At 42.2% G+C, this 70,872-nt stretch overlaps 3 protein-coding genes across 3 annotated transcripts; all 3 read left to right on the forward strand.

Annotated features, from left to right (window-relative positions):
• Positions 1-360: 360 nt before the first annotated feature.
• Positions 361-9,323, forward strand: ICE1 (interactor of little elongation complex ELL subunit 1). Its single transcript, XM_054384908.1, has 7 exons — positions 361-1,897; positions 2,999-3,167; positions 4,557-4,717; positions 5,125-5,315; positions 6,684-6,790; positions 7,525-7,623; positions 8,490-9,323. The coding sequence occupies exons 1-7, from the start codon at positions 455-457 to the stop codon at positions 8,669-8,671; spliced, it is 2,352 nt and encodes a 783-aa protein (XP_054240883.1). The 5' UTR covers positions 361-454; the 3' UTR covers positions 8,672-9,323.
• A 1,507-nt stretch (positions 9,324-10,830) lies between these two features.
• On the forward strand, positions 10,831-14,148 carry LSM5 (LSM5 homolog, U6 small nuclear RNA and mRNA degradation associated). The gene is made up of 5 exons (XM_054384955.1): positions 10,831-10,876; positions 11,701-11,796; positions 12,005-12,032; positions 13,187-13,259; positions 13,888-14,148. The coding sequence occupies exons 1-5, from the start codon at positions 10,831-10,833 to the stop codon at positions 13,918-13,920; spliced, it is 276 nt and encodes a 91-aa protein (XP_054240930.1). The 3' UTR covers positions 13,921-14,148.
• A 2,177-nt stretch (positions 14,149-16,325) lies between these two features.
• Positions 16,326-22,555, forward strand: HUS1 (HUS1 checkpoint clamp component). The gene is made up of 8 exons (XM_054385036.1): positions 16,326-16,377; positions 16,713-16,840; positions 17,385-17,561; positions 18,145-18,252; positions 19,174-19,248; positions 21,167-21,266; positions 21,608-21,739; positions 22,473-22,555. The coding sequence occupies exons 1-8, from the start codon at positions 16,326-16,328 to the stop codon at positions 22,553-22,555; spliced, it is 855 nt and encodes a 284-aa protein (XP_054241011.1).
• Positions 22,556-70,872: the final 48,317 nt, after the last annotated feature.

Consider the following 70,872-nt stretch of genomic DNA (forward strand, 5'->3'; position numbering starts at 1 on the left):
AAACAACTCCATAGACAGTGCAAATGAATTGTCAAATGAGGCTGGAGAGAATTGTCCTGCAGACCTAGCCTCTTGGAAAAGAGAGGGCATATTAGTAACCTCTGAAAATAGTGAGGATACTCTTGAATGCATGGTAGATTCTGACAGAGCTAACAGTGATAGTGAGGGAGGTCTGTTAGAAACTAAGCCATCAAAAGAAAGCCTTGAGCTGCCAAATGCTTCCAAAAATAGATTACCAGTATGCCAGATGTTAACTAGAGTCTCAGAAACCAGCAGACTGGCTGAAAAAACCAGTAAATTAAGCACCAAAAGGCTAGCAATTGGAAATTTCTTAGAAGAAAATGATTCTGAAAAGCTTCAGTCAAACGTGGAGCAAAACCTACTACACAGTATTGATACGGGGATCCCAGTGTCTGAAGAATATAATCATAATCAAACTGGCACCACTTGCAACATGGGAGAAGACAACATTAATGTTATCCTAGATGGTAGCAATAGAAAAAAACAAATCAAGTATCTTCCAAATCAAGCCCTATCTGATGCAGAGTGCAGTTGTCGGGGAGTTAGGCAGCCTTCTGAGCCACAAAAAGCAGTATCTGAGAAGTTACATATGTTGGAGTCAGAGTCTTATGTGAATGATGCTCTGAAAAAGAGCAACAGATTGTGCAAAAAGCAAGAACCATCTGAAATCCTGACTGTTTCAACCAAGACAGCTGCCCAAGTCGTGCATGCCAAGCTATCAAAGAGGCTTCTTCAAGGTAAAAGAAAAACTCTCAAAGCTAAACTAACTCAGCCAGTTGTTGCAAATGCTAATACTCCTGTGCCAATGACATGCTCATCTGAGAATATAAATAAAATTAGGCAAGAGATGGGTCCTCCTCTACCCCCCTTGCTACTGCCTTTGATTGCTACTCCTCCAAAAGCTGCATGTACCACGCCCTCAGCAATGTCTTCTACTTATCCATCCTCTTTGCTTTCCCCTCTTGATGACTTGATATCCCCGCTACGTGAAACTCCTGTTCCTCCTCTCATGTCTCCATTAACAGATACTCCAACAGTAAAATCTGCTCTTTTATTTTCCCCTCCCTCGCCCTCAGAAGCAGCAGTAGGTAGAAGGATTCGCTCCTCCCCTTTGAAATTTTGTACTTCCATTCCAAAGCACGCGCTTCCTGTCCCGGGAAGATTGCCTCTGTTGGCAGCTGACAGTACCGCTCCAGGCGCTCCTCAGGAGAACTCTGTGAAAATATTGGACACTATGTACCCAGAGCTGTCTGCAAGGGCAAGGACACTAAACATTCTGAAAGGCAATATTCAGCTTAACCGATGTGCTTTTTCAGACAGCCAAAGTTTGACAGGACCTGTGGCTCAGATAGGTGGGTTCAAAGCAATTGCATCTAAATCCACGGCTTTTGTTAAGACTGGTAGCAATTTGAAAGCTGATAATCATAAAGAGCAAGGCGGAGAGGTGCAAAATCAGCAGTTGTTTCTAAGCTCATCAAATCATCTTGAAAAAGGGACCCTATGGCCAACACCTATGCCAAGAAGTGCAAAGAGGCTGAGGCTGGACAGTGAACCATCAAAGCTGGAGCCCAGTGATACTGCTGCTGTCAGAAGCACTAAAAATACAATCTCGGAAACACAGGAGGCTTCCCATGACAAAAGCTGTGAAATCAGTAAGTCAGCACATGGTTCCAGTTTGGAAGCATCACTACCAGTAAACAAAACTACTGATCTTGACAGCCAGAAAGTTTCTTTGGCATTGAAGAAAATTGCTGAATCCTGTTTTGACTTGTTACCAGTTATAAAAGGTCACGTGTATGTCGGCAATACCTCAAAGATTCCAGTAATGAGAGATGAAGAGAAAGAAGTTGTCTATGAATTTGGTGTAAAAAACAAAGTAAGTAGGATAGTTTTTTTTAATTTTCTGTTTTAATAATGGTTTAAGGAGTTGCTGTATCTGGTAACTTCATAGGAGTAAGGCTGTGGCAGCGTTGTGTTTCCAGGTCCAGCCAGTAGCACAGCACACTCCTAATAGGCATGCAAGCAGACAATGCACACCTCATCTTGTTCCTCCTCTGTCTGATCAGGGTGAAGACTGGTAGTGGAAAATACAGACAGATATATACAGCCAGTATGGATCCCTCTAGTAGCTAGCATTAGACAGTATATCCAGTAAGTGAGTCCTATCCTCCCCACTTGTCTCATGCACTGACAGATTTAGACATCAAAGAACAAGCACATCCCTCCAATAGCTGGTGCAGACCTATGGCCTTACATGCATCTGACCCTCAGACCTCCAGTCTTTCAGGCTTGATCATTCTGGTTCCTCACAGAACTGACACTCAGACTCCCTCATGTCTGTAAGCACCCATTCTAAACTTGTGGCTGCTCCAGTGGCTGCCTCCTAAGCCTCTCATCTGCTGCTTACTTGTAGCCCTCTCTCTGAACAACCTATAGTAAGTCTTGCACAACCCAAATACTCTCCTTCCTTGCATCTCATATGGAGTCCTATGTTGTCACAGACAGCAACACCCTCTCCCCATCTCCTGCAGTGTGTAAAGTGATCTGGGGAGAGACTGCTGTTGGCTCATCTCATGAGTCTTACACCTGGACAATGAGCTGTGTATGCTCCCATGGCAGCTTTGAGCATAGCCATGTCAGGGTGCTCCATTTGCCCTGATTAGGGTATTGAGGGTATAGAGGGTTCCTCTAACTGACATGACTCCTCTCCTCGTTTTTTTGTTTAAGGACAAAAAATTTTAATCACTTAACTGAAAATTTTATGTTTAAAGAATAGTAGTCCTATTCTGCACCTATTTCAGGCATGTTTTTGAGACATTGTTTTCTTTTGCTGGTTGCCTCTGGTTTACTTTTCTACATCTTTAATTCTGCATAAACAGTACTCTTGCAAATAAGTCAGTAGTTCTTTTTACTTGTCAATACTGCTACAAAATGTTCTCTGGTATAGGAGTCTAACAATATTTTTTGTGCCTTACAGCATTTAGCAGAGTCCTTGCTGTGTAGTATTCTCAATAAACTCAAGGCTCAGAAGAATGCCACAAATTACAATCTGAATCAGGCTCTGTGTCGAGTCTATACAGGAATTTGTCGCCAGCTGGGAGATTTGGAACGAGCTCGCCTTTTCTGCTATAGCCTCCTTAAAGAAGGTATAGTGTGGCTTAGGGGATGCATAGCTTAAATACCTTGCTTGTCTTTGCTCTACTGTTTCAGGGTGATTATGTTTGTAGAAACAAGCAAACAAAAATCCTGAGAATGGGACATTTTCTTTAGAACCTTTTTCTGTAGTGCAGTGTAGACTATTCTAGAAAGAAAACTTCCTTTCTTGCAGTTCCTCCATACCTGTGTCAGTTTGGTGATGACCTAAGCTCTTAGTAGTTCACTACTATTAGTGGTCTTAGTGATCTACTGTTTCATTTAGGATCCTCTGCTTTCGTTTTAGAATCCTCTGCTATCACCTTCAGAGAGGTGACTCTGCCACTTTGCTCTGGTGAGACCTCACCTGGAGTACTGTGTGCAGGTCTGCAGCCATCAATATAGGAAGGACATGGACCTGATGGAGAGGGTTCAGAGGAGGGCCATGAGAATGATCAAGGGGTTGGAGGACACCTCTGGTACAAGGACAGGCTGAGGGAGCTGGGGTTGTTCAGCCTGGAGAGGAGGAGGCTCTGGGGAGACCTAATCACAGCCTTCCAGTACCTGAAGGGGGCTTACAGGAAGGATGGAAAGAGACTGTTTATAAAGGCCTGTAGTGACAGGACAAGGGGCAATGGCTTTAAGCTGGAGAAGAGCAGATTTAGATTGGATGTTAGGAACAAATTCTTCACTATGAGGGTAGTGGAACACTGGATCAGGTTGCCCAGGGAGGTGGTTGAGGCCCCTTCCCTGGAAATACTCAAGGTGAGGCTCAACGAAGCCCTGGGCAGCCTGATCTAGTTGGGGGTGTCCCTGCTGACTGTGGGGAGGTCAGACTGGATGACCTGTGGAGGTCCCTTCTGGCCCAGACCCTTCTATGATTCTATGATTTTTGCCTAGTATACTCCAGTAACAAATGAATAATCAGTGCTTATTTGTTATTGGAGTGCACTAGGTAGGCTTCTGAAGGTAGAATCTTCCAGTTTCATTTCATCCTAAAAGAATCCAGTTTCAATCTTCTGAGACCTGTCTCTTAGTGAAGTGTAGTAAGAAAGATGGAGGGTAACCTCAAAATGGAAAAGGAAAGGTCCTTTGGCACTGTTGTTACACAGTGAAGTCCAATGAAGCCTTTTTTAAATGTTTGTGTTTTCTTAAAGAGATACAATAAGGCAGGTGGTTTGAAGGAAGATGCCTTTTTTTTTTTTTTTTTTTTGTCCCTTTGGGTCCTTTTTCTTATCTCAGGACTGAGGTGTGCTAGTATGACTCCCCTTTCTGGGCTGCAGTTATGTGACTTCTGTGCTATCTTTCATAGTCATCTTGCTGAAAAGTGTATGAGCTTCTAATGCCTGAGGATGTCTTTTTTGTATTTAAAAACTGTTTTGTTATTTTCGTTTTTTCCTTAGGCTTTCCAGACTCGGAAAAATTGACATTATTTATCACAAACGTATGGTCTGACATATTTGTCTTCCAAGGTGCAATTAACAAAGCTATGCAATTAGTTGTCAGGCAGAATGCAAGCAGTGACACACTGTCCTGTTTGGGTGCTTACCTCAGCTGGGAACAGGTAATGTCTGCTTTCGTTGTCACTATCAGCTTTTGTCTGCCTTGGTTGCTTTGGCTGAATCAAACCGAGTGAGCAGTGTTAGTCTAATCTTCCTGCACTGGAAAAACTTTTTTGACCTTAAAGCTTGACTGGCAGAAACAAAAATCCCCAAATTGTAGAAAAGAGTGGTTGTAAGATTTCTGAGTATTATTGGTTAGGGGTTTTTTTCACTCTCCCTTTAGTAGAAGCATCAAGACAAATACCAAGTACTTGAAGCTTTTAGTTTATATCCTTCTTTTGTTTGCTTTAAGTCAAACCCAAAGCTGAATTTGTGGTGTAAGATGCTGTGGTCACCTAGAATCAAATACGTGTAAAGAGTTTGTTTCTGAGTTCTCGTGCATTAAGATAATCACCTTCTAAAATTTCAGAGTTCCTCTTTAGATGCTGGTACTATGGTCTCAAACCTGCTTTTAGAAATGCAGTCTTGTCCAAAAGTAGAATTTCAGCTGAGTGAGTGGTATGGAGAAGATCTGAGTGAAGATGCTTGGCAGTACATATTTGCTGTTGATCTACTCTGCTCTCACCTGAAGTGGGACTGGACACATGACAATGTTATAAGGTATTGTGGCAAGCAGTTCTTTCATATGCTTTTCTGTGTGGGTTTTTGTGGTTTCTTTTGGTGTTCTTTTTTTTTTCCCCCAAATTTGAGACATTATATTTTAGCTTTTAACATAATAAAACATTGCATAGATACAGAGAATCAGGGCACTTCAAGCAAATGAGACCTAAACTACTGTGTGCCTTAGTTTAAGATACAACGAGTCAGTGCATATTTTTATGCATAATTTTATGGTACAGGGCCAAGAAATGAACCCCATTAGAACTGCTTTTAAAACAGCTATTTGTGGACAATTGTGAAAGATGTCAAGACAAATTGCTTTCAGCTAAGCAAAATGACTGAACCTAATTTTTTAATTCCCCTTCCCACTATCACTAGAAAATGGGAGTAGAACTTTTGATATGTAAATAGCACTCCTTCAGTGCTGACAGTGAATTGTAACCATACTCATTAGTATACTATCCTGATTTCAGTATGTTTTTAATTCTGATATCATGGTAATACTTAGATTCAATGTCTTACATTTTCCTTTGAACCCTATAATCCAGTGTTTGGACTGCTGCCATACTTAGCTTGGTTTGAAAGACTTCGTTTTGATACCCACCCTGATCGTTGATACTCACCCTGATCTGACAGCCACTACTTTTTATCTAGAGGCTACATAACCTAGTATAATCTCCAAAAAGATGCTGTTCATTTAACTGTAACCTAACAATCATTGAGTATAAAGTAAATGCAAATAACTTAAAATTGTCTTTTTTTTAAATACAACTTCCATCTTTTAAATAGTAAATAAGTTATTTTTAGTGAAATACTTTTTAAAACGATGAAAGGTATGTTGTTTTAGCTAGAACCATGCAGACTTGATGGTGTAGAGCTGTGCTGGTAAGAAGTAACCAGGTCTCATCTCTTTAAGGATGAAAAAGTCTTATCTTGGGTCTTTTCATGTTTTAAAACAAGCATTAGATCCTACTTGTAACATTCAACCTATGAATTTTCAGTCATATAAAGTCTCAGCATGACATTTGAAGGCAGCATGATTTCATATACATCTGCTAAGTCAGTGGAGTAAGTTCTCAGCTGTAGGTAAAGAATGTGGCAGGGAAATGAATGGAAGCTGATCAGGAATACTGTTCTGGACAGGAATGATTCCTCCACAGAGTTAGCTTTGATTGTTTGGGTTTAAAACCTTCTTTGCATTATTTACATTTGTGGGTGTTTGAAATATGGTGAATTTCCCTAGAAGATGCAGGTAGAGCTATGGAAATAGCTGGTAAACAGAAAAACAATTTACATTTGTTATTGTATAATTGTTGTACCATCCCTTTGTGCAGCAATCAGATTTTCACATTCGTTTGCCTTTCACAGCAAAGTGCTTTGGCCTTCTATGGATAAATGGATAAAGAAGAGAAAGGGGCATGAAACTGCTCAGTCCATTCCTGATAGTGTTATAGCATTGATACTCAGGCTGATTGGTAAGTAGTCTAAACTCTTGGCTGAACTTCTCTTCTCAGTATTTCAATGGTAATGTCAACCAGCCTGCAAAGTGAAGTATTTCTTCCTTTTTGTTTTTCTTTTTATTTTTTCCCTTTCCTTAAAAATTTTCACCTTAAATACCAAACTTTCACAATGCTAAGCAGACATTTTCTGTTTGCCAGCCTGTAGAAAGTGTGTACATAAGTTTTGAGAGATGTGAGTCTGATTTCACAGTAACAAATGCCAACATGGTTTATGCATTTAAAAACAAATCATCTGTAACTACGTATGCCATGTGCTTTATTGCAAAGTGTATAAAGTAAGGTTTTATATGCTACATAAAGCCACTTCCTGCAACTTTAATTTAAAATCATTTGTCAGGGATCTAGATGGCATTCAAGGCAGAGTTAAAATCTGGATTTCAATAGAAAATTTTAGTATGTAGCCTATATAGTATTATTTATGAAAGAGAAATTGCATTCTCTGAGAGTTTTACACTCCCACCTGTGGGAGATTGATCAATCTAATGAAAAATGCATTAAGGTGTTCAGTCACAAAAGGAACAGCAAGTACACATGTTGCTCCCAAGACAACATGGCCCCAAGAATGACTAAGTTTTGTGAATGAAATTTGCATTTTCACTTGATATTTCAACAGACAATCAGTAAGTCTAAAAATGAGGAAGTCAGCTCTCCAAATGTCAGATGCATAGTAACCTTGGTTTTTCCTTCAGGTCGATTGAGCCATATAGGTGTGAAGGAAGGATGTCTCGCTGCAGTGAAGAATATTAGCTCTGTAATTGGACTGTTTGTACAGCACGCAAAAGAGGAAGGTAATGTCTGTTCAGAGGAACTTTAGTGCAAGGTTTGCAGTGTCAAGTTTTGCTGATGTACAGAGAACACACACAAACTAGGACACATGTGCCAGAGCAGCCTGCTTGTGCAGTTTTATGTTAGTGCATAGCAGTGCAAAGAGTTTGTGTTCTTTCTTTTCTGAAATTAATGAAGTGTATTACCTTCTACTTGAGACAGAGAACAATGTCAAGATAGCTTCAGGCACCTTGGAATTATGCTGCTTTGTGTAACAGCCTATCAGCTGTCTCAGAGGACTTAAAGGGTGACTTTCACTTGCGCAGTAATAGTTCATTTGTTCAGCTCATGCTGAAGCTTCCCCCTAGGAAGGTGGTTGTATTGGGAAAGGGCTGCAAGACAGTCCAAATTCCTGAGTAAAATAAAGCAAGGCAATTAGAGCAGCAAAGCCTCCATTGCTGAGTTATTCTGGCTATTAAAGCACATTTTGCAGTGAAGCACTGATTGAAGTTACGGAAACATTTTGAATAGCTTCTCTTCCCTGCCCTTCCCAGTTCTTCCAAGTATGTCTGTGTCTGTTTCAGGCCATTTTCATAGAAGTCTGACCACCCTTAACTGGAGTGAAATCCCTAGGGATTCATTTTTTTAAATTCCCTTTGAATACTAAAAACCTGCTGAATTCGGAAAACTGGAAAGTGCTAGCATAAAATGAAACGTGGAGTTTGTGTGCAGGTTGTCATCTTGCTCTGGTCTGGTTTCAGGCATCTCAATTGTTGATGTGTTTTAATTCCAATTTTTTTGAACGAGTAGTTTCTTTAGATGCAGGTTTCCCAAAAACATGATTGCATGGTAGAGTTTCTGTAAGCTGATTTGTGTTAATATCTTGCAGGTGTTCCCTGGGGTGTGCAGCTGGCAGCTGTGTATTCACTGTGTGACTTGGGTTCCAGCAATCCAGAAGGTATTGTTGAGACCATCCATGCTTGGAAAGCAACAGTTGTTAACAACGTCCCTCTGGCTGTCACAAATGGTATAGCTGAAATCACTTCTTTGTGTAAAATGGAGCTGAATTGAAATCTAGGGAAGTGGACTGATCTAAAGGAAGAAGTGCCTTATTTTACTGAGCAGTAATTAGCTGCAGTTATAAAGGGGACACACCACATTGTGGGGTTTTATATTTTTAACAGAATCTCTGATCACTCACAGCAAGCTCAAATATGTTGACTTTTCTGTTTGAGGGAAGAGTTTTTAAAAAAACCAAACACACAGACAACAACAAACAAAAAACAAGCCTGACTGTCATAATTCATCACTGATATGCAAAAACAAGGACATCTTTGACTCCTGAGATGGTTTCTGGTTTGATGTCAGTAAAGTTTAGTAATAGTTTCATTATTTGACTTCCATTGGTTTGGAGCATGGACTGTTTGACACAACAGAAACTTGAGCCTGGCTGAAAAAACCTGGCTCTGTTATTTTGTACTGTATTTATATAAAGTAACTGTCTAGACAGCAGAACCAAATTCTGCTTTATTTTGCTTGAGTAGTCTCATAACCTTAATTTAAAATACTTGTGTATGACAGGTAGCAGCTGACTTTTTGTGTAACAATCTTGTATAGAGTAACAGAGATAGTAAATCTCTGAACTTGTATATATGGTATATTTTGATAATGTGTCTCACATTTGATATTGTTCCACTTGGGGAATTTTGTGTATGTAAATAGAAAGTTGGTTCAAAAAAAAGTTCACCTTTCTAATGATGGCTTCACTACGCTCTGTGTTTTTTATATCTTTCATAATAAAAGAAGCAAACATTGTTGGGTCTTGTTGTTCTTTAACACAGAATTAACTGTCGTTTCTGTCTTACATAAATAGTACTTTGGGAGCAGGAGGAAATCCCCTGTGAGATCATTTCACGTTTCACTGAATAACATAACACTGTTTATAGCAATGTCTATAACACTGCAGTTCTGGCCACTGGAAAGAGGACATACTGCATCTCTCCAGAGTTTTCTGGTGTGCTTTGGGGGCTGGAGACACAGTTCTAAAAATTGATTAAAATTTTCTATTCCACACACAGCCCCCTTTAATTATAACTGTATGAAGAGATGCTAGTACAAACTCACATTATAGTGGGACCTAGACTCTGCCAGGGCACTGATGTGGTGTCAGTCCTTTTTTTTTTTTTTTTCCCATTCTCTTTTGATTGTACAAAAGGCCAAATAGCTTTTAGTCTGATGAAGCCAACTGTGAACTTGGATAATGAAGTCTAAACCCAGAGTGAACTGGACAACATAGACTACATACCTGATTCTTTCTCCTGTCTGTTGTTGTGCTTACAGACACGTGCATGCTTTCAGGCTTGTCTTCAGTCAGTTCAGTATCTTTCAGTTTCAGGAAGCACTTTACAAGTTCTGGTTCTTGTAAACTTTTTTTGGTGCCTGAAGGCCAATTTGTGTTTCTTGGTCCTCTCAGCAGTTTATGAGTTGCTGCATGAGCTGCAGGCAGGCTTTAGTACTTTTTATCAAACCCACTGAAACTTAAGTAGGTAAGTACACATTTTACTGTAGAAATATCCACTACCATTTGAACTGGGGTCTAGCTTTGTGGCATACCCCCAGCACCCAACCACACCCAGCTCTGTAATCAGTCACTCATTTCAGTGGGTGAGATCAGCTCACTGAACGCCAGGGGAAATAATGTCAGTTTTGGACAACAGTGAGACAGGCTCTGCTGGAATTTGTTTATTCCTGGGGGAAGGTAGATAATCTGGGGTAAAGCAGCAGAGAAAGCGGCTCAGAAGCACATACCCAGGCTGAAATTGTATCTCCCCAGGGAGACTATCAAATGGAATCCTGATAAAACTGATGAATGAGAGAGTCTGGAGGAATACCAAAACTTTATTCTGTATGGAATTAAAAATTTATTTGAAAAAACAAATTGTGTGAGGGAGCTCAAAAATGGAAAGATTTTAATTCAGAGGAATCTATTTAAGTCTTCCCAGCTGATCCTCTGGCTACAGTTAATCTGGGGAATGAAACACCAACAATGCTGATCGCTTGTGGACCCCCTAATTCAGTGATAAAATTGCGAAGACCTAAAGAGAAAAAAATAAACACTGGCGAGGAGCGACGGCTCTGCCATCTTCTCGTCAGGTCTGCTGGACTGGGCCCCGCGGGCGGCCTTTCACATCCGCGGGAAGCGATAGCGATTGGTTCGGTCTGGGTCCGACATGGCGGCCAACGCGACCACCAACCCCTCGCAGCTCTTGCCGCTCGGTGAGTTCTGTCGCCGCTCTGCCGTGCCCTTGGCCTGCGGGCTGAGGCTAGTGCGGGGAGGGCCCCTCTCGTGGTCAGCGGGCGGGAGGGGAAGGAAAGGCCGTTTGCAGGCACCTCTGGGTGGCCCGAGCGTGGTGCTTGGCGGGAAGCTCGAAAGGAGCGAGCTGCGGCGGGCGCCTCCCAGCCAGGGAGCGATTCCCCCCCCGGCGCCGGCGTGTCGTATCTGGAGGTGGCGGCCGGATGGCGCAGGGCGGCTGGCGTAGAGGGGCGTGACTGCGGTTCTGGCCGTGGTTCCTGGCGTTATGGCAAAGGAAACGGTCTCAAGTGCTGGGGGCTGAGGGGCGGAGGACACGGCCGAAGCTGGGTGTGCTTCCAGGCTTCTCAGTTCCGCGTCTACCGGAACCCGTGTGGCCTCCTTGCTGAGGAGCGGCTCCCGGCGGTCCCTGCGCAATCTCTGCCGTGATAGGGAAGAGGCGCCGGGATGTGACGCTTTCCACAGCGGGCAGGCACCGGGCAGGTGGCTCTGGGCCGTGGTTTGGGTGCAGAGCAAAGGCGGCTGCGGACCACTCGGCGGTCGCAGGGGAATGAACTGCACAGCAGCGACAGTGAGGTGTTCTCAGAGAAGGGAAGGTGTTCCTCTGTTGCCTCAGAAACTTGGTTATGCACTAGCGGCACTAAAGTGTGCAAGGAGAGTTTGTTTACTCTTCCCTTCCCCCGCCCCGTTTAGTGGGTTTTACCAATGTCTGTGGTAATTACTGCTTCACCAGGGTTTATTCTGTGAAACAATCTCATGTACTTTTCATTGTTTTCGTTTTTCTTTACAGAGCTCGTGGACAAATGCATAGGGTCACGCATACATATTGTGATGAAGAGTGATAAAGAAATTGTTGGAACCCTTCTAGGATTTGATGATTTTGTCAGTATCTTTTGATGGAAATTTTTAAGGCCATCCCCTTCATCTCACTTCATTTTTTGAGAGATTTCAGTTCACTTTTTTATATGGATTTGTATTATTGATAATTACACTTTTATTTTACAGAGAAAAGCATGTGTATAAAATGAAAATAATGTGAAATATGTTGATTTTTAAATTCTGGGCCTTTATTTTCCTTGAGTCTGAATTGTCAGATATGGTGTTAGAAGATGTTACAGAATTGTAAGTATTATTTCTGCCTCTTGATGCTATTTAATGTTTGATTTCTTAAGGAAAAATACTGTGTTAGATCTGTAAGGAAAGTGCTTTTATACTTTTGGAATACCTGCCTGCTGAATGGTTTATACTTTGGACTCAAACTACAGAGGGTGATTCAGGACATGTTATGGAGTAGCTCTTGCATGATTCATACTTGTAATCAGGTTCCTCATTTGTAGCTTTAATGTTGCATGGGTTGTGTGTTGAACTCTCCTGTAGCTTGTTTGCTTTTATATTTATTTAAGGTGTAGGCAAAGATTTTAAAAGGTGACAGACTTAAGAAGTATTTATTAATTTGTCATGCCATGGTGCTATTTGGGTATAGGTGGATTTCAAAACATTGCCAAGATTCAGAAGCTGAATCTCTTCATGTACTGAGCAGAAATGTGCAATGGATTTTCTCAGTTGCTAATTAGTTTTCCTTACTCAGGTGATGAATTTGTCAAGATTATGCTGCAGTGTGGCTAATTTTTTTGTTAGTTCCAACAACTGTCATCTAAATGCAAATATTTATGTGAGTTCTGTAAACAAAACTGGAATTATACCAATGGACTTCTGGGGTGCATTAAGAAGAGTGTTCTCCTCCTCTTCTGCCCCAGCAAGTCCACATCTGGAATACCGGAGTCAATACTGGGCTCCCCAGTTCAAAAGAGACAGGGAACTACTGGGGAGAGACTGCAAAGATGGTGAGGGGCCTGGAGCATCTCTTTGAGGAGGAAAGGCTGAGAGACCTGGGGCTGTTTAGCATGAAGAGCAGCCTGAGAAGGGATCTTAATGCTCAGCAAGAACTAAAGGGTAGGGGGCAAGAGGCTGGGCACAAACTGGGCCACAGGAAATTCCAGCTAAACGTAGGAATGAACTTCTTTGCTGTGAGGGTGCTGGAGCCCTGGAGCAGGCTGCCCAGAAAGGTTGTGGAGCCGCCTCCTCTGGAGAGATTCCAAACCTACCTGGACATTGTGATCCTTGGCAACCTGCTATGGATTACCCTGCTTAACAGGGGGTTTGGATTAGATCTCCAGATCTAATCCTTCTACCCTTCCACCTTCTAGCGGTCTGTGATTCTGTGATCATTGTCCCTGTTTATATGTTCTTACTTATTTTTCCTAATGCTGCTTCAGTGAGATTACACCTGAGGGCAGAAGAATCACAAAGCTAGACCAGATCTTGCTAAATGGAAACAACATCACAATGGTAAGTTATCATGGTTAAAAGTAAAAGGAGTGGTTATCCTCTTCTTTCTTCCCTTATTCATGTTTTTAATTGTTTTTGTTTGTTTGTTTTCTATAGTTCAGTTTTTTACTTTCTTCACAGGAGAATGCTATGCCAACTGACTCCCTACTGCCTGTAGAGGGGTTCAGGCTATTAGTTTCTAGGCTCTGCTTAGCAATAGAAGTTGGAAAGAAGAAACCAGCTTCCAAGTATAGTAACAGTCTGGGGAAGAATCAGCAAGTGGAGAAATCCTTCATGAAAGGAAGCGTATTCTGTGTCATTTTAAGAATGAGTTGTAGTGTTTCTAGGCAGAATAATTTCCTTGAAGTGATTAAACAAAGTCAAAAATCAAAATACGCATTATGGAGGAACTCCTTTGTGTTTTGTTGCACATTCTTTATATGTTTGAGATTCTTTTGGGCTTGTGCTTCTCTGTCAATAACTGACTTCCTCTATTGGGAGAAGAATATTGGATTGAATCTAAAAAAATATTCTTGTGGTCTACTAAAAAGTCTCCATCTGCTAAAATATTGTAAGGCAAGAAGTGTCACATACGGATTTGTAAAACTCATCTATGGCACTAACACAAAATTACCTTATTCTTTTATAGCTGGTTCCTGGAGGAGAAGGACCTGAAGTATAGATTAATACAGTTGTCATCTATGAAGACACATGTAAAAAGTATGAAGAGAGCTTTTGGCGTGTGGATATGTTTTGGTTGTGGGTTGTTGGTTTTGTTTGCACACTCTTGCAGTTGACATTTGATAGAGGACAAGGAATTCCTCTTCAGGAAAGGTGCATTGTTAATGATACTGTTGACTTTGTTTGTTGAAGTCCTGACTGTCTTGTAAAGACTCTGATCTGTTCTAAATAAAAGACTTTCTTTTTTTTACTGTGTTCTGTTACCTAAGTGCTCAAGTTAGTTTTATAGCTGATTAATTGAATGGGGAAAAAATAGTTACATTTCAGTTGCTGTCATTCTGCAGTTTTTCTACATCTGTTGTATTTATTCATGTCTTGTGTCTATATAAAACACAAGTAATGAACTGAGAGATTGCTGTTCTTTGGAGTACAGGCAGATGCTGAGCTGGATCATTTACTTAAATACTGCTTCAGACTGTGTCACCAGAAACCATGTGGTAGTGCTGTAGAATTCTGAAAACTCTTCAAAGTGGAGCAGTCCTGATGCTCGTCAGCCTTTGGTTCTGCTGTCCTTGAGGTTCTTTTCTCTTGGACTTCTTTTGCTTGGTAGATGCATATTCTCATAGTAAAGGCACTGTAATGGTATTTAGCAAGTGAGAACAGAGAAGACCAGACCTACTTCATGTTCAAAGGCTTAAAAAACAACCAAACAAAAAAAATGCTGGTGTTAAAGCTTCTCATTCATGTCAGTGGTGACTCCATTTTCACCACTGAGTGTTGCTGTGTGTAGTTAATTAAATCTGGAGCTGCTCATGCCTGCTTGTGGAGTTTGGAGTACTCCTTTCAGAGTGAATGTTGTTCGACTGCATCTGTTCTCCTGTGGTATAACAACTTGACAGATATGGGAGGCAGTGGCTACATAGGAGAATTTCTGTAAAGAATCGCTGTTTTTGTTTTGTCACGATGGACAGAAAAATAACTGATTCTGTATCATGCCCACTGCAGCTTGTGCTTCCAATGGTGGTCTCTGATGGTCTCCCTCAGTCTGCAATGGTGTCCAAAGCACCCTGCTGATTATTGCCAAAGTTTGTTTGACATCCCTGGCCTCACCTCCAATCCTCAATAACACAAGCAGCAGTGCAGGAAGTCCAACAGGCTCCAGTGGGCTCCAGTGTTCTCTCGTGCTCTCCTCTCAGCTCTTTCAGTATCCAGTGGTCTCTGGCAGGCTCCATGGAACTTCAGGGCTCAGGGCAGAGGAGATACCACTCCTCTGGGGCTGGGGATTCAGACAGCATGCCATGTGTCAGTGTATGACCTTCCAGTTCCAATGCTAACCCTGGCAGGAATCAGGAAGTTACGGTGTGTGTACTCCATGCAGCCCCCAACCTCCCTGACTCAAAGATTACTGTGACACCTGATTGTGGCGCAGGCCGGAATTTCTGAGGTAATAACAGGCTTGGAAAAATGACAAATTATCTCTGGAATCCACTCCACATACAATTCAGCAGTCTGTCCAGTCTGAAAAACGGATGGGAGATGGCATCTAACAATTGATTATTGGTACTTGAATGCTGCTGTAGCCTCGCTAACAGCTTCTGTACTAAACACTGCAAACTGAACAGCTACTTTGCAAGCATCTCCCAGGGATGGTAGCACAAGATGTTGAAGTTCTGGTCTTTATGGGCCCCCTAGAGGAAAAGGATAAAGAGAAGAATCAGCTTTTACATGGGAGGGAATACAACACCCCTTTAACAGACTTCACAAATGTACAAACATGCACCCACAATTACTCATTGATGATGCAGAGATGTGGTGCTGAGGGGCATGGCTGACTCGGTAGATAATGGTTGGATTCCATGGTCTTAAAGGTCTCTTCTGACCAACCTCAATGATTCCACTCATGCTGTGGTTACTGAACTTCTACAAACAGTCTCACTCCCTCAAGATGTGAAACTGTACCGATATATTATAGGTGATATTCTGATCGGAGGAACTTACCCTGAGATAGTGGGGAAAGCAACAGCAGCAATTCTATATAAAGCAGAATCTGATATCCTGCCCCAGAAAAGTTGAGGACCAAGTAAAGATGGGCTGATGGTTTCTGCTGCAAAAGGGCCCCTTCGCTTTGAAGATGAAAATTCGTTGAGCTATGGAGGCAGGGACTCACAGCTGTCTTGGACTCATGTCTCCATCCCGGAGGCGCAGAGAGGTGTGCTCTCGGGGACGCTTTTCCTCCTCACTCCAGCGGTGCTGTGGGAGGAGGCCAGCCGGGCCCCGCCTCGGTCCGCCCGCCTCCTTACCGCGGCAGAGCGGGGTCCGTGGCACACCCCGGCCTGGGGGCAGGACACCGCTTCTTCAGCGACCCGCTTCTGTTGCCAGTCGGTGCGGCGGGTGGCAGGCGCCGCCATGCGCTTTCGGGCTAAGATCGTGGATCTCGCCTGCCTCAACCACTTCAGCCGTGAGTGTGCCAGGGCGGAGGAGGGCGGGCCGGGCCGCAGAACGGCTGGGCCTACAGCGAGCGGCCGGGGCCGCCTGTCCCGGGGAAGGGAAAGCGGAGGGGCTGTGCGCGCTGGCGGCACCGCGCCGTGGCGGGCATCGTGAGGCCCAGGCCGCGGGCCTAGAGGCTGTTTCCGGGGGGAGGCAGCGCCAGGCGCTTCCCTTCAGGCAGAGGTGTCTGGAAGCTCCTGCAGCAGCACCAGTTGCCTGTTTGGCAGACGGAACGTTTCTCCCCTGCCCCTCTGTTTCGAAGCGTGCGAAGTGGTTACCTCCGTAACCTCCCCCTCCCTCTGCCAGGTGTAATTAACACAATCGCCAAGTTAGCCAAGACCTGCACTCTGCGCCTCACTGTCAGCAAGCTGTATTTCATCCTCTCCGATAAAGTAGCAAATGGAGGTGTCAGTATGTGGTGTGAGCTGTGCCAGGTAAGCCCCGGGAGGGTCCATAACACATGCGTCGCTGGAAAGCAGAGCACGAAGTTGGGTCTGGTGTGCGAGGCATTGCTCGTACACCACACGGGGCAGGGCTCTCAAGGCCTGGCTGGGCACCGAAGGCACTCTTCCTTGGCAGGGTTGCCTTTTGGTTGCACAGGCCAGCTGTCTGGCTAGACATCCTCTTTTCCTTGGTTGTCACCTCAGCATAAAGCTTTCGTGTGGGCCTACCCGAATCTGGAGACAGGAAAGCATTAATTCATTCATCAGACCCCTTGTTTTGAGGACTGATAAATGCTAAGGGAAGATCTCAAATTAATAGGTTTAATCTGAAGCAATGGGTCTTCGTTCTTCCACAGCCTGGCTTGATTCCTGCAGATGATGCCAGGTAGAGGAAACCTCCCAATTGTAAACATTCAGTTCTAGGCTTGAGGTCAGATAGGTAAAACTTGTCCTTCTTTTTTGTTGGTTTATTTGTCAGTTGTTGTTGTTATTATTACTTGTTTTATTTTATTTCCCAACTTTCAAAAAATTGCAGGGGAATTTCTTCGACGAATATCAGATGGAAGGAGCAGCTACAGAGCACAATGAAATCTATTTAGAGTTGGTGCCTGAAAACCTTTCAAGAGCGTTAAAAACTGCCCAGAGTGCTAAGGCAGTGAAGATGAAGTTGACGAACAAACACTACCCCTGTCTCAGAGTTGCTGTGGAGCTAGTAAGTGCAGCCATGCTTTTATCTCCAGTATTAAGGAAAAGCTCTTACAAATTGAGTGCCTTTCCTAAGATCAAATAGAAATTGTTGTAGTCTTTGATGTAAGAGAAATCATGCCATTTCTCCATTTCATCAGCCTTTCCTGCCACTGTGGCACATAGAATGAGTTTTGTATTTTCCAAAAAAGCAAGGACAAGATGGTGGAAGAATGAAAGCTATTGAAATTATTGAAACAACCTTTTCTAATACCTTCTTGTTTTTTTCCTGGTTTACTTCTGATTGTCCTGCCATTCCATTTCAAAATGCTGTCTTCCAATTATTTTTTTTTGGTTGTTGTTAACAGCACTCATTCACCTCTTCAGCTCTAAGGGTAGCTGAGAGATACTAGTGACTAATAGCTCACAACTTCTTCCTTAATTCAACAGAGAGGTCCCCTTAGTAGTGGACTGATAGGAACCTATGGAAAACTAGGACTGAGTGTCTGGGGCACTCAAATTACAGTATTTCTCAGAGTAGGTCTGAAAAATTTGAACTTGGAATTCAAGATCTGTTTTTAACTGCACGAGCATCTTCTCTCTCCCTCAAGCCATCCTTATCGAGCAGCAGTAGGATTGTGACACATGACATTCCTGTGGGGGTTATTCCCAGAAGACTATGGAACGACTTCAGAGAGCCCAGTGTGCCAGACTTTGATGTAAGCCACTGTTTTATATTCCTTAAGGAAAGGGGAGGTTGCAAGTGGAATGCTATTGCTGCAGAGTATACTGCCAGAGAGGAGGAGAAAAGAAAGTGGGAAGGCTGGAGGCTAGAGGTTTGAAAAGAGTTAGGACATGGTTTCTATCTTGGCAACAGAGCAGAACCTCTAAAACATGGTGGGTGGTTACTCATTTTTGTGGTGCTACCTGGGGTGGAGGAAAGGAGGAGTAAAGGAGTTGCATGGCTTTAGGTAGGAGCACCTCCAAACCACATAGGTTTAGACAGTTTTAGCTGTTTAGGTACAAAGTGGTCCAACTAATCTGTTCTTTCTGAAATTTCATGGCCTGCCTGGCAGAGTTAGATAAATATTTTTATATATCCTCTCTATGTCTTTTTTGACTTTTAGAAGAGATGCAAGGAAAAGTCTTTGCTCCTTTTTGAGATTGTAGATGTGTGCTCCCTCTGTAGCTAAGAGTGTTTCAATTCTGAAGACATCCGACTCAGGAGAGGCGTGATGTATTTTGTTCTGTTAGTTCAGATTTACACTGAGGCAGTCCAGAAATGGTGACAGTACCATGGGAATCATGTTCTTTCATTTTTGGCCATAGTAACTATTAACTCCTCAGCAATACAGATGTTAGTTATTGTGAGAATCTGACCTCCAAAATCCCATCTCTATTTTGAACACAGATTTGGAATAGTGTGTCTGAAGTAATTGCTGGAGTGAGGGATTGTTGGTATAGTGGGAAAGAGTTCCTCTGTTCCTGAGTCATTTGCTGATTTCAGTTAAATATTTTGCCTTTTGCTCTCTGTGGGTGATAGAGAACAAAACAAGACAGAATCGAAGAGAGGAATAAACGCACCACATCCCAGCCACACTTGAAATGTTTGTGTGAATGCAGTTTTTATGTCTTTTTAGGTCAGTATTTACCTACCAGTGCTGAAAACAATGAAGAGTGTTGTGGAGAGAATGAAGAATCTCAGCAATTCCATTGTAAGTTAAGACACTTCAGGTGTGTGTCCTGTGGACGTTTTATCTCAGGTATAGCATGTTTCTCTGTTGTCCAAACTGGTGCCTCTGTGTTAAATCTAGTTTTGGTGTGTGTCAAACATTGACCAAAAGGCACCTGAAGACTGTATGAGGGTTGGAGAGAGTGATACCATTTGTTTTAGGATTTACTACTGAAGAGCTTGTCCTGGGATTCCCAGAAAGTGGTGTCCTTTGTACTGAACCCTTGGAAGAACGTAGCATTGTGTTGCTACAAGCCACTCTTTATAGCTGGTAAGAAACTGTAGCCCTTCAGGGAGCTAGCTGGAGACTTACCAGGTGATTTTTATTAAGGAAATGCTTTTTAAGTGAGTTGTGTGTCTTTGTGAACGAACCTCAGGTAAACTTGAGACAAGATTTAAAGGAAATACTGCTAATAGCTTCTAGGTGTCAGCCTGTGCTTTAGACTCCGACATGGTGGGTTTCCAGCCCACCCTGGATTTCTGGAATGCTGGTGGGCCTTCCCTTGAAAGAAGCCCTCTGCGGTTTGCCAGAAAAGTGGTTTGCTTGTTTGTTTGATTGGTTGTAGTTTTAGATTTTTGTTGCTCACAGTCATCAGAATTGCCTGACGTGAAAGTAAGTAAGCTTAAAGTTTAGGAACGGTTTAGTTTTGGGGCTGTTCATACTGATTTTGATAAATGGAAAGTTTTCTGTAAACTGTGAATCCTGAAACTGGGACAGTCTCAGTCTTCCAAGTCTTGGAATTCCGAGTTGAGAGATTACCCTGGCAATTTTGCAAGTGACAGTCATTGCGCAAGTACAGGAGTGAGCACTCTAAACTCTTCTCCTTTGCCAGTCTTTTGGAGGGGTTATTTTTTTCCTCTCTCTTTCCTTCCCCCATGCCCTCCATGTTTCTTTCCAGTGCTGGGGATCTCTTCTCACACAGGACAGCTGTATGCTGGAATTGAGCTTTGGTGTCCGGTAGCACTCAGAAGAGGTAGCATATCAGCACTGGGCATATCCACCTTCCTTGCCTCCTGCTCCAAAGCAGGAAAATAAATGCATCTCTGTGAAATAGCTTTGGTAGCTCTTAAGGAAGCTATATGCATCCTGTACATGCTATTATTAAAGAACAAAAACATCGAGTGTCACAAATGTGCTAGATGCATCCTGGTGAAGATCATTACTACAAGAAGGGCTTAAAAACTCTTTCTAACAGCACTTGGCCAATGCATGGGAACATTCATCTGTGGGTATCTCCCATTCCATAGAAGATTCTGGTTGTGATTTCAGCCTCTTTTAAAATGATTGAGAATTCTTCTAATCACAGAAATAAAGTACTTAGATGTGCTCCATTGTGCTTGGGATTTATGTAAGATCATAGATGAGCCTTCTTCTGGTTGGACACTTTGTCAAGATGGAATTTGAAAACTTTCAGCACTATTCTAGGAGTTAAAAATCCTGCTTGCACTGGTGCAGCTGTTTTTTTTTTTTTAAGTCTTGGAAAGCAGCACTGCAACTGCATGTCAATTCTTGGCACATCCCATTTACTGTGTATGTCGTATGGACTCTGTAGGTGCCATTGTTGAAGAGCTGTGTGGAAATGCAGGAAACCTTGTATTGTCCAGCTTCAGTCTCTTACTTCTCAGCATGAGTTTCCCAATGCCAGTACTCATTCTAAAAGTACTGAAGAACAAATTATCTTCTTTTTGTAATTTCAGGGAGGTTGGTTTAGGATAATTCACACAGGAATGATGAGAAATGTATTTTATGGCTGAACATTCAAATGCTCAAACCATGTTAAAAAAAGTACAGTTGAGCTCTGAAGGCAATGCAGTGCTTCTGGAACCTTGTATTTGAGCAAAGCTGCACTGTAATTCTGCAGTGCAAAAGTGGCCTGCCTGAAATTCTGATTGTATTGCAGGTGATTGAGGCAAACTTGAGTGGAGAAATGAATTTGAAAATAGAAACTGATTTAGTGTCTGTAACAACACATTTTAAAGACTTGGGAAATCCTCCCTGGGGTAAGTTTCCCCTTTTTTCTTGCCTCTGTCTGATCTCATTACTTAAGTGTGGTGCTGGTAACAGTATTCACCTTCTGTTAGTCCTTATGAAATAGTGTTATGTACTTTGAAGTCTTCACATGGAACCTTAAAAAGAAAAGTGGTTAATGCCTGTTCCTTGCTTGTGGAGGAAATCTTTTCCAATATCCTTGGCAGCTTTGTAGGAAAAGTGGGCTTTCTCTTCCTTGCACTGCTGTTCTGAAAAATGTTTTGACTTCAGTGATGATCAGGTGTGTCCTTATAGGTGTTGAAATTCCTTCTGATTGATGTTTTGATGAAGCCTTGTGTTCTTGTGCTTTTAGCATCAGAGGATGGGTGTCCAAGTTCTGCTCCAGACAGAGATTTGGAAAGTATGGCTGAGGCACGCATAGATATCAGGAAGCTGCAGCAGCTGCTTGCTGGACAGCAGGTCAACCCCACAAAAGCACTGTGCAGTAAGTTCAACAGTTCTGCTTGCAAATGCCTGCTCAGGAGGTGTTTGCCATACTTGTAGTCTCAGTAGAACTAGCGAATCTTGTCCTTTGCCTGTTTGAAATTTGACTGGTTTTACTGTACATGAAGACTTGTTAATAGTTCTATTTTTAAGCAGTAAACTTCAGGCTTTAGATGTTTGGGGGAGAAATCTTTGAAACCAAGTTAAGCTAGGCCATATCAAGCTGAATACTCAGGCTGGCTACTCAGGAGTGTCTTCCTGTTGTCTTTTGAAGACTGAGGTATTACTTTTTTCAAACTCTGAAAGCACAGCCCTAGTTTCTAGCAGAGAACCTGGGATTTACTGATCTTTTTGTTTTGTTGTTTTTTTCTCTTCTTACATTCACCCCTAAATCAATTCTAATACCAAAACGATTTTGATGCAGCTTGTATTTCCAGGCATAGAAATATGTTCTTTGCAACAGGAGTCTGTGCTGGGTTTTATATTGTGTTAACTGTCTATATATGTACTTTTTGGTATCAGCTTTCATTAGACTCTTCAGAGTGCTTCTTAAACCCTCAAGGACTTAAAGATTGCATTATTAGTATCAAAGATTACATTATTACTATGACTAGCCGTCTTTCTGACAGACGTGGTAGAATCATATGGTGGCATTCCATAGGAGATGTAATTTTAAAGTATTTTTTCATGGTTTAAACTGAATTAGTGGTGTGGGGTTTTTTTTCTCTTTACAGATATTGTAAGTAAAAGAATCGTCCACTTCATCTTGCTCCATGAGGATGTTTCACTTCAGTATTTTATTCCAGCACTTGCCTGAATGTTTTGGAGTCCGGGTCACTTTCTAACCAGAGGCCTTTTCCATGATGCCTGGAAACTCTTGAGTTGCTGGATGTGATATGCTGTTAGATGCAGCCATCAGATGGACAGCACATCTGTACTTACAAAATCATTCAGAAGATCTCATCTAGAAGTCCATTTCTGTGAAGAGTTACACACTGTGAAGTAGGCAGTGCTGGCAATCTGACATCTATAAGCGTGACAGGGGACAAAGCTGAGATTTTTATGTACTTTTGGGATGCTTTGAGCTACAGGGAAGCAATGTAATAATATATTTTTCGTTGACAAGAAAGGTAGAATTGATGCCTGGAGCTTTTGCTGGGTGTACTCAGCTCCAAGGTAGGGGATCTTTGAGCAACCTTTCATACCTCCACAGGAAGGAAAGCCTTCTGGAGGGCTAATAGATTGGTATTTTCCTGGACAGGTAATCAAAGACTTTCTGAAGTGGTACTAGATTGACTTCTGTTCCAGCAGTGTTATATGTGGTCTGGATGCTGCTGCATCAGCAGAAATGTGTCTGAGGCAGAGAAGCTTCCTGTGGCTGCCAGCATGGTACAGGGTTGAACAAATGTCAAGGAGCACCAACAGTTCAGTGGCATCTGTTTGTAGCTGTTTTGTTTGATCTCACTTGCTCCAACATACTTCAGTATCTGCTTGAGCTTGTGTGCTTAGCTCTTGGCCTGAGAGGAGGAGATAAAGAGTCTGAATTACCTCGTTCATGGGGAGAGTGAAGGTCTCAATGTACAGAATGAGTATCGTGTGAGGATGTGTGAACACAGCAGCTGGTGTGACATAAAGGGCAAGTTTTCTGTGGATCACATTTTTCTCTGGATGGATGGAAAGCATTGTACAACCTGGGTCATCATGGCATCACACATGGAGAGACTGCAGCTAGGCTTGACCAGCCAAGACCATGACTTAAGTCTCACTGACAGGAGTAGTGCCTCTGATTTTACTTCTGGTTATGTTCTGAGGTGTTTTCCTCCTTATTCCACCTGCGATTGTACTTTTATTCAGCAGTGTTTTCATAGCCTTTGGTGTTTCACAGGGTTTTGAATATCTTGTGAAACTTATTTTAGAAATACTAAATCTTTGCTGCCAAATGGGTCCAGGAGTTTCTGCTTGATTATTGTCTAACTCTTGTTGTTGCAAGAAGTGTTGGGTTTGGGGGTTTCATTTTTGTTTCTGGTTTTGTTTTTCAAGGGACACTGAGCTTAATGGAGCAATTAATCTTTCTGCTCTTGCAGGTGCAAGTGGTCAAGAGAAGGCTCAAGCAGTGGCCTGAAAATGTGCTTCTGTGCCTTCTTCCACCCTTTCTATCAGACTAAACAGCAAGCATCCCGTTAGTTTTGACAGGCAACTGCATTTACCCACGAAGGCTGTGTGAGGTGGAAAAAGCTGTACAGCAGGTTACAGCAATTGCAGGGTAAGAGGTGTGTGGTAAATATTCCTGGGGTTTCTCCTGAGGAGAAGGGAATAACTGCAGAGTGTGGTACAGAGCATACACTATGAATGCAGGCTTTGAAATCTTTGGATTTTGTTTTAAAAATGCATTCTGCATAACCCGATAGAAATGGCTTCTGATGGGGTAGCAGAAGAGCTAGGAATAATGGCCTCTTGGCTATGGGGGCTCTATGACTGCTGTTTTAAAAAGAAGTTACAATTGCAAGAGAATGTGCTGGTGGTCTTTTTATTTATTTATTTTGTAAATATTAAATAAAAGCGGGTGCAATGGTGGCATGGGTCAGGAGTGTGCAGTGAGATCTGAGTTTCATATTCTGGAAGGGAGGAGGTGGGGTGGAGTAAGAGTGGTGAAGTCTTTCTAGTTTCAGTGCTTTCTTGTCCTCACCTAAATACAGCAAAAGGATACAGCTCAGCCCTGTTGTCCAGTTGATGTGTTCATGCTGATCAGAGGGAAACCAGCTGCCATCTGTGAATGCAATTGTCAGAGCCCAGAGGACACTACTGGGCCTTAATGACCCTAATCATTCTTACCAGGGACTGACCCCTACCCACCTCCTCTCCATGGGTCATAGAATGGCTTGAGGTGGAAGGGACCTTAAAGATCATATAGTTCCAACTGCCCTGCCATGGGCAGGGACATCTCCCACTAGACCAGGTTGCTCAAAGCCACATCTAGCCTGGTCATAAATGCTTCCAGGGATGAGGCGTCCACAACCCCTCTGGGCAACCCTTTCCAGTGTCTCATCACCCTCATAGTAAAGAACGTCTTACTAATGTCCAGTCTAAATCTACCCTCTCTATTTTAAAACCATCAGCCCTTGTCCTGTCACCACAGGTCCTTATAAAAACCCTTCCCCCAAGCTTTCTTGTAGGCCCTATTCAGGTACTGGAAAGCATCTGTAAGGTCTCCCTAGATCCCTCTCTTCTCCAAGCTGAACAGCCCAAACTCTCTCATCCTCAGGGAGGTGCTCCAGCCCCCTGATCATCTTTGTGGCCCTTGTCAGGACCGTCTGCAACAGATCCATGTCCTTGTGTTGGGGGTGTTGCAAGGAACCAAAAACCAGACAAATACGGATTTATTGTAATTGCTTTGCATTTCTTCTGTCATAATGAATTCCAGGTTTGGATGTCATTTGGGAATATCCTGCTGCACAAGTAGTTAAGCTGTCTTGACAAAGCTGAACCAAAATGTGCCTTCACTCACTCAGGACAATTCTTCCCATGGATACCCAAACTATAGACACTCACCAAAGAGGGGATGAGGACTCCTTAGAGGAGGTCCCAGTATAAGGGAAGAGGACTGCCAGGCCACTTGCTGCATGGAGACCAACTTTCCAGTGCCTCCATAGGGGATTCCATTGATACCCTGTCGAGGGTGCATTATGGTCAATTTCTAATTAGTGGGAGGGCTGAGTCCTTCAAGTGACACATAAAAGCAAGGTTGGCATGTCTAGGCCCAGAGGCACTAGTTCATGTCTGCAAGGGGTTGAGCTGGTCTTTGTCTGGTGTCTGTCAGGTTTTCATGTTTGTCAGGGCCGTTGTACTTGCCACAAGGGTCTCCAGAGCTGGACACTGCTCCAGGTGGTGATCTCACAAGAGCAGAGGGGCAGAATTCCCTCCACTCACTTGCTGGCTATGCTTTTGTGGCAGCCCAGGACACGGTTGCCTTCTGGGCTGCCAGCACACATAGCTGGCATGTATCAAGTGCCTCATCAATCAGCACACCCAAGCGCTTCCCTGCAAGTGCTGCTCTTAATCTCCTCCTCACCCAGCCTGGATTTGTGCTTGGGATTGCCCCAACCCCTTGCACTTGGCACTACTGAACTTCATGGGGTTGGCATGGGCCCACTGTCAAGGTCCCTGTCTGGATTTCTTCCCAGCGGAATCACAGAATCAACTATGTTGGAAAAGACCTGAGATATCATCAAGTCCAACCTATTACCTAACACCTTCCAATCAGCTAAACCATCCAGTCCTTTTTTAAACACTTCCAGGGATGGTGACTCCACTACGTCCCCGGGCAGCCCATTTCAATGGCCAATCACTTTCTGTGAAGAATTTCCTAGCGTCCAGCCTAAACTTGCCCTGGTGCAGCTTGAGACTGTGTCCTCTCGTTCTGTTACTGGTTGCCTGGCTACAACCTCCCTTCAGGTAGTTGTAGACAGCAATGAGGTCTCCCCTGAGCCTCCTCTTCTCCAGGCTAAACACCCCCAGCTCCCTCAGCCACTCCTCATAGGGCTTGTGCTCCAGACCCCTCAACTACCCGTGTTGTCTTTCTCTGGACACTTTCTTCCGGAGAGGCAGCGGCGACGGGACCGGCTCCGGCACCGAAACCAGCGGCGATTAAATTAACTTGGCTTTTCTTTCCAGGCGAACGCGACGTTTCCCGGACGCGGAGGCGCCGGGAGAAGGGGAGCAAAGGCAGCGCGGTCGGCTCCCTCTCGCGCGGCTGGGGGCGTGCCGTGGTTACCGCGCGAGATACGCACGCGGGCGAGGCACCACGAGACTGTCCTCCCGGAGCGGCAGCGGCACCGGGACCGGCTCGCTGCCTCATCCCATCCCAGCCAGCAGCGCGCCGGGAGGGGAGAGAAAAAGAGGAGAGGAAAAAACAAAGAAAGTGCTAGAGTCAGTGAGCAGGGCGAGCGGGAAGCAGCAAACGGTGGTCGGCTCCTTCCCGAGCAGAGATAAGATCATGGCCACAACACGGCCAAGAGCCACAGAGCGAAGGACTGTGGGAACTCAGACCGAGCTCCCGCGCGAACACGCAGCTGTGCAGGTCACTTGCTGCGGAGAGTGTCTGAGTCTGGCGCTTGAACACCGCTTGTGTCAATTAAACGTCCTGTCCAGGCAGATGGTTGAACTGAGGTAGAGAGATTGAGAACGATCAGAGAGTATGAGAGTGACATAGACTGGTGAAGCCACAGTCTGAGGCCAAAGCAGCAGGAAGAGGCTCTACGAGTAGTGGAGGACCCCCTCTCTTCCTGTCACCAGACAGAAGGAGGGGACATAAGGGGCAAGGGGGAATGGAAATAGGTTCCTCCTCGGAGAGGCAAGCGAGAACCTCCTCAGCCCCCCTCACCTACCCAGTTGCCATTGTACAATAGGTATGGGGCTTTGGGACTTGACAGCCAGGAGAATGAAGATGGAGATAAGAACAGGTACAGTGCTCTGCAAGGGGAACTGGACAACGGTGAGGATGATGGTTCTTCCTGCTTAGAGGTGTCACCAAAGTCTAGTCGAACTGCCCCCTGCATTAAAACCTTCTTGGGTCTTACTAGATAAAACTTCTGCAGGTATTAGCTCAACTTACTACTGAAGCAAAAATTATCTCTGCCTTCAAGAAGCAATCTTGTTTGAGTCTGTGAACTGGTATAGAGACCTGTCATCTTTTGATTTCCTTGCTTTCTTTTGGTTACACACTGCTACATCAGTGATCCTTGTGTTTATGCTGCTTTAGAAAAATATTTTGCATATATGCTTGCTTTTCTTTCTTTCTTTCTTTCTTTCTTTCTTTCTTTCTTTCTTTCTTTCTTTCTTTCTTTCTTTCTTTCTTTCTTTCTTTCTTTCTCTTTCTTTTTCTTTCTGTCTCTTTTTATTTTCTCTTTCTCTTTCTTTCTTTCTTTCTTTCTTTCTTTCTTTCTTTCTTTCTTTCTTTCTTTCTTTCTTTTTCTTTCTGTCTCTTTTTATTTTCTCTTTCTCTTTCTTTCTTTCTTTCTTTCTTTCTTTCTTTCTTTCTTTCTTTCTTTCTTTCTTTCTTTCTTTCTTTCTTTCTTTCTTTCTTTCTTTCTTTCTCTCTTTTCTCTCTTTCTTTTTCTTTTTCTCTCTTTCTTTCTCGCTTTCTCTCTTTCTTTCTTCCTCTCTTTCATCTTTTTAGTGCCACAGCAATCCAAAAGGAGGGAAATTTTGATGAGACAAGCAAGAGAGGGTGCTAGAGAGCTGTAAAACGTGTGGCTGCTCTGCTAAGAAACACAAAGCTGGGAAAGAGAAGTAGGCCTCAGTTATGACACTTGTGAGCGCCTGCAGATTTCTTGTAGTCTTTCACAAAGGACATTTCTCAAATGGGCAGGTTGCCAGAGGATAAATGTAAGACTGGAATGGTTCCAACTTCGTAAGCTATAGAGGAAATACTGTTCTAGAGTATCATGAATGACCTGAGTCAAATCATTTAGGCACAGACCCTGAGAGATGCTGAACTCCACTGAAAGCCCTGAACAGCTTACAGGGCTGGGCTCTGTGCTCTGTGCGTCATCTGTAAGGCAAGAATCTTTGTACTGTACAGCTGGGTGCAATATGTGGTAAATAAACGCTTGGAGGATTTCCAGTGCTTTTGGATCCTCTGATGGAGGCCTATATGTAATTTCCAGCCTTCACTGCATAGGTATTTACTCAGGGACATCTTTGTTCATGCACCTGTCTCGGTGAATAATCAGGGACAAATGGCAGGGACAGACTGATGGGATTGTCCTCCCCACTCCCTCAGAGGGACACCTTTTGGTAAAGTTTGTGACCTCAGGTACACCAAGTTCTTCCCAGGGAGATTGAGTGTGTGACTGCAATCACATTTTGGAGCTCTAGAGTTGGTCTGCAGCTCAGTGCATTTACCATTGGTGATATCGAAGAACCTGCACATGTTGCATGTGAATAAACCCAACTCTTGGTGCCCCTGCTGCTGCTGGGGAGTGTGGCCAGGCCTACAGCAGACAGGCTGCTCCTGTGGCTGGTGTCAGGCCAGTGGTTCCAACAATAAGTGGTGATCCTGTTAAGAGATCCAGCTGTCCTGAGCCCCTCCAACCTTTGAGGACTGGCTAGAATGCAAGGCGATTCATCTATCACCAAATTTATCCTCTAAATGCAACATAAATGTGCTTAGGTTTGCAAATAGCTGCTGTTAACAATAGTTTAACACAGCTGTTGAAAAACTGATCGCACCAGAGTTTGAAATTTTATTTGAGAAAGAGCTTTTTTTCAGGAAGCAAGGTCAGCTGGACCTTCAGCTCTTGCAAAGTGGCACTGTCCCTCAGATATGAGTAGGATGACATTGATTTACTTCCACTGAAGATCCAATTTTTTGATTGAGGATGGGAGAAAGTAAAGCCATGTTGGCTGGGAAGGCTAAACCCCATGCCAGTATGGTGAAGGGAACACTGCTGCATAGTCTACAGACCTCAGAGAGAAAAAGGTAACTGAAAAACCAAATTGTGTTTTAACAGTCCCTGGATAGATGAAATGGTCTGATCTCTTGAAAAGCTTTTGTAGTTTCTCAGATTTGTACCTGGTTAGTTGTGCTTTTGTAAACATCTTGGTAAAAAAAGGTCAAAAATATCTTTGCTGTGAGGGAAAGAATGTGAATGTTGTTTACCTGGACTTTAGTAAAGCTTTTGACACTGTCTCCCACAGTATCCTCCTGGAGAAACTGGCTGTTCATGGCTTGGATGGGTGGACAATTCACTGCTTTAAAAATGGCATGACTGGGCCCAAAGAGTGGTGGGAATGGAGTTAAATTCAGTTGATGGCCAGTCACTACTGGTGTCCCCAGTAGTGTTCAGTGGAGTGTTCAGTACTGGGGCCAGTTTTGTTTAACATCTTTATCAATGATCTGGAGGAGGAAATGGAGTGCATCCTTAGTAAGTTTGCAGGTGACACTAAGCTCAGAGGGACTGTTGATCTGCTTGAGGATAGGAAGACTCTGCAGAGGGATCTGGACAGGCTGGGTGAAAAGGCCAAGGGCAATTGTATGAGGTTCTACAAGGCCAAATGCCAGGTCCTGCACTTGAGTCACAACAACTCCACGAATGCTCCAGGCTTGATTCAGAGTGGCTGCCCAGCAGAGAAACACCTGTGGGTGCTGGTTGACAGTGGCTGCAGATGAGCCAGCAGTGTGCCCAGGCGGCCAAGAAGGCCAACAGCATCCTGACCTTCCTCAAGAATAGTGTGACCTGCAGGAGCAGGGAAGTGATTGTCTACCCCCACTCAGCACTGGTGAGGCCACACCTTTAGTACTGAGTTCAATGTTGGGGGCCCTCACTCCATAAAAGACATTGAGATGCTGCAGTGTGTCCAGAGCAGGACCACAAAGCTGTTGAAGGGTCTGGAGGACAGGTCTGGTGAGGAGTGACTGAGGGAAAAGGAAGTCTGGAGAAGAGGAGGCTGAGGGAGATCTCATTCCCTCAACAACTTCCTGAAAGGAGGTTGTAGCAAGGTGGGTGTTGGTCTCTTCCCCCTAGCACCAAGTATCAGGGACAAGTACCCAGTATCAAGGGCAAGACGAAATGGCCTCAAGTTGTACTAAGAGAGGCTTAGGTTGGATATTACAAGAAACTTCTTCACTGAAAGGGTTATCAAAACTTGGAATTCAAATGGCAGGACCAAATCTTTTCGCTCTTCAATGTCTGAGTAACAGACTAGCAGAAAGCTAAACTGATTATACTTTTTTTGTTTACCTTTTAAGTAGATCCTGTTTCTAGAGGGAAGTCTAATATATCTTAATTAATTTATTTTCATTGGAGAAATGCAACCTATTTATAAATGCTAAATTAATGTCAGAGGTGGAGGGGTGGAAGCTAGTAGGGGCTGGCTGGGATTTAAAAAACAACAGTTATCAAAGTAATGTCCAGCCCAATGGAAACACCTGAGACTGAATCCTGTTCCTGTAGATTTGTTCTGCTTTCCTTAGAATGTACATTCTGTGACCACCTGCTTCAAAACCTATATGACTGCTTCAATATGCTGATCATTTCCACATCTCAACAAACCCATTCTATTGGTATCATAAGGAAGTTACTGTTCAGTTGATTCATACCCAATATTTTAGGATGTCATAAACCAGCTTACTTTATAAAACCTAATTGCACACAAATTAATTGAACGTACAAAATGTTGTCCACATGATAAAGATCAGATTAGGGTTATTACATAGCCCTGAGAATAGGGGACTGGCTGATCAAAAGACTTTACAGATCAGCTTACTTCATCTTGAGTTTTAGGGTATTTTTGTTGCAGCATCAACAGCTACTAGTTCTTAGATGCACTAAGGTCTTCCCAGGCCAATAAAGCAATGTGTAAGTGCCTTAAAATCACAGTCACCTCTGCAGATACGTAGCCAAAGGCCTTTGTGTCATGCATGTTCTCTACTGTCAAGAGATCAAAGGGATGTCTCAGTAAATTCCAAAAGATAGCAGCTCGTGAGCTGTATAACTGTAGTGATTAATGGTTCACTGTAGCTTTAGAATTTTTTTTTTCCCTTTCCCTTAGTCTTTCCCACAGCAATTGCCTATCCACCACTAACAAAATTTTAAGGCTGATTTTGGAGTCCTCTCTGTCTTCATCAAAGATATCTGTCTCTTAGACAAATTATTGTTCTTCCTAAGGCCGCAGGTTCTTGGCGATGGAGAATTACAAACTCTTAATGAAGGAGCTCTGCTCTACTATACCTTTCACTGGGATAATGGAATTTTCCTGTCTTCATGTCTTCTGATGCTCTGTTTAAACTGCTGTAGGTCTCACATATTTAGTGAAAACTGACTGTAGCTTTCCTGTTCAAGAGGCAGCACAGAGATTGCACTCTGGTGGAGTTAGAGGCAGTCAAACATTTTTTTCAAATAGCAAAAAGTCCATTCTGAGAAAATTAAAACTTTTCTTTTTATACCTTCTTTTTTTTTTTTTTTTTAATAGAATGTTATTCTGTACATTTTAAGGGAAAATCTTAACCTTGTCCAGTGGGCTTCAAACATAAACAACCAATTTTGGTTACCATTTCTATGCAAAGCAAATGTCCTTTGTGTTTGCTACATGCAGCTGCCAGAGTAGTTGAGCTTCTATTCAAAGACCTTAGAAAGTCCTAGAAAGTCAGTTTCTGTTATTTCCATGATCTAACCTTTTAAATCAAAAGACACAAAGTTCATAACAGCTGCTGAACTATATCAGTAGAATTACTACAGTGTTTTACCATGTCTGATGCATCCACCCAAGAATGATTGCATTAGCAGTAATAATGAGTTGTAATCGATGTTTGAATGGCATTTTCATAATTTCTAAGCAATTCCAGAAATTTCTCTTAATGTAATTTCTGCAGCATAAATTGGAGGCAAACATAGGACTGGTTTGCCATTTACATCTGGTTTCTGTTACCAAGACACTGACACCATTTGCTCCCACTATCTGCATAGTAAAAAGTTGGATTTTTTTTTTTTTTCTTCTTCTTCTAAGATATTGCTTTCAGCATCTCAGGCTTGGAGTAGCAAAAATCACATCTTGCTCCCAGGTAAGTGTGGGAATGGAATTGTTCAAATTGTTCTGTGCAGCAGACATATGGGGGATACACTCTTAGAAACTCAGCATCTCATTTGAAATATTTGGTGTGCTGATATAAAGCCTGCTGTATTTTATGGGTGTCTCCCTGACTTTACTATCATGTATTGGATCCTCAGCCCATTATGAGATTTGCAAATAGACCCATAATCTGTGAAAATGTTAATGATTTGTCTGCCTTTTCATTTGCAACATCCTAATGGTGTTAAAATAACTTCTTAATGGATGCCCAGAGTTAAGAAAGACTAGAGAACTCTCAAACTATCCTAAATAATAGAGAAACAAGGGGAATACCTTACATTACTTGTCCCCACAATTATCTTTTCCAACTGTTTTATGCCTGAAGTGCAAGTGATACTGATGAAGATACCTTGAAGCTTTGTTGACCTATGGCAGTGATCCAGAGGACAAAGCTGTTGCTGCCCACCAGCTGTGGCCAGCAAAACGAGACCTCCAGATGCTAATGTTGGCTGCATCTTCAAAAGCTGGGTATGTGCTGGAGCTGATAGTGGGTCTGAAGTACACAAAGAGATGCAAAGATTATGGGCTTTTCTTGCAAGTGACTGTCAAACAATCTCAATAACCCCTGAAGACAGAGAACAAAGCCTCCAAGCTGGGGCCAGATTCAGAGAAAGCCACATCTAGTGCATGGATAGTCAAATAGATATGCTAAAAAATTCTAATTATCCTGTTAATACATTTTTGAAACAGAAATCCCATTCCTCTTGCAGCCAGTTTTCAGGGTCTGAAAGAGCAAAAAACAGATTTACTTTTGCCAGTTGATTACCAAGACTTTTTCCCCACCTCCATTTATTAAGGAGCCTTTCAGAAATACTTATTTTCTTTTTTGACAGTGTAATAATGTCTCCCCTTACAGATGTAAAGATATGAGACATGTGATACCCCTCCACACTTTGACACACTCTACCAATAGCATTGCCATTTGCATGACAAAGCTCTTTTTGGGGATCCTTGATGTTGTACACCAGTGACCATCTACACCCATGTACAGCTGTGCTGTCCCTTAGGCTATGACACTTAAAATACAGTCTTTGGAGACTGAAAATCTGCTTAGTCCTAGAAACAATGAGAGAAGGCAGACAAGATTTCCTCATGCAGAACAAGTGATGGTAGGGGGAAGCTTTCCCATCTATCTCAGTCTTGTAGATGAACCTCCATCCAGATTAGTAAATGGCATATGCCTCAGCTCTCTGCACAGAGTCAGTCCCCAGGGTGTTTACTGCTACCAGGGGTGATAAGTTTTGCTGCACTATATTCCTAAAGCAAGTGGAAATATATTTGAATGGCACAAGCTCTCCTTCAAAGTAGGTTTACAGAGGAAGAAGAGCTAAGAACTTAAAATATGAGGGTAGGCAGGAGGAGTGCTATCCACAGGCACAGAAATGGTTTTGTGGTCATCAGTGTCAGTTCAGTAGAGTGGAGACAGGTAGAAGAGGTTTAGGACACATTAGGAAAAAATGTCTTAATTTTTTGGGCAGCAAGATGTGTTTCTGTTCTGTCTGCACATGACAATAGCTGAAACACTGGAAAAGGCAGAAGTGCTATTGCAAAACACTGTGCTCTGAAGAACACTATAGCCTGTTGCAGACAGAAAGTGAAATTTTTTGCAGATAGTCTTCAGTCAGGTTTCTGACTTTAAAAATTTGATTTGACTGTTGTTCAAATAATATGTACAAAGCACAGCACTACCTCCCAGATGGAAATCTCTGTACTAATTTGGTTTAGTACAGGAAATTCTATGCTTCTTATTAAGGAGAAGATTAAGCTCCTTTATCACTGTCTTATTTGGATTAGGCATCTCCTCTTCCCAATATGCCCTTTCAGAAACATCATTATTATGGTCTGCTGTCACACCAGCTTAGGCTATAACAATCTCATATCCCAAAGCAATGTTAAACATTCTCTGGGACTGGTTGGGTGAATTCCAAGCAAAAATTAATGTGCCAGAGGAGCTGATGCTTTCAACATGTGACCTTTGGCTGATCTTGAATTGTACCAATAACCCAGCCTGGTGGTAATGATATGCTCTTCTAAATAAGAAGTAAAACAGAGCTTTTGATCTTAAGAGGTAATGAGGGAACCCATTACCTAGCTTGGACTTGACTTTTTGGCCTTTGTGTTGTCCAACACCCCAGCAGGGGCTTTGCACCTACCTTCAGCATTTTACCCACAGCCTGCAGTGCTAGGGGCTTTATATTTTAGCACATGTGCACACAAAGCAATTTCATAGAACTCAGTCTTTGTGCTGTAGAGCATCAATTAGCAATACAGTGCTCTGTTGTAACCAGATGAAACTGGGTAACAGATCAAAGAGCAGTCACGTAATAAAATGGGAACAAGCAGAATAATGGATTTTTAAAAGAAGTGTCACACTGAATTCTTCTTTAAATCATAAATTTAATTATTTATTGCTGAAGCTGACATAGGAAACTCCCTGTAACACAACACGTGAATTACAGTCAGTTGTATCAGACAGGCCTTTCCCCCTTTCAAAATACTTGCACTACTGCATCCACGGGACCTGTGCAGAGAATGTTCACACCTTGAGTAGCTGCAGTTGTTCATCTTGATTGCTTTCCTGCAACACATGAAAAGAGTGGTGACTGAAAAAACCAATTCACCACCCCTTGTTGCTTAATTTAATACCCCAGGCTATTCCTGCTCTTTTATTCTTTCATCAGCATGCAAGGCCCATAGCAATAGCAACTTCTCAGGCAGCAACAATCTTCTTCCACTGCTGTCTGGTTTCCACATCTGGTGAATAAATCCCAAGGACCCTTTAGTCTTGCCAGTGCTATAATTTTACATGACCTTTCATGCCATGATAGCATAATTATTTAAGCTATTACTTGTCTGTTACAATCCTGATGTAACAGGATGTCTGTACAATGCTGATGCCTGCCTTCCTGCCCTGATAACTAAATCCACCTTTCTATGGTTGCAAGGAAAACTATCTTTAAACTGTGATGTGTGTGCTCAGAAGTTCAGTTCAGTTTTGCCTTGTATCTGGAAATGCCCAATGAGCACAGAGGCATGTGAGTATGACACATTCTGAGATGCTGATGCACCTCCTGGAAGAGGTGGCTCAGAAGTGTGCTAGATCACAGTGCACCAAAGCCTTGTTTCCACATGAGGTATTCACCTGTGAAAGCTCTGACAGCTTTGACTACTTTGAGCATAGTTGGAAAGTATGTCTGGACTAAATGAATCCAAAAGATGGTGCCTTACAGTCAGATATATTTACAAGAGACAGTGGTAAAAGTATTTCTTTCTCTTCAGTGTTTGTTTGGTAACCATATCCATACACTACAGAGAAAATATGTTTTCTACCTACAAATTTCCCATTGGTGTATTTCTTGATATAACACTTCAAAGTCCCAGCTGTGACATTAGAAGACATGCTTGGTAGCTGCAGGGGTGACAAAGCATTGAAATAGGTTTATCTAGTGAAGATGTTAAACTGTCACCAGTTAAGGGTTTCAAGAACTGCTTAGAAAATCATCTCTCAAAAATGACATCAGTGTAGTGATATGCCATGAGATCTGGAGACAGACTAGACAAACTCCTGAAGTCCCTATCCCTGTTTCCTATCCCTGTTGTCTCTGTAATGCTGGAGGTGCTGGAAAGACCCACCACACCGTACTTCAGCAGTCAGAAGCAGCAGCTTCTGCCTGTGCTTTCTACATGATGTTATAATAAGTGGCACAATTAAAATAATCATATTTTGCAACTTACATCCTGGTTAGAATATGAGCCAATCTTGAAGTCAAAGAATGAGAGACAGAGGAACAGGGAGAAGGGATGGAAAAGAGAGACTGAAGAGAAAAAAAAATGAAGTGAATCAATGATCAAAATAAAGACTTATTTAATTTTGTTGTTGACATTGGTGTGGAAATCTGAAACTTTTGGTGCAATATTTTTAAATTTTTACAATGCACTGGGTGTGGTTATAAGACTGATGGAGTTGGTCTCATAAGACAGAGAGAGAGTTGACATATTTTGCAGTCTCTCAGTGAATTGCTTGCTTTCTTTTCATCATGCATCTACTCAGAACAACAGGCTGCTGGTGAAAGAAGGCTTTTGCCAGTACCTGATGATCACACTATCCTTCAAAGTACAGAATGTGACACTGATCCTCATTTTTCCTTAGATCTCTGAATAATTTAATTGTAAATATTGTTTATATTCCTCCTTGCTAAGCCGTGTGCTTTGGTAGAGCTATTTGCACTCTACTTTCCCGTGTTGCCTTTTCTACCTAGGAGCAAACAGGTTTGACATCAGCACAGTGGTTTGGATGGAAAATCAAAATAGCAAGGTCTTCAGGGATGCTCACTCAGGTACATCCATTCCTGTACTGCAGAGTTCCTGTTTGACATTGTCAGACATCATCACTGTGCAGTGGCAAAGGTATGGAATGTAGTAGGCCTGAGGGCAGCATCAAGGACCGAGGCTGTGAAACAGAGTGTTTGTATGTGAATACTTATGGAGGACAAATTAATAGGCATGCAGAGTGTGTAACAGAGCAGTTTTTCCTGAAAAGCTTCAGGGGTTAATACAAATCACTGCTGGGTTGGCAGTGGATTGTCCCTGGAATAACATCCTTCCCTTTTCACTGAGTGTTTGCTCTAAAAACCCAAACCTTGCTGTTTGCTCTGTGCCTCCTGAGAAAGGCTTTGCAAATTGCAGTGTTGAATGGAAGTGACAAAGCAGGATGTTTTCTTTGTGAGAAGGTACCCTGAGTACACAGCCCATCATTACTATTCAAGCGGTGGCATGGTGGGAGAGTGCCAGGGAAATGTCTGGATGTTGTCATTATCAAGTGTCCTGGCTCAGCAGTGGCAGGAGAAGAGCTGGACAGATATGACCCTGGGCAGATGGGACCCTGGGCAGATGCCCTTGACTGGCTTGTGTGTCAGTGAGGTGGCAGAGTTCTCCAAAGCTCCAACAAGGCTCTGAAAGCAAGTACAAAGATCAAGTTAATTCCCACACAGAAAATTTTCCTCTTGCACTTTTCCTCACTGTAACCTCATTCCAGTCCGTGTTACTGACATTGCTGAGTTAACTCCAGATTAGTAAGTAAAACCAGGTGTGATTCTGGACACATGGGTGCTGCTTTGAAACAGCTCTATAGAGCAACTCCATTTTCTTACACTCCCAGCTGTGTGGCATACTCACAGATAGCAGCAAACATGCTGCATGTGGGTTTACTTCTCAGTAGCACAGAACCAGAACCATGGCAGCTGTGGCAGAGTTTGCTGGAGCCCCTTCCACAGCATTCACCAATGATGCAGCTATTGCATCACAATTTCAAAGCCTTACCTCATTTAGATGCAAGCAGTTTTACTGAGAAACTTAAACATAAATCAGGGAAATGCTGATCCTGCAGAGCTTTTATTCCAAAAGCATTGAATAGCCTTACTTAAGGGGAGCAAGAGGGCTGACAGTTAAAGCAGGTCCTTTCTTTGAGGTTTGAGCATGTGTACTAAGGAATCATGAGGAAAAAAGAGTGTGGAATGCCAGCCTGCTCTTGGAACAAAGCTGGGCTCCTAAGTTGCCGTGCTACAATGAAGTATACACAGTAGGAAGCTTTTTCCACCTGTTCCTTTGAAACATGGCAGCATCACAACAAAGCATAACATAAGGATTGTTTTTTTATGAGACAGATTTAGAATGTAAATTCATTAATCCCTTTTTTTTAAAGTGATAACACCATGTGCATGTATCTATTAACTCTGTCCATTGTAGACAGTGGGTGGGGTAAATGGTAAATCATTTAACCACCTTCCATTGCTTTCCACATTCTTGATTATTACACAGGACCTGTGAGGCACAATATTTAGAAGTGTTAGGCTTTGAGTTAAGAGGTATTCTCTTTTTGTTTGATCCTTTCCATTAACAGATGGAAATTAATATTAATAGTAAACAATGGCTGGGTCTAAAGTGCATCAGATTAGAGATATCCGTATAGATTACAGTATCTGGAATTTAGGATCAGATTATCCCAGTAAATGCGTATTATACCTTCAGTAATTTGATGGATCACTCTGGGGAAAAAAAAATGGATTCATATTTATCTCCCTGTTGAGAAGACTAAACACAAAAGTCTGCAAAACAAAGGCTTGGATTTTAATTTCAAGTCACATACTAACTGCTGTGGAATAGCAAAATTGGTCACCTCTCCAGCCCTGATCATGGGACTGACATGCCAGAAAACTTCTGTTATTGATAAGTCTGAATATAGTTTAAGTATTCAGTTTAAAAAATATAAACACCAGCCCTCTCTCTCAAGAAGAATGATTACAAACATATCCTTTAATGCACGTCTTGCATTTGTGCTGGAAAAAATAACAAGGGCTATGGTTAACCTCTAAGAGCCTTCACATTCTGAACCTTCAAAAACACTCCAATAACTCAGCTGTCTCCACAGGTGTTTGCTTCTTGCTTTTTTTCCCTTTTTTTTTTCTTTTTTGCCTTTTTTTTTTCCCCCTGAAAAACTTTTTTCCCATGGAGGTGGACCAGAGGCACATCAGACAAAATCTATCTTCCTCCTCACTCCAGCTAGAGCACAGGGCAGAGAATTCACAGAATTAGGAACTTCAGTAGCTCTCAGGGCTGTTCACGGTAGACAGTAGCAGGAGGAGAATAAGGCTCTTCTGCTGGGGTCTGTTAATTATTAAATTGCTTGCTAACAGGCTCAGCTCCTTCACTGATTGTTGCTAAGAGCTGCGTGCACAAGCTGTGCAGGATAGTCTCTGCTGGAAGTATGTAGAACTTCAATAAGCTTGCATACAAAATGACCACCTAAGTGCAGCGTAACAGTTAATTGGCCCCGTTTCTGTCACATTTCACAGAAAATAGGGAGTGACACACTTTTAATGTCAAGATCTCTATGCTTTGCTGAACTTGTCACATCTGATGAACTGAAGGCTCCCAGGGAGCCTGGCCTCTTCATCTGTTTCAACACAGGGTCTGCCTTAGTTTAGTGTTTTCAGAAGTTGTAAGAAGGAAGGAAAAAAAGGCAGATGACCCAAAGACAAAGAACTTTAGATTTTGAAGTCTAAACTCTGAAACCTTAATTTTCCTCTTTTCATGAGCTACACATTTAACCAGCTATTATTGTCATTTAAATAAAACTAGTACAAACCAAACAAAACTAACAAACTAACGGCATATAAAACTTTATTTGCACTAAGAAAGTGATGTAAGAGTCCTGTTATGGACTTGAACACCCTGAAATGTGTAGCTCCTGCAGTTTTCCTCCAATTAATAACACAGCTGAGAATAATATTTTGTTCCATTCAAAGACCTGCTGTGAGAGCTGTTTCTGAAATGTAATGAAGATGACATTTCATGTACTGGTAACTATTTGCTCCCAGGTGAGGACACTGCTGCAGATTGCCCCAAGAAAAAGGGGACAAAGCCAGTCTTGTAATGGCCCAGCTGCAAAAGCCACTTTGTTTTTCTGTTAATGAAAAATCTTTTTTTTCCCCTTTTCTTTCCCCCCCTCCACCTAAATTGAAGTGTCCTGTGGAAAAAAGTAACAAAAATTGCTTACAACAATCTGGGTCTCATTCTAAGGGTGAACTATTCCTGCAGTCTGGGTTATAACACTGTTGAAAATAACTCTGTAAATTCTTTATGTATTGTCTTTAAGGAATATTTTTGAGCTGTAATTGCCCTCTTCCAGATTCACGAAGAGCTAGCAATTAATAGAAACTACTTGCTTGGAAGATGCACAGTGCTTCAATAGGACTCACTGGCTGGAATTCAAGTGTGTTCTGCATGTCACAGGCAGAGCACATCAGAACAATTTCTTTTTTGCAGTACAAGAGGACACTTGAAATAACTTACTTTATTTTATAGCAGCTTTTCTTTGAAACATATTTGCCATCAACAGGCAAAGGGAAGAGAGAAATACCAGGGCAGAGCTGTAGTCATTACTCCTCTCAGAGTCAGCATGGATCAGTGGCTCCCTGAAGCAGGGACCAGCTCTGGTGTGTTTATACAGTGCCTCAAACAAAGGAGCTCTGCTTTCTGGCAGAGGCCCCAAAGAGTCATGTTAATACAACCAGTACTGAGTTACTATGGTGTGGTATTAGACTCCACCACGGCATTTTCTACTTTAAAGAGAAGAAATATTTCAAATGGTGTGAAGGTTTAACTGAGTGGAACACCATCCCACAGCTGATTTACTGGAGGAGAGCAGTATGTTGGAATAAATGGTGTGTGAATGCAAGCTTTAGAGCTACATCGCTTTTGGGTGATGCATGGAGCAAAACAGGGCTGGTATCAGTTACACAGACACATCTGTGTAACTTTGGATGGTTTCCAAATAGCTTACTGCTAAGGAACCATACGTGTATTTATTTATGGAGGTGAATATTTTTCTAGTTTCTTATAACATTTTTCTCTCCACAGTTGTTTTTTTTTTCTTTTTTTTTTTTTTTTTTTTGTTGTTGTTGTTGTTTCTCAGGTTGTTTGACTACTTTCAGGTCTTATCGTCACAGTGATTTAATGCAGAAATGTCTGTTATGCTCTCTGCACATTGCATTGCATTTCACCTAGCACTTCCTGTAACAGTTCATGTAACACCATGTCAAAATGACCTTTCCTTCTCCATCCTGGGGTTTGAAGTGAAAGGGAGGTTTTAGAACTGCATACTGAGATTATCTGGTAGTGAAACTTGTAGTGTTTTTTCTCTTGGTTCCTGTGTTCATACCACGTCCCCAAGCCTGATCTACCTTATGAAGTTTGCATCCAGGGAGTATCCATACATGACCACATGAACTAGCCAAGAAGGTGTTTCTACCTTTGAAATCACACCAACCTGCTGCCCAAGACATGCTTGCTCCTGGTGTGTGCAATGCTAACAGATACTCAGTTGTGGGTGCCTGCTGCAGCATGCCTCTCTTAGCAACCCTGCACCCTGTCTCACATCACTGGCCACTCTTGGAACCTAAGCACTCTTGGAAACCTAAGCACTCTATATGCCAACATGCCTGTCGTTCCCCCCCCTCTTTAAAATCTCTCTTTACTTTCTAATAGCGTTTGTGAACAGAAGGGTCTTCTTTCACACTAAAAGAGACAATTGCTCGTGCCTGATCTGCCCATAGAGGTCTGCTTTAGGTGATCCTGCTTCAGCAGTGGGGGTGGACTTGATGATCTTCAGAGGTCCCTGCCAACCCCTATCATTCTGTGATTCTGCAATTCTGTGATTTGGGCTGTGGGAAGAGACCAGAGATCTGACAGTCGAGTCACAGGACTAGCCAAGAAATAGAGAAGCAGAACAAGGGTCAGAAAACAGCAGTCGCTAAATTAAAACAAGAGGTCTGTGTCAGGCTGACTGTGGGGCAAGTCTCTAAAGCAGGAGATGTGAAACTGTCTCCAAGACATAGTAGCTTTATGACAGGCTACATTGTAGACATGTATTCTTGCTCTTTTCCTTGAGCACTCCATTAGTTTATCTACGTAAAGTGTGATGCCAAGGTGTCATGGGTTAACACAGCCTGCTCTCACAAGTGCCCCTTTCCCCTGCCCCCAGATGGGAGGGAAAATAACACAAAAAACCTCTGGATTGAGATAGGGAATTGAATGAGATGGTGAGATGCACAATTATGTTAGCAAAATCAGAAACAGCAGCAGGAGCCAGCCATGAAAATGGTTCCCCTCACCCAAGCACACATCAGCCAGCCCAGCAGAAAAGCCTAGCATCCCAAAGCCATAAACTGGAAGCAGCAACTGAAACAGGAAGCCTCTCATGTTACAATCTGAACTTCAAGCCCTGTGACACTTTGCTCCAGCCAACATTTTCATTTTGAAGCTGGCATCATGGCAGCATGGTATTGAATATCAGCAGCAGATTGTGCTCAACCCAGGACACAAGAAAATGCAACTGGTATTTCGAAGAGCAAATTGGGTTCATAGGAACCAAGATGAGAGAAGCAGGAAAAGGAATGGAGGGGAAAATCCACTAATTACAACCACACTTTTCCTGATACATGTGTTTTTAATTCATGTCAGCATCCAAACCCTTCCCCCTTTATTTGAAAATGCTGTCTCTACATGTGGTCACAGAGCAAAAGAACAGGGGATTCTAAAACAGGGATTTAATCTTACAGAAATTTGTTAGCAATTAAATAAATTAAAATTAGGACCATGTAGCAGTAATTGGATCTGCTACAAGACAGCAGTATCCCAGAAAGCTGTTACACTGCTAAGACAGAGCAAAAGTACCTTTATACTGCACTCTGCCTCTTAGAGGAGTGCAATATGTGCAGGTACATTCAGTCCTCTGTGTGTAATATTGATTCCCTCACTTCCTTTCCTATTTTTCTTTGTAAGGAGAAAAATGTAAATGTGTTAAAGATCATGAACCCATCCACAAATGAATCCTCTCAGCATTCACACAAGACCTGGGCCAACCCAATCCAGGCCCATTTTGCCGTTGCTAGAGAAGACAAGGAAAGCTCCTATCACACACAAAGACAGAACAGGCTTTGAGTATTTGGCTCCAGGAGTGCAACCATGAAATATTTTCCTAAATAACAGCAAATTATTTTTATTCCTGCTCAAGTATTGATGCAGTGTTAAAATACACTTTCTGTGTTATAAAAAAGAAATTAATTCTGGCTCAGTAGCAACATTTTTACAAAATGCCTTTTCACAGGTATAGCATGATTACAGTACTCATACTGACCCACAAGGGATGGTTGTGCATAACTTCTTATTTTAGATCCATAATTCGGTAAGTTAAAACATTAGTGCAAAATTCAGGTTGACAAACTCTTTCCTGGGTGGACATGCAGACAGCTTAAATGCAATAATTCATCATAGTGTAATGAGATTATGGATGAAATATTGTAGCTGTAACCTAGTGAGAGCTGTATAACTTTGCTTCATAGAGATCTGTTTAAATGATGGGCATTATGAGCACGTTTTCAGTCAGCCAAAACATCCTGCACCTATTAAATGGCAGCTGTATCTTTTCTAGCAGCTGCCTCATTTTCATTTTGTGAGCCCAAGCAGAGCTGTGTGGGCAGGGGTCCCCAAATAATTGAGGCCATGTCCTCACCTCTACTGAGGGCCTCTGCAGGCAGCCTTTCCTTAGGGTTCATCATAAAGGATTTATGTTTTTTTTTTTTTTTCTTGCCAGCCAGTGCTCCTGTCCTCTGAAGTTCCCTGCAATTCATCAACAGTTGCATACCACAGTACAGTCATCTTTTCTGTTTATGCAACAGAGGAGACCGAAATGGGATACTTCAGATCCCTCTCTAATTTCCAGTGCACTGAGCAGGTCACTGCTCAGCTAGACACAATCTTGCTCAAACCCCTGTGCTTACCTCTGTATCCAAAGGCTTACTGTGACTTTGCTCAGTCCTCAACATCTTGTCTTTTGTTCTTGGGACTCCTAGCTTGCACAAAGTGCCTGGAACCCCTCTTTTTCAGTATCAAAGCCATGCATTCCAATGACTTTGGGTTGAAGGGCTGCAGTTAGTATACTTACCATTAGGCTCCTATCTTCTATGCTCTTTCCAGGCACCCCACACAGCTTGTGGCTGTGACACAAACCAATAAACACCTAAGACAACTTGAGATGTTTAAGCATTTGCTGTCCTGCTCTTTCAAATGTCCAAGGGAAATGCTTTCCTCTTTGAGGTCCATGGCACAAACCAATAAACACCTAGGACAATTTGAGATGTTTAAGCATTTGCTGTCCTGCTCTTTCAAATGTCCAAGGGAAATGCTTTCCTCTTTGAGGTCCATGGCACAAACCAATAATCACCTAGGACAATTTGAGATGTTTAAGCATTTGCTGTCCTGCTCTCTCAAATGTCCAAGGGAAATGCTTTCCTCTTTGAGGTCCATGGCACTGCACTGTGGGACCTTGATTCAAAGGGCCCTAGCCTGGTGTTTGCTCCTTGCAGCACATGGCCACAGCAAGGGCATGCAAATGATTCCTTTACTGAACAGTGCTCTGTAACATCAAAATACCTTCAAAGTGATGTGCTGTCTGTTGTCCCCTGCACCACACCATGCATGAATGAGAGGGGTTATCAAACACTGGAGTGGTCTACTCAGGGCAGTGGTGGAGTCACCATCCCTGGGGGTGCGCAAGCAGCATGTGGACATGGTTTAGTGTTGACCCTTCAGTTCTGGGTTGAAGGCTGCACTGGATGATGTTGGAGGTCTCTTCCAACCAGATATATTCTGTGGTCCTGTAATACTAAAGTATGTTAAATGACTGATTCTACATTTAGAGGTAGAACAACACAGTTGTGCTTGGTCTGAGAGGTGGCACTGGTGGCAGCACAAGTTCTCAGCTTTGTCACAGGTTGTGATCCAATAACCCAGTGTCTAATGCAGCCAGGGGACTCTGACAGCATGGGCACCACAGCTGCCTTGTAGAAAATATGTATCTTCATTATATCCACTTGATTGCCCTCTGTCTTACAAATGCTGGAAGAGCTGGTTTAAAGTACATGCACATTTATGTAGTCTCTTTTTTTAGCAGGCTAAATCAGGTCTCATCTTTAATACATACTTTCAAAATGTACCTATCTGTACAAAAGTTAGGTGAGGTAAACTGGCATGTAGTTTGAATACATACAGTTGGTGTGTGGTGTATGTTAACTACAAGTCATACCAGTCTTTATTTCCTGTTGTGTTCTACATCTTACTTGAGTTATCTTCAATCATCTGTAGAGAAAAACTTAATCTTCTGAGCAATTTACTAATGATGCCACTGTCTTAAAAAAAAATCAAGTCTAATGTAGACTTGAACATAGGACAAAAGAGATTAAGACTTTGGCATCTTAGTCCTTTAACTGAATTACTTTTGCCTGGAAACTTCCTCCTGTTTGGATTTTAAAGACACATCCTCTGATATCATAAAGCTACAGCTCTCCTAAATATCCCTCAGCTCTCTCCCTGTCATGTTCTACAGACTGAGATCTGGCATGAACATGTTATTGCAAAGATCAAGCTGGAAGGAGGCCATGGAAGACGGGTGCCAGTCCCACTGACCCTACACCAATGCCAGCAATGCATTTCAATATTTTCAGGGACTATAAGAAGCTTTGAAACAACAGTTGCTAGAAAGGAAAGGAGATTAGGCTGGGTATAATCCTGAAAGCGAGGCAGAAAAGGAGTTCCAACTGTGATGGATATTAGTAGGAGCAGAATAGAGGAACTATAAGGCACTGGGAGTGGCAGTGAAGGATTCAGGAGCACAGTCTTCCCAGTTAAGGGGAAGGGATTTGACAGAGTAGGGGAAATCAATACATGGTTGAGGAGGTGGTTTCATGGACAGGGCTTTGGCCACCTAAGCCATGAAACCTCCTTTGGTCACCTGGGGGGTGACAGGTATGTCTTTGAAAGAAGGAGGGGAACACAACCTTTCCAATTTAGTGAGGAGGGCTTTAAAATAGAGTTGCTGGAGGAAGGGGTGCTCAATCCATTCCATATTAAAGGAAATGACACTAACAGAACTCAGGGTTTGGAGATGGACTTCAGACTGTGAAGGGAGCACCTGAAGAAGAGGGTGAGAAAACCCCTGTCAGGGGGTTATGAGCTTTAATGAAGGCCCAACTGGTTGCCACTATGAGCAAGTGCCATGCAGCAGGCTTCATTTGTGGTGTCTGACTTGTGTATCCCATTCTGATTCATGGCATATATTTTATAGCATTTTAATTAAGGTTCTGGTTTTGTTCCAAAGTTTAGACTGACCACACCGTAACACTGAGCAGATGCACTGATCCTGCACACTCCAGCAATATACCTCCCTTCATTGCAGTAACATCAAGTAATGAAGTTTTGCTGAGTGAGGTTACAAAACACATCCTGCATCATCCATGAAGATGAGTGAACCTGAGAATGGTAAACATATTTGAGATTATATTGTACAGGAAACTGCCAAGCTCAATCAAAATAAGATGATGAATGAAGTACTATGTTGTAAACTATCCTCCTACCTGCTACACATGCATTAGAGTTAGCTTCAAGGAGGTGCTTCTGTCTGAACTAGTCTTCAGAGCACCTCCTTCTAGGGTTAGATGCTTTTACCATCTGTTTCTCAGTTGGTGATGCTGGAGGGAAGGTGATTTTGCATCGTGTCTGCAAGCAGGCTCTGACTACTCAGTCTTTCTTCCAGAAGCCATTTCAACTTCCAAAGAGTGCTATTAACTGGTTCTTGGGATAGTTATTGCCCACACCTTAGGGGAAAGACTTGCATTTCAGCCCAATTCATTACTAGCATTTAAAAAAATTGCAATTTACAAAGAAGCAGGGACTGGATCCCAGGCCCACTTCTCTTAGGCAACATGGAGTTCCTAAGAACAGTCTACAGTTACCGTTCACCGAAATCTAACTGGCTTTTAACTCAATTGCAATAAAAAGTCTGTGAGCTTTCCAAAGTTTCATCCAAAAGTTACATCTGGAGGTAGTCCATGCCTGGATGTAGTCCAGTAAAATGTAATACAATGTTGCTTAATATTTATTTACTGCCAGTTATATTTGCCTACTAGTTAATATAAGCTGCCAGAGATTCTGCCCTCAACTATTACAACAAAACTCTGCATGTGACTAACACTAAGTCTCAAAATGATAAAAAATCTGGAAGGAGGAATAAGTTGGTAACTTTTTTTTGCTGTGTTTGTTTTATTTTTAAGGCAGAATAAAATGGAATGTGCACTGCTTGGCAATATTAAGACTAGGAGAACAATAACATCTCTATCAATAAAAAAATATCGCTATGAACTTCTGCATATATGGCAGAGGATGCTTCATCTACAAGAGGATGTAGATTAAATGTACTGCATATTCACTTTTTGTGTCCATGAATTCTAAACTGCATTCAGGAGAGAGAGTAGAGCATAGCTTAAATACAATGAATACTGGAACAGGCTTCCCGGAGAGGTGGTTGACGATCCATACCTGTAGATGTTTCAGAGGCATTTGCACAATGCTCTTAATACCATGCTTTAATGTTTGGTTGTTCCTGCAGTGGTCAGGCAGCTGGATTTGATGGTCACTTCCAATTCAACTACTGTATTGTATTGTATTATATTGTATTGTATTGTTTTGTACTCTACTCCTCTTCTCTTCTCTTCTCTTCTCTTCTCTTCTCTTCTCTTCTCTTCTCTTCTCTTCTCTTCTCTTCTCTTCTCTTCTCTGCTCTTCTCTTCTCTTCTCTTCTCTTCTCTTCTCTTCTCTTCTCTTCTCTTCTCTTCTCTTCTCTTCTCTTCTCTTCTCTTCTCTTCTCTTCTCTTCTCTTCTCTTCTCTTCTCTTCTCTTCTCCTTCTCTTCTCTTCCAAAAAACACTTAGGAGGACACAGATCAGAAAGGATACAAAGGATTTTGATTATTTTTTCTGAATCTGTTTCAGAGCCAGTGCTCACAGGCATTAACACAACACTCTTGTGTAGACGTAAGAAAGCTGATACGTTCTTCAGTTTAGCTTCAAAACACATTCTGTGAAGTCTGGCAAAGGAAAGCCACAAAGCCATGGAAAGTAGCAGCAGAAACACAGGCCAAGCAGTCCTTGTTCCCTGAAGAGTGAGAATTTGAAGAATGAAGATACATACTGAGCACATGCAAAGCAAGAAAGAGGAGAAGAAGAAAGAAGAAGAAAAAAGGAAGAGTAAGAGAAAGAGCATGAGCGGCACGTTTGAGGTGTAAAAGCAGCAGGCACAAACTGAGCTGAAAGGACCCAGAGAAACCCTGGCAAAGGCTTGTGCTCAGTGCTACAGAGGAACAGAAGAAATCCCCATGGGACCATTGATAACCCACACTGGGAAGTATTTCTTCCCTCCTTCTTGAAAACTAATATCAACAGTGGGGAAGTAGCTCTTAATTTTTTAAATCTCTCTTGTCTCATTTAAATAACATAGGTTGCTCAGGAGCTCAGGTGGATCCATGGACTGAGGCAAGTTGAATACCAGTGCCAGGGCGATTGCAGCAAGGACACATGTGGAGTTCCTATTCCAAGCAGGTGACAGATGACATGTTAGAAATGCATGGTGACATCTGAAATGACCCAGGGAGCCCCTGGGGTGAGGGAGCTAGCCAGTCCCTGGGCAGGACAGGTCAGGCTGGGTGAGCTGGAAGGGGCTGACAGCCCTTAGTTTTAGCCATCAGAAAGCGAGGCCACTGCCCTGCACCACGCAGAATGGACTAGGATGTTGTGCTGGATGTGTGAGCTTTCCTCAAGCCCCTGGCATCCCCCATGTGGAGTCCCCTCGGAGAAGATGCCAGGGGTCAGTGAGCTTTGCTGCAGAAAGAGCAGCACAGAACTCCCACTGCAGTGCCCTCTGCCTGTACTGGAATTCCATCTGAAACACATTGAAGGGACAGCGTCCTCCACTGCTTTGTGCGCAGGGCTCTGTACGCAAAAGGCTCTTCCTTTACAGCAGGAGAAGTAACAGCTTGATACCAAATGTTCTGCTGGAGTCCAGCCACGTGTTTGTGTGCAGGGCTGTACTCCTCACACTCACCTCTCGGCATTTTAAATGATGCTCAGTCATCCCTTTTCTCTTACATCTTGCACAATCCACGTTGAAATGACTCGAGGGGGTGTTGTAGGGCTGCTGCCGTCTCTATCAACAAAGTAGGTGCTGAACAAAATGTTTAAGCCCTTGGTTTTTTTATGCCTGCAGAAGTACTTGGAGAGATAAAAGGTGGTGTGGAATGAGAAAGGGGTTCTGGATTGCTTTCAGCTAGTCGTGGTTTTCTCAGGAAGCAATGTGACTTGCTGATGGGATTTTACTGGAAGAATCCCAGTGGAGCATCCCTCTAAATTCAGATGCTCATGACAAGTTCTGAACAGTCAATTTCTTTGTCCACAGTGTAGCTAGATTAAAGTTATCCTTCTAAGCTCTTCTTACTTGCTATTAATTATAAAAAGGCATCAGAAAAAATATATTGTGAATTGGGAAAAAAGTAGCAAATAAAACATAAAATTTTCAGGCTGAGCTATTGTTTATATCCTACATGAAGAATTCTTCTAGGTCTGTTATAGTTATTCATTCTCAAGCTCACTCTGGTTAGTGCTGCTAACAACGAGGTTTGTGAACATAATTTTTTTTCCTTCAAAAAGGATGTGGTTATATCCAACCTCATTCTACTACTGAAATGCATAGGAGTCTTCTAGAATGTTTACCATCTTGGTGTCGAAACTTAACACAGTAGCATAAGCTTTCATTTCTTTATCTTTCAGAAAGATCAGCTGTACATTTCCACCTATTGATTGGGCGTATTTTAGGCTAAAACTTCAGTGCTTAGTAACTTGGTTACAATATCATTTCACTTCCAGTGCTTCACTAGTGTAGATGAGCTTCAATAAGGCCAAATGCCAGGTCCTGCACTTGGGTCACAGCAACCCCAAGCAATGCTACAAGGTTGGGGAAGTGTGGCTGGAAAGCTGTCTGGCAAAAAGGGACTTGGGGGTTCTAATTGACAAGCAATTGAATACGAGCAAGCAGTGTGCCCAGGTGGCCAAGAAAGCCAATATGGCATCCTGGCTTGGATTAGCAATGCTGTGTCCAGCAGGAGCAGGGAGATGATTGTCCCCTTGTACTCAGCTCTGGTGAGGCTACACCTTGAGTTTTGTGTCCAGTTTTGGGCACCTCAATACAGGAGAGATGTGGAGGTGCTGGAGCGAGTGCAGAGGAGGGCAACGAAGCTGGGGAAGGGCCTGGAGAATAAATCTTGTGAGGAGTGACTGAAGGAGCTGGGGCTGTTTAGTTTGGAAAAGAGGAGGCTGAGGGGAGACCTCATTGCTCTCTATAACTACCTGAAAGGGCATAGTAGAGAGGCTAATGTTGGTCTCTTCTCACAGGTAATTAGTGATAGAACAAAAGGGAATGGCCTCAAGCTACAACTGGGTAGGTTTAGACTGGACATTAGGAAAAAAAATTTCCCAGCGAGAGTGGTCAAGCATTGGAATGTGCTGCCCAGGGAGGTGGTTGAGTCACCAACCCTGGATGTGTTTAAAGGTTGTTTGGATGTGGTGCTTGGGGATATGGTTTAGGGCTGAACCTTGTAGAGTAGGGCTCTGGGTTAGACTTGGTGATCCTCAGGGTCTTTTCCAGCCTGAATGTTTCTGTGATTCTGTGATTCTGTGAATGACATAATTTATAATAATAAAAGAAGAATTTAAAAAAAATGGCCCATGGCACTCAAAATGCCAAAGAAAGATTTGTAACACAGGAAGAAACCTCCCACTTTATTTTTTGTTGTAGAGCACTGCGCCCATTTGTTGTCACTATTTTACAAAGCAACAGGGAATCAATTTTTTTTTTCCAACTCAACCACACTAATCCTTTTCCACACTAGCATGCAAACTTGTTCTGAGATGCAACAATATTTCATTTAATGAAAGTTGAGTCATCTTATTGACTTCCTGAGTGCTGCTTCATTAATGGGCATTTGAAATAGGTAAGAGAATCTGGTACAATGAAAGATGCTTTCAGGGGCATGATGCCACATGAGACAAAAAAAAAAAATCAGAGGCAAAGGCACGTGGGCTCTGTCTCCTTAGAGAAGCTGTGGCATTTCTCATAACCCTTCCCTGGATGCCTGGCTGTTCTCACTTGAAGGCTGGCAAGACATTAATGGCCTCACTCTGTGATGAAATTCCTGTTCAGAAATGGCACCTCATGACTTCCTGGGATGAGACTCTTCATGCTAATAGCAACAATTTGTGCTGACTTCTCAGCTCCTTTAGTACTACATGGGCTGTGCACTGAAGAACGCAGGAGTTGGTGTCTGCTGCATTCTTTGATATCCTTACTACAACAGTTGTGTCTAGTGATGTGTAAATCCAGTGACAGTGAACTGCAGCCTTGCTTAAATGGGACACAAAGCAAGAAAGCAAGCTCCCTTTTCTCAGTGATGCAGAAGAATGAATGAGTGGAACTTTAGCTCTTAGCTTCAGGCTGAATGTACAGTCTTGGCACTGGTAAGGATTTCTTCAGTTAGAAGCTCTGCACATGCAGATTAAAATCACTGTTTCAGTCACAAGCATGGAATCCCACAGCATTTTTATATACTGTTCAAAGTTCACCTGTACTTCAAGGAGTCCTACATTGCAGCATGTACCATACTGTCTCTGATGCAGCCTCTTTAGGCCTCTGTGTCCTGTTATTTTACATTGGTGCAGCTGTTATCACCTGGATAGTTTATTTATCCACTCTGCCAGCTTCCACTTAATTTTGGGACAAAGAAGGTGTTCTTAAAAATCATACCTTATCTGTAACAATATAGAGGCACCTCCATGTAATATACCACTATAAATGCATATATTGAATTGGCTGGTACCTACATAGCTGCTTCCTGTTAGGTTTGGTGCTGAGTTTGATACATTACCTGAACTTTAACAAGCTTCTTATGAAGCAGGCTAATGGAGACAGCTCTTACTTTCTTGTGATGCTTTATTGAAGCCCTGAAGGGAGGTCAGTGGGAGGCAAGATTTATTTCAAACAAGCCATTCATAAAGCCACAGATTGGTAAGTCTTTGAAAGTGCATATTTTCAAGCTGCAATTAAGGAGATTTTAATACTGCACTCCTTTCCAGGGCAAATTTCCCTCTTTGCAACAGTTCCTCGGAATATTTGCTTTATATTAGGTCTTACATGTAACTTGAGTAAAGAAGTGGCTTTGCATGGCTTCCACAACAGAATTTAAATTCTCCTGTCTAATTACAGCTCCTTGCCCATTAATAAAAATAACCACTGCATCAGGCCCTTGCCACCAGTGCTCCCTTTGGCTGCCTTTGTCCTGTAGGCTTTTGGCTGTTGCTTCTCTGGCCCCATCCAGGTCCTTGTCAGCCTCTTGTGAGAGCTGGTGGCTATCTTCTCTGTAAGACAGAGGTGTTTATGTGCTGAACAGGAACCAAATAAGGTCACACACATTGGGTGTTTGGAAAGTAGAAATGATTAAAAAATGCTACAAAAGGTCCCATTGCTTTTGCTCATGTGGTTTAGAGTACAGCATCATCTGGCATCTAAATGTGGAGTAACTGAGCAGCTGCCTTTCCACACAGTGCTGCAGGGAGATAAAACCCCCAACACTGTTATTGAAATACCAGGAAATGAAGAAGCAACACTGAGTTTGTTCATCTTAGTCCAAGTTATTGTCTGGCCTAATCCCAAGGCTTGGCTTTTCCCTTGATGCCTTTTCTTTGTACAGTCTCAAGGACATGGAGCTCTGCCTGTATCGCCTGCCCAACAGGACATGTGAGATGCAGTTAGCTTGCAGGCCTCAAAGATCAAATTCCAGAGCACAGGAAAGCAAACCATGGGCCTGCTAAGCAGTGCAATGAACTGGAGGAGATCCTCATTATCCCTCTCCCCTCTGAATTCTCATTTTAAACCTTTACAGTGTCTTCGTATCTTTGCTTTTTTTTTGACACAATAAAATGCCCTGGGAAACTTCACTAGAAAGATTTTAGTTATAATACTTAATGTCTTTGCTTTGCCACAATTGTCTATGGTCTTTTAAAATTTGTTTTCTGTTCAGAATTGATTAATTTTTTTTTCAAACTGGATTTATTACTTCATCTTCACATTGAAAAAAGATCTATGCCAGGCCCCTGTGTGTCTTGAGATTTGTTCTGAAGTGTCCTGCAGACAAATTGGTTTGCCAGCCACAAGCCTCCAGTGACTACATGGCCAGAGGAGCTTCCCTCAGCCAGCTGGCACAAGAAAGAGAAACATTCCAGAAGAGCTTCTTGCCTCCAAACCCCCAGTGCTCCCACCCCCACTTCAGCAAACAAATAGCTTTTGTAGCATGTCTGGAAGTACATCAAATTGAGGCTATTTTGAACCAAGGGAAAGGAATATATTCCAGGCTCCTGGGGCCTCGACTGAGAATATAGAACTGCCAGACCCTTTCTCTTTGTAAGGAATGGATCCAGATCAAACTCTGCCACCAGCCAGATTTCTCTGCAGTACTTGCTTTGAGCTGTTTGTTGGGCACTCATTATTCAGGGGTGGTATCCGGGTTGAATGAACTGGTCCACTTCTCCTTCTCTACACAAAGGTAATACTTTAGTTGCAGCTATAGAGGGAAGTTTCAGAGGAAAGTGGGACGAATCTTATGAGTTACAAATTAGCTCCAGAAATTCTAAACTGGAGTAAGTGTTGGTGTTTATTTTTGTTTTCTTATTGTCTAGCTAAAGGAAGGAAATCTCCCTGCGTTCAAACAATTCCATGCTTTGACTGAACTGTGAAGGCTGCCTCTAAAACCTGTGTCCATATACCCACACAGACCACAAGCAGGGTGAAAGTCGAGCTCCTGTAGTTAACAGCAAACTTCCAATTGATTTTAAAAGGCTAAACCCAAAGTTTGACAAAAGGTCAAATTTACTCTGGAAGGGAAGACAGGAGCATTGCTACCTCTGGAATTTTGCCTACTTGGTGGTGATACTGTGGCTGCATCTGCCCTTTGCATGTGTTTTAAGGCTAGGGCTGCACTTCATAAAACAGAATGATAAGGGTTGGAAGGAACCTGTGGAGATCATCTAGTTCAGACTTCACAACTACTGATATATCACCTTTTATATATCACCGATATATAGCCTTTTTTTCCCTTATGAATGCATTCAATGCTTGATCTCCATTTCTTACAGCTGTTCTTCCTGTCCTTACAACGACTTACACCAGCAGGACAGATTCACAGTCTGTCATGACCCAACCTCAGAGAAAGGGTTTGTGGGAGGTTTTTTAGGGTTACCTAAGGAGTGAATTAAAGCAAACTGACACCCAAATGGCTAAAATGGTTACAGAATTAGTGTCTCTACCATATGTGGGAATAGATGGTAAGTGGAAGGCAAAGTTTGATACCATTTCCAACCTTATGTTCTGAAAGACTGAAACTACGTGAAAATGCAGATGTCAGTTACCCCTTCAAAGTGCAGGATAAGAGGGCAAGATGCAGTGGGAGGAGGAAGGGCAGGGGAGAGAATAATCTCTCAAAGCATCCTCTCCCAATACAGAAAGGACTGTCTGCAGCCCAACCTGCTGGGCACCTGCACGCATGGCACCTTGCCATCCCCTCAGCTGGCTTTCTCCTTGGCTTTAAATGTCAGAGAAGTAAATACTTTACATGGAAAATTTTGGCTGCTTCAAGGCATTAAAAGGAGGCTTTCAGTGACCCTCAACCACTCCCTACTGTATATTGCATTTACTGCATGAAGCACAGAGAGGGGAGTTGTATACCCGAGACATCAGCTGCCTGTGTTTGAGCATCTGTGCCCTCCTGCAAGATTTTTGTGTAAGAATACTTGTTTATTGTGTTGTCTCTTCTGAACCCTTTCCATGGTAAAATTGAATGATGTTCAAGGTGACAGAAAGCCAAAACCAAAGCATTTGCTTGATAAATTGCTAGGGAACACTTCTAGAAGTGTTGGTCTTCATATGCAGTTGAGTCACAATTACTGAGAAGGTGTTTCCATGTCCCCTGAGAAATCAGTCTTCAAAGACAAGGTGTTTGCAATGAGCTGAAATTCCAGTCCTCTGTTTCTCATGGTCATCATAGAAGTGGGCCTAAGGTGCAATGTGACAATGGACTACTTATTTCATAGTTTTCCTAAAGCAGTTCTAGATGCAGAAGTTGAAGTATTCCCACTGGTCACCTTCTTCTGCAGCCCAGGCTTGATTTCCTCCATGTCCTTTCTTTCTTAGAGAATATCTGTGGTCTAGAGGATATTCTTCAATCGGGTGACTGGCACATTAAAGTCACAATCTTCGGTGAATGGAAAAGAAAATGTGGTAATATAACGACTGCTCTGGAAACAAATCACAAAAACTAAGCCATATGAGCTGTTTGGGCCAAATGCTAATCCTGTCTGCAAAGATGTGGTGATTCTCAACAATTTGGTTTCCATGCTTAGTTCCACATAATGTGTTTGAAATAGTTTTTAAAAGGAAAAGACACAATTAATTTCCAAAGACAGCTATGCCTCATTACTCCTCATGCTTTGCACTGCCCAGTGTAAATGACCAATGGAGACTGAGGAAAATGGTGAATCAGTCCTACTGCACACTGTAGTACTTATTACCACTGGTAAATGTTGTAAAGAGAATGGATCATAGAATCATAGGATCATTTTGTTTGGAAAAGACTTTTAAGATCATCTAACATTATCTTACTCTACCAAGTCTGGTGCTAAACTGTGTCCCTCAGCATCACATCTCTGCCTCTTTTTAACACCTCCAGGGATGGAGATGCAACCACCTCCCTGGCAAGCCTGTTCCAGTCTTTGAGAACCCTTTCAGTGAAGAAATTTCTTCTAATATCCAACCTCAATGTCTCCTAGTGCCACTTGAGGCCATTTCCTCTCATCCTGTCACTTGTTCCTTGGAACAAGAGACCAACCTGGTTCAAATCTCCTTTCCAGGAGTTGTAGAGAGAGAGAAGGTCTCCCCTCAGCCTCCTTTTCTCCAGACTAAACAACCCCAGTTCCCTCAGACACTCCTCACCAGACTTGTTTTCCAGATCCTTCACCATCTTCATTGCCCTTCTCTGGACCAGCTCCAGCACCTCAATGCCTTTCTTATAGTGAGGCCCCAAAACTGAACCCAGGCACCCTCTTGTGCCTGCCTCTGTCACCTTGGTTCACAGTACAGTGAGGAGGCAACACTTTTGGATGGCCCCCTGTGCACAGTCTGTGCTGTACACATCTCTATTCCATTATTGCCCTTGGGGTCATCTGAGAAGATACTTGATGTTGGAGGATCTTATCTGGTATGGAAGAGTCATCGTGGAGTATTATGCAGTATTGGTCATTGTTTTCTCAACAATAGTCAGCTCCAGGGGTAGACAATCCTTTTTTTTCTTTTTTTCCTAATTGAGTTATCAGTTAGAGTTTAGACCACAGTTACTACCTTTCTGTTTACCTATGTCTCCTATTTGATCTAAAAAAAAAAAAAAAAAAATCCTCTCTCAAATTTAACTGTCTTTGAGTCAACCAAAGTGAATATTTTGCCCAGGAATTGAAAAAAAAACAACACCCTGTTTGCTTTCAGTGTAGAATGATTAAATTGGGCTGGAAAGAATAGTTAATAAAGCATAAATACTTTTCATCATTAGAAAGAGCATTCCAAAAACAGTTCCTTGTGTGCTTCTTCTACTTCAGGGCTCTTTTCTTCCAAATTTAGTAATGCAGTAAAATTTCCAAAGGTAAGGGGAAAACAATGAAAGAAATGCATTGGCCAGCACTTAAATGGTATTTCTGAGTACATGCAGTACAAAGGAATGCTCTCACCCCCAAATTCCACCATATTAAACTTTTTTTTTCCCAGTACCTTCTTTCTCAGCCCAGACAAGCGTTTAAATCCTTGCCACAGGCAAGGTTTGCATGGAAAAGGTACACAGGGAAAAAATAACAGCAAGGGACTTTTTATAGCTTATAGAAAAACCCATGCTTGTTTGCATGACCAAACGTTGCATGGGACAGTTTATTTGCTGAGAAGGTCCAAAACTATGTCAGTATAGATGTCAGTAGACTAAGAATACTTCAGTGCACAGCAACACATGATCAGAAAATGTGTGCAGACACATAGGGAGGATGTCAGCTTTTCAGCTGGCTGCTAATACAAAGAGGTATAGTTTATGCATTGGAGCTCCCCAAAGGACACATGCAATGGCCCAAAGACATAAATTAGAAGCCTCAGCTAATAAACAGACTGTTTAGTTAAGGCAGAGGTCCAGTTTTCAGAGCTGGAAAATACTTCTGGTTTCATTTACCATGAAAGGAATTTGGAGAGGACAGGGAAAGGCAGTTGATGATGGATAACGATATAGATAGATGGAGAAGCAGGCAAAAAGTGTTTACATTGTAATAGGAGAATGGATTAAAAGAACAAATTGTTGTTTTTCCTCTGTCTGTTCCAATATAAGAGGAAATTACAGTTTTTATTACATTAAGGAGAACTGATCTAATTTTCCTTGCTGAGAAATCAAGTTCAAGAAAATATTGCTGAATATTGCATGGAGCAGGAATATTGGAGGAAAGAGAGGAGGGCTTGCTGTTGTACAGGCAAGTTCATCTCTGGGTATCTCACTCCTGATGAGGCCATAGAGATCTCTGTGGCTGCAATTGCTAATACAGCTGACCCCTCACACTTTTCATTGCCCCAAGCTGTGCAAAATTACACATAACATTTCTGATATTAGTAATTTGTTGATTGGATGCTTTTACTGTCTCCTACCACATAAAATAAATACAGTAGTTAAATTGAATGCTTATATATAAAAAATTCCTCCCTCAATCACTATGTACAACACCTGGGAGGAGGAAAGCAAGAACTCTGTACTCAATTACTTCCTTTTCAGGGCTTCTTTTATACTGAGCCCAACCAAACAGTTATGCAGTCTGGAAAGTATTACATTTCAGGAAGTCTGGATTTCTGGAAGTGTTACCCAGCCGTGAGGCACTGCAAAGCAATTTAAATACTTCTCATGGGTCTCCTTTTATGGAGATCAGTCAGCACAGGCAGAAATTAAAAAAAAAAAAAAAAAGACCAGAAAACCAAGAGAAAGCAAGCATCCCTAAAACCAAATCCTCTCCCCCAAGCCCCCCTAAAAAAAACTCCCCCCAAAAATCCACAACCAACTCCCCCCAAAAAACCCTCCATCAACCAAACAACCAAATACACCCCAAACCCAATGGTTCACCTATAAAGCATAATGCTAAGCAACATTTCTATGTAAATTCCTTCACTGTACTTTGTCAGGGGAAAAAACTCTCTTTCATAGCATTGGTTTCTCTGGAAATCATGGCATGTTGCCTTTCCCCAGGGGATCTGAGAATCTGACTCTTACATGATACACTGAGGAACTGCTGTCATTATTTGCACCACTCATTGCTCAGTAGAACCACTCCATGTAGGAAGTACTTTGGCTTCATTGTTCAGCACTGGACTACTGATCTATTTTAACTTTAGAATTAAAAAAAACCCCTTATTTCCTATGAAATACAAATCCAAGAACCCAAGAACTATCTCTTAAACATGAACACTTGAGATGATGCTTTCTGTTTGAGCCATGTCCTGTGACTTGGCCAGGCTCTCTGTGTAAGTATCAGTTTAGCCACAAGTCTACAGGACAAATCCCACGTATTTTAAAACTTGTGGTAACAACCCAAATAAAGGAATAAGCAAATGTGAGTATCTCCAATGCTTCCAGTAAGGGAAAAGAAATATCATATGCATAAGAGAAAAGCTTTTCTTCTTAGCTTTTCCTATATGGAATTAGTAAAATGATGAACAGCTCCATGAATCGACATGCAGCTGCTCCAAGCAGCAATTTGACTTGGTGCAGGATGCTGGAAAACTTGTTCTAAGGAAGAGGAGCTCATGCAGTGCCCTGGAGCATGCATGTCTTTTGTCTCCAAACTCATCTTGCAGAGTTATGGGGGAATGTGTGCCAGCTGTTCTGGCTGTGATTCAAGCCCACACAATGCTAACACACTGTTGTACAACTCTCAGTCAGCAGACCCAATATATTTCTCACTGACAGAGGAATAAACACAAAGGCATGTATCATTTAAGAAAGATTTCATGCAAAAAACCATCAGATAGCATAATCCTATTATATTAATATGCAGCAGGAACAAAATTGTAGATCTGCTTAAGTCAAGTGGGGGCTACGTCACTGACTTCACTGGAGTGGACTTCAGAGAGGACTTCACTCAGTCCTTGTGACCCTTGTCCTGTAGAATCACTGTTGAAATTTACCCTGTGTAGAAAGCCACAGACATGGACACCAGGCCAGTTTTAAGAAGAGCCATGAAATGGAGGTTTGAGATCTTTTCAAAACTTGTTTGGAAGAGAACAGTAGTTCTTATGAAGAGCATTTCCAGCTGAGCCACCTGCTCAGAGATTCTGGAAGGAATGCCACAAAACACCTTGAAAGAAGTAAATTAGTTCCTGGCTTAAAATATGTTAAATGTTATGTTAAGAATCATAGAATCAGTCAGGGTTGGAAGGGACCACAAGCATCATCCAGTTCCAACCCCCCTGCCATGGGCAGGGACATCTCACACTAGATCAGGCTGGCCAGAGCCTCATCCAGCCTAGCCTTAAACACCTCCAGGGATGGGGCCTCAACCACCTCCCTGCACAACCCATTCCAGGCTCTCACCACTCTCATGGGGAAGAACTTCTTCCTCACATCCAGCCTGAATCTCCACACTTCCAGCTTTATTCCATTCCCCCTAGTCCTGTCACTACCTGATAGCCTAAAAAGTCCCTCCCCAGCTTTCTTGTAGCCCCCTTCAGATACTGGAAGGCCACCTCAGAGCCTTCTCTTCTGCAGACTGAACAGCCCCAACTCTTTCAGTCTGTCCTCATAGGAGAGGAGCTCCAGCCCTCTGATCATCCTGGTGGCCCTTCTCTGGACACCTTCCAGCATGTCCATATCTCTCTGTGATAGGGGCTCCAGAACTGGATGCAGTACTGCAGGTGGGGTCTCACCAGAGCTGAGTAGAGGGGGAGAATCACCTCCCTTGACCTGCTGGCCACACTTCTCCTGATGCAGCCCAGGATCTGGTTGGCTTTCTGGGCTGCAAGTGCACACTGACAGCTCATGTTGAGCTTCTTGTCCACTAAGGTCTGGAGGAAATTGAGAATACAATTTGAAAACAACTCACCCAAATAAGTTAGTAGAAGGGGGCTATTTGTGGAAAACCCTAACCAAACCACAAACAAAAAAAAACCCCACAACCCCTTTATAAGGTAAAAATAGGGTTTTTTTCCCCCTCTTAATATGACCATATTTCTATCTTTCCTTAGTGTGGCACTTAATGAAAATCTCTACCATATTGTCTTTACTGTCAGTCGCACTACAAATCTTGATATTTTCCACAAACAAACTGTTTGAGAAAGCTGATGTTTGTTTTTAAACTGTATTTGAACCTATTTCTTTCAAAGGAAGAGAAACCTTCTCCTTCTTGTGGGAGTGTTTTAAACATAGAGTCTTCCTGTAGGAAAAGTAACTGTTTTCCTCGTGAAGAATCAGTTCTCTTGTCTACCATATGCCTAAACCTGAGGAAAAGCTTTCTAGCTGAAATGCAGGCAATTACATCATTCTGATGCCTGCCATACAAACGTTCCAATGTATGGGAAAGGAATGGAAATTCAAGCCATGCTGTTGTATGGAAGTTTACAGTTTAACTGGGGCATGTGTAATAGGAACAGCTGAAGTCTTGGGAGAAAAGATTCTTGTGGTTCAAGTTCTGGGAATTAGATGCTCTGGGTTTGTGCCAGACACTCCCTGTTTGTTCTTGGAGAAGGTTCTCATCCACACTGGGCTTTAGATCATCTTTTGTGAAAGAAATCATCTTCTCTGCATCCTTTTCTCTATTTAGTCTATTCATGCACACCCACATCCACAATTCACATTCATGGTCTTACTACTCATCTAATTTGAAGAGTAGTCTGGAGAGGAACTGTGTCACTTTCTGTCTATTGACAGTTATAACTAAAGATTTTTTCTCCCCCCTTTAAATCCATTTAAAAAAAAATTGTGAAGAGATCTGGTTGAATCCCATTTATATTTCACTGTTAGTTTTGGATTGGTCCATACATGTAATAAGTCTTAATGAGAGCTTTTACATGGTATTTAATGTGATAACTATTCCCAAAGTTCTGCATTTCGCCAGAGCGTAAGTTTGCATTTGGCAGACTTAGAGAGGCTTGGGGCAGAAATAAAGAGGGAGTTCTCTTCTGTGCTCTAGGAGAGCATTTCTGAGAGGGTTTAGTGAGAAAGAGACATCCTTCCTACTTGCTGCCAGGAAGGACTAGGGGGCCTTTTCTCAGCATGCTTGCAGCACTGGAAACTTATCTCTTACCCAGGTCATCTCCTTCATATATTTGGCACTAAAATACTTTTCACTCTGCTTGTTCAGTCACAAGTCTAGGCAGAGTCTCTAAGTGAGTGTTTCAAACAAAGGCCTTGCCAGTGTGTGGATTTCCAATGCGTGTAACTGCGCTCTCAGCATAGGACAGATATTCTGGAACCAAGCCAGCACCTACAACCAGCATACAAGAAAAGGTGTTTGCTGATGGGCTGCACTACCCAGAGGGTGGCTGCTTAAACTGAGAGCTTCCCTAGTGCAAGAACCCACATCAGCAGGTGTAACAGGCTGTGTTTTCTGGCCAAATCATTGGAGCTCCTCCGAACAGATAGGCACCGTGTTTGATGCCAACGAGCATCAGAGGTCCAGCCCTAGACATAGCAACTTTACTTAATGCATGGCTATAAGATTTTGCTTTGAAGTCAGAGTACACTTTAAGTTTTTATTTCATCTGTGTTTAAGACAGCTGGTAAGTAAACTTGTATTTTGGGTATCAGTATTTGGACTTCTATAAGCAGAAGGGCACATCCTGGTCTTAAGCCCACCTCTACAAGTTATTTGAAAGGCAAACTTGTTTTTTTTGCATAGTTTGATGACTGTTCTTCTTATACACCATTTGACTCTGCAAAGCATTTAAACAGATGAACTCAAGTATGTACTTTATTTTGAATAAATGGTTAAGATGCTGACATCTACAGTTAAGACTCAGGCCTTTGGGACATCTGCACTTCTGCATACTAAAAAGGCAGAAGTGGCAGCTTTAAGATTTTTGTTGTTTGGATTTTGAAGACTCCAACAAAATAACACTGGTCCTTTCTTTGGTCTCCAAAATATTCTTGTGAAAGTGCATTGTTGTTTTGTCACTGGTTATAATCTCATGTATTTTTTCCCTCTCTGAAATCATTGCCATGTTTCACCACATGACTCTTTTATAACTTGTTTTTTGCTCATTCTGGTTCAGGGAGCAAGGTGGGGTGGTGGTGCTGCATGTGTGTGGTCTAGAGCATGCAGTTGTACATCTTAGGTCTTTGTGAAGAAATAAGAGGTCTGCAAGTAAATTTTGTGGATGATAGTATTAGAACAGAGATCCAATATGGCCATGCATCTGCAAAATGAGATTCTTCCTGTGACCTGCTGGAAACTGCATTCCAACAGCAGACCAGCTGATGTAGTCATTTTTTGTAAACCAGAAGGTCTCACATCTTGTGTAGGTGTATCTTGAGTGTTGGCAGATAGGTTTTTTTAAGTCTCTCCTGTCTGCTTTTTGGCTTTTGCACTGAAATTATTTTAACTTCAGCCAAAGTCAAAGCAAGAGAGGGTTTATTATTATGTGTATTTACAGTGCAGGCAACAGTCAAAATTGCTCTCATCTGAGTTCCAAGAAAAACATTATTATTGCACAGATATAGCAGTGGCTTTCCACAGGTGAGCAGATGCCCTCCCTCACTTCTCCAGCATACACTACACATATCTGAAAACAAAGTGGAAAGGAAGGAAAATGAAAATCACACAGGTTATACTGTCTTCCTTTGGATTATTCTTTTCTTGCACCCTTTGGTTTGGTTACCATCCTTCCCCAAGAGTGCTCTCTCCTCCTTTCCATAGTGGCCCCCAAATGCCTGCTGTATTACTCAGTCCTGCTGTATTTACATAGCCTCAGGACTGGTGTGCCAAAATTCTCTTTTCTAATTCTAAAGCCACCAAGAGAGAAGAGCATACTGGATGTTAAAGGCTGTTTAGAGCAGCTGGTAGGACAGGTACCGAGGTTGAAAAAAATCATCAGTAGTATATTACATTTCCTGTGGGGAAAAATCCAGGTGTTGGCATGCTCTGGTATGAGTATGGGGCATGAATGTCTAAGGGACATGCACCATCTACTTTTTGGTAGATGGCCTGGGGTGAGGATTAAGTAGAATGCTCTGTGTGTTTTTGATTACACCATAAACAACCTTTACATAGTGAATGATGCCCAATCTATTCCATGATGACTTAACCAATGTTCATAGTCTAAATGCATGTCACATGATTATATTTTATGGAGGACAAAACTCTGTCCTTTTATGTCCAGACCTGAAGTGGGATAACTGAATTATGCTATCTTTACAAAGACAAGGCTAGTTCTGTGGGAAGGGAATACTCATTATATTCCATCTTTCTAGCACTCCCTGAAAGAGCATTTTGTGCGACCTGCAGTAGGAGATAATGTGGCAAAGACGGAGCTCCTCTGCCACAGTTCAGCCTCTGCCTCCAAGCAGGAATATCTGGGTCCTGCTTCTGGCAGATGTTGATCTGAAGTGTTTCTAAAGACTTCAGGCAGCCTTCCCTTCCCTGACAATATACTCCAGTCCAGGGCATTCTTATCAGCAGAAATTTTGTGTTAATGACTGACATCACTTTATGTTGCTGCTGCTTAAAACTGTTTATTCCTTGTTGCTGTCCACTAGGGACATTCAAAATGCACTATCCTCCTCCTTTGTCATCAGCTGTGTATGGGTTTAAACGTCCCTCCTGAACTGTAAACTGCATGCACAGAAAACAGCAAAAGAAATGTCTTTTTTCAGCCACTCAAGATGTGTGTAAACACATGAACTAGATTTCTCTTTACACCACTGAACAGCATGCTAGCTGGAATCCTCTTCTCTTTGGTGTGTTTACAGAAGCCTTAGTTCATAAATGCATGCACTGATGTTTACACACACTAGTGACAGGAGCACTGAGGTCTGAAAGAATAAGAAACTAGCAAAAAGAAACCTTTTGAACCTGCTTCCCCTCATCCCCTCTCCACCTCACTTGGCCCATACAGATTTAAAAACTACTTTCAGATCCATAAGGATGCATATTAATGGATGTGTAATAATAACTAATTTGTGTTTTTACAGAGTCTTTTGTTTTTTTTTCATTTGGAGTTTTCAGAGTGTTGTGGAAACACTGATGATTAAACCTAAGTGCATTCACTGTGTGAAAGATTCTGGAGTGTTATGCCAGCTTCACAAAATATCAAGATTCATCAGGTTCAGTACAAAATTTGGGATGATTAAAACTAGACATCTTAACAAGTTGTCTAATTCTAGCTCTAAGCCCTCCTTAGTGGTAGAAGTCTTATAAGTGTCAACTTTATGGCCACTGATAAAACCCAACTGGCAAACTATTGAAAAGGAAACAGAATACTTAAATACTTTTTTTTCTCATCTTTTGCAATTAGTCCTTCCATTTACTGTAATTGTTTTATTAGTTTCCAAACATGTTTTCAGAAGATACTGTAGGAAGAGATGTAGCAAAGCTGCTTTCTACAGACTTAGTAGCTTTATTACCTCCTTTAATTCTTTTCACTTTGCTTAAATACAGGCATGAAGGAGAAACATAGTCTCTATTAACCACTGGAATGAACATAAGTCTTAGGTGGTTGACCCCAATCTATCTTTGATGACAACTGAACAAAGAAATACAAACTCACTTCCATATGTTGCTTACTATTTGCACTCAACCAGATATCTAAACATTCTGAGAATCTGGTCATTCAGCATTGCAGGGAAACTACAATGAGCTTTTGGGTGAACAAGGGATGCAGGATGTGACCCCCTAATGTGAAGCTTGCCTGACTGAAATTAACTGCATTAAGGAATTTGTAGGGACACTTGGAGACAACTGTTTCTTCTTGGATTGTAGTGGCATCCAACAAAATTACTCTCCTTGTCGTAGGCTAGCTGGGGAAACATATATTTAAATCTTTGAAAATCTTAATTTTTTTGTTTGGTTGGTTTAGATCTAGATATAGTCCAGCTGCAAAAACTTAATTTCCCTATAATCAGTGATTTTTAGTCCATCTTAGTATCCTTAAAATTTTAAGGCAATAAAATATCCTGTACAAAGCTAGAAGGTAAAACTTTGACAAAGTCCTGCTGTGTAAGGACACATGGATACATTTAAAATTAAATGTAGGTAATTTTCTTTGGAATTTTGATTTGGAAAAGAGAGTTCTGACTTCAGACACCTTAGTTCAGGAATTTAACTTTTTATTTCACTTATTAGTTCTGTTTCATTAACTTCACCGTTGGGGATTAAAACAGAGTTTCTTTCTGCTGAAAAAAAACCCATACTTTGAGATCAATCCTGAAGATGTATATATAAAAATGTAGGGTTTTTTTTTTCCCTTGAGATTTTTGACTATGGTAGGATTGGTGGGGTGAGGTGTTTGGAATTCAGGCAAATATAGAAATTATGGCTAGCTGGCATGAGGTAGAAAACTCGGTCTTCACATAGCCTGATTCCTAGACTTTAAGCATGTGCAAAAAGCCCAAGACATTTTGCTTCTTGACAGTGTCCCAGAAATTGCAATAGTTGAGATTAAAGTAACCAAGAAAATGTTGGCATTGCTGCTCTAGCAGAGTGAGTGAATGCCCCAGGCTGCAGTTACAGAGTCAGATCAATTTGGAGACTTTTGCGGTACTAGGATTACGTGGGGAGGGCGGTGAGGGGCTTGCTTGTATGACTTTGAACCACAGCCCCATTTTCTGCAAAACTTGTTCTCTAACATATCAGCTGCACTAGGCATTTATTGAAGCATCTAAGAGCCATGAATGGCTTTCAGCTCAGTGCATCTATCTTTAAACAAGCCTGCTATGGTCTCTCTTGATGCCCTTATGTCAAATGATTTTGAGGCTTTGTGTCTGCAATGAAAATTTTTTTGACCTTGCATTTGGCAGGCAAAAGATCTGGGAGGGTTCTGGAACATATGGATTACAGGAACAGACAAGAACAACCACACTGGTTTGCATGAGTCAGTGACTTAGATGCAAAACCACAAAGATGGGAAAAGGTAAAACTGAAGGCGGTAGAAGTTTTATCTCTTGAGCATTCACGTGAAAACTAGCTAGTTTGTATGAGCAGAGTGTTGTGTGACTCAAGAACCAGCTGACAGAGGTGATGAGTGTGCACCCCTTGGTCTGACATGGATCAGGCTCTCTTTCCTTCGTCTCTCTTTCTGAGGAAGTGAAAGACACAGGCAAAGGCTTGGCATCAACTAGGGTTTGCTTGAAGATGGCAAAGCATGGAGAGGGTAAGGGCCCTCCCAGCCTTTTTCGCTGTCATTTGTGAGAGGGGATTGGTGGCAAGAAAGAGTAATACAGACAAACTTGCTGCCCTACTTCAGGGTGACTGAAAACAAAGGAGTAGTGACTTTCAAAGGTTAAGATTCCAGCCTTCACAGTTAATCAGACCCCATTGTTCATGGCTTTCTGCTGCCACCATTAAGAAGTCAACTCGACAGCTTTGCAAAAGGGACACATGAATATAAACACAAATCAAATTATCAGCACACTCATCCTGGAAGCTACTTCAAGAGCAGCATTACCCATACATGCAAGCACTTGCAGTTTGGGTCCTGCAGTAAAATTCATAGACTTTGTCTGTTAAAAACTACTTTTGTTTCATTTTGAAATCTCACTTTTCTCTCCTTCCTCCTCTTGTGTATTTATTCTCATACATTTGTAAGTCTTAATTAGCGGTGCTGCCCTGGACCTGCATATCTTACCACCTATTCAACAACCCATGGGAGACCATAAAAGCTAAAAACCTGCAAGTATAGATTTTGTCTTGAAAAATAACAAGATAAACATATCAAACAGCTTTCATTTTTTGCCTTTGCTGTGAGCAAGCAAATACATTTGGAAAGAGAGCTTTTTTTATCACACACATAGGAGAAACAGTGGCTTTGATGATATGTTTAGGAGTAGGGAGTCAGCCTAGGATTGGGGAGTCAGCCTAGGACTGGGGAGTCAGCCTTGCAAGGGAAAAGGTTTTTTTGATATTTAGAGGGAGCAGCTTGTATAAACTGTCCCCAGTTCTGCTGAGCTTTGGTTTGTTATTTTTGGTTGTTTGGGTGTTGCTGATTTTGGTGGTCTTGTTTGTTTTGTTTGGGGTTTTTGTGTGTGTGTGTTTGTGTTTTGTTTTTTTCCCTTTCTTTTTTTTTTCCCTGCAGACTGCCTGCAGAGCCGAGTTTGGCTGTAAGTAACAAAACCCTGGCAGAGAGCAAGCTCAAATCACTTGCCTGCTCATGGAATGCCAAAAGCACCACAAGACTGGATCAGAGAGGCTGGGGAATGATTCAAAAGCTTGGACACTAGGCAAATGAAAAGCTAAGGATCATTTCCTAGTATTTCACTGCTGGTTTTTAGCAAGCAAGGGTGGGAGGGGGAAGGGTCTGGCAAATATGAAATTTGCCCTGGAGGGCATTATAAAAAAAAACAACCAACCTGGAATTCTGCAGGCATTAACTATCTGTTGCATGGCTCTGTGTTTTCCTTGGAAATCCAGCACAGTTATGTAACATGTTTGGGCTTTTTAAACTTTCCTTTCACCGGAGCTTTTGACTAATGTTTCCATTGTTATAACAAAGTAAGCTTTGCCTCTGTGTTCTTACTTTTCATGAATAGTTAATGTGAGTTAAGAACAAACACAAAACCTGAACAATTCGCATTCAGACCTGCATTTATGTGGAGGTTTTTCTTTCTCTGACTGCTGTAAAGCAGCTTTTGACAAGAGGCAATACTCTTAGCTTATTTACTTTTAGGGTGAGGCTTTATTTGGGGTGGGAGAGTTTAGGAGATAACTATATGGGGAGCAGTTTAAGTGGTTTATCATAGCCCCCTTTTCTTTCTAACCTTCCCAGGCACATATGTGGGGATTATAAAACACATGTCTTTTCATTATGTTTCCCAGACATAGTAAAGTTGTTAAATCTGCCACATCTGTCTGTCCTTCCTCGACCTCCCACATTTTTGGCTTGAGGTGAAAGAGTAGCATTTCCCCCATAATCAGATGGCATTGCAGGAAAGGCAGTGTTCCTGCAGCTGAATAGCAGGGCACAATAAATGACATCTTTTCTGAACCTCCATAACACTGGCCCCTTTGGGGATAAAATTCTTTTGGTTAGGTTTTGGTTTTGGGGTATTGAAATGAGAGGTCAATGGAGGTAGAAAGATAGACATAAGGTAATGGCCAGAGTATTTCTTTTTGCATGTGAAGTTTGTGCAGTTGCTTCTCCAAAACAATCCACAGGAATTATTTTTGCATATGCTGGTCTCAGGTTGTGACCCAGGGTAGTTACGAGTCTTGGATAAGTGGATCATAGAGAATCAGTTCTTAGTTCTTGATGGGAATTACATTCACACAAGTTTTTTTCCAAACAAAGCTCAAAACAGTTTTTAGAAGTATCTCAGTAATGCTGTTACTTATTAGAGGAACAGAGGAATTAGAAGAATTTTGACAACGTAAAGAGGCTATACTTCTTGTGGGGAACTTTCCATTTCTGGCTGTAATGTACAGCTTCCCCATATGTGTGTGAAGATGAGATTCAGACTTATTTTATTCCACCTCTCTCACACTCCTGTTGCATTCAGCTCCGCAACCTGACTAGGATAGCTAGAGTATCAGCCCCACCATGGCAGAGCTCCTTGTTGCGATCGGTATGTTGCTGGTACCAGAGTGAACCAGTTTAATGTAAAATAACTTTTGGTGAGGTAAATCCATGTGCCCTGACAGAAAGCACACATGAGGGCTGAGGGAGCTGGCAGTTGTTATTGCAAGGCCACTCTTCAATAATCTTTGTCAGTCATGGCAACTGAGAGATACTGCCTGAAGACTGGAGGAAAGAAAATGTGATTCCTATCTTCAAGACAGGCAAGAAGAAGGAGACAGGTCAGCCTCACCTTGATCCCTGAAAAGATGACAGAGCAGCTCATCCTGGAAACCATTTCTGGGCAAAAGAAGGAAAAGAAACTACTTGGGAGTAGTCAGCATGGCTTCACCAAGGGGAATTTCTGGGCACTCCAGTACAAGAGAGACATGGATTTACTGGAGAGAGTGAAGGGCCACAAAGATGACTAAGGGAGAAGAGCATCTCTCCATTGAGGAAAGTTGGAGAGAGCTTGAACTGTTCATTCTGGAGAAGAAAAGGCTTGGAGGGGAATCTCATCAGTCTCTAATTTCTGAAGAGAGGGTGTAAAGAAGCTGAAGCCAGGGTCTTTTTTGTGATGCCCAGTGACAGGACAAGAGGTAAAGGGAGCAAACTGCATCACAGAATGTTCCATCTGAACATCAGGAAACTTTTTACTGTTAGGGTGATTGAGCACTGAGACAGGAGGGTTGTGGCCCCTCTATTCTTGGAGATACTCAAAAGCTGTCTAGATGTGGTCCTTGAGCAACTGGTGCTAAGTGGACCTGATTAATCAAGGAGGTTGAACCAGATTACCTCCAGAGGTCTACCACTCTGTGATTTCACGGTAAGTTAGTATTTAATGATTATTCTCCTGAGTCTGGAATTCACCCTGGAAATATTAAACTTGATTAACCTCCTTTTCTTTCAACTCTACGCGGTCACATTCCTTCTCAGGAGAAAACTGCATTTTGGAAAAAATATTAACATCCATCCTGCTTTTTTTACTGCTTGTGACTGACACCAGCGCATCACTCTGTCATTCCACCAGTGTCAGAAGGTGTAGGTCCTGCTCTGCATAGCTGAGGCATCATTTCCCCTCCTTCAGGAGAGAGTACTTAATTTCTTCAGTCTTTGGATCTGGACGCTACTTCTGAAGTCCTTACTGAAAAGCAGTACTGTTTGTGCAGACTGTGAAAAATGTGAAGTGTTACAGAGGAGCACATTCCTTCTTATTTTTGCTTGGCCCTCCATCTGTGCCATTGAAAGCAATATGTATTAAATGCAATGTGTTATTGCTGTCACAAAATAGTGTTGATTCAGCTCAGTTTAAAATTGGCATAGACTGATCTATCCTATTTAATACTTTTTTAATACTTTTTTTTTTCTTTGGGCCAGCCCAAGCAGAATGAGCTGGCTGCCATTTTTCTTCTAAAAACATATTTTTGTAATGCCCAGATAGTCTGAATAATAAGAAACAGCCTGTTAATACATACTGCTAAGACTAATGGGAGTATTTTGGCAGTTGTACGTTGGAATAACAAGGCTGTCCAGTACAGAGGGAAGCTGAGTATATGAAGAACAGAAAGCTGAGAATTGCACAACCCTGACAATATGTGCAAAATTTAGGAGCTGCTCCTATTCCCACTCCAACAATACTAAAAATTCCCTGAGCTTTTGAAAAAATTTCAGTAACTTCTGTTCAAACCATTTTTCCTATGTCAGTGTTCCAGCACAGAAGCAGGGTCATGAAATGGATATAATTTTTGTGCTGATCAGTAAAAATAACGGCATCACAAGGAAAATATTCCTCTTGCCTGACTAATCTCTCTCCCACCCAATAACTGGCTATAATTTCATTAATGACTTCAGACTGCTGCATTTCCCGGAGAGTTAATGGCTGACTTGATGCTAACAGCTTTGCCTCAGGCACTGGTCATTATTCTCTCGGAAGTGATCGATGTCTTAGCCATAATTAATTTGAAATTCCTACACATCTCTGCATTTTTTTGTTGCTTCTTTCTCCACACTTCTTGCACCTCCATCTGGTTTTGCTAGTGACAAGGCTGAAACCCATCTTTTCTAACTGCTAAAAATGGTGGAGGAGGTAGAAGGAGGACTGAATAATTAAGGAAACTCTTTCATCCATTCCTATTTACTTAACTAATGACAGATAATCAATGCTTGCCTGTCCCTATTATAAATAAAACCAGATGCT

This window comes from Indicator indicator, chromosome 11 (assembly GCF_027791375.1).
Source record: "Indicator indicator isolate 239-I01 chromosome 11, UM_Iind_1.1, whole genome shotgun sequence".
Classification (NCBI taxonomy): Eukaryota; Metazoa; Chordata; class Aves; order Piciformes; family Indicatoridae; genus Indicator; species Indicator indicator.

Excerpts from the sequence above, each read along its gene's own strand:
- ICE1 (XM_054384908.1), top strand. The coding sequence starts at position 455 with ATGGGAGAAGACAACATTAATGTTATCCTAGATGGTAGCAATAGAAAA. Across the intron at positions 3,168-4,556 it reads CTATAGCCTCCTTAAAGAAG|GCTTTCCAGACTCGGAAAAA; the intron begins GTATAGTGTGGC and ends TTTTTTCCTTAG. Across the intron at positions 6,791-7,524 it reads ATTGATACTCAGGCTGATTG|GTCGATTGAGCCATATAGGT; the intron begins GTAAGTAGTCTA and ends TTTTTCCTTCAG.
- LSM5 (XM_054384955.1), top strand. The coding sequence starts at position 10,831 with ATGGCGGCCAACGCGACCACCAACCCCTCGCAGCTCTTGCCGCTCG. Across the intron at positions 12,033-13,186 it reads TTAGAAGATGTTACAGAATT|TGAGATTACACCTGAGGGCA; the intron begins GTAAGTATTATT and ends ATGCTGCTTCAG. Across the intron at positions 13,260-13,887 it reads ATGGAAACAACATCACAATG|CTGGTTCCTGGAGGAGAAGG; the intron begins GTAAGTTATCAT and ends ATTCTTTTATAG.
- HUS1 (XM_054385036.1), top strand. The coding sequence starts at position 16,326 with ATGCGCTTTCGGGCTAAGATCGTGGATCTCGCCTGCCTCAACCACTTC. Across the intron at positions 19,249-21,166 it reads AGAATCTCAGCAATTCCATT|GTGATTGAGGCAAACTTGAG; the intron begins GTAAGTTAAGAC and ends ATTGTATTGCAG. Across the intron at positions 21,740-22,472 it reads CCCCACAAAAGCACTGTGCA|ATATTGTAAGTAAAAGAATC; the intron begins GTAAGTTCAACA and ends TTCTCTTTACAG.